General features: G+C 59.5%; 1 protein-coding gene across 1 annotated transcript; it reads right to left on the reverse strand.

Moving 5' to 3' along the window:
* Window positions 1–10,207: 10,207 nt before the first annotated feature.
* NTN3 (netrin 3) lies at window positions 10,208–43,910 on the reverse strand. Its single transcript, XM_061993268.1, has 7 exons — window positions 43,843–43,910; window positions 31,008–32,003; window positions 22,490–22,678; window positions 16,583–16,732; window positions 15,547–15,600; window positions 12,168–12,242; window positions 10,208–11,850 (listed from the first exon to the last, which is right to left on the reverse strand). Exons 2-7 carry the CDS (start codon window positions 31,972–31,974, stop codon window positions 11,522–11,524), a joined length of 1,764 nt encoding a protein of 587 aa, XP_061849252.1. The 5' UTR covers window positions 31,975–32,003; window positions 43,843–43,910; the 3' UTR covers window positions 10,208–11,521.
* Between the last annotated feature and the right edge of the window lie 24,977 nt (window positions 43,911–68,887).

Below are 68,887 nucleotides of genomic sequence, written 5' to 3' on the forward strand. Positions count from 1 at the left end.
GCCCTTGTCCCTGTGCTGGGAGCAGAGCCAGTTCCCCATCCCCTGCCAGCTCTCCCGTGGGACAACATGCTGCTGCTGCCCCGTGCCAGGGCTGGAGGGGTCCCACTGTGAGCCCTCTCCTGCCTCATGTGGGCAAACACATGCAAATATGTCCCAGGCACCACCGTGCCAACTCCAGCCTCAAAACCACCTGCTTGGGTCCTGCCCCCACCCCACACGGGGGGCATCCACCCCAGGGGGGGCTCCTGGCACCTGGCTGGCAGCTCCTGGCAAGCAGAGCCCGTGGCAAGGCCAGCCTGAAGTTGTCCCTTTCTGTCCCTCTGCCTCAGGTGATATGTGCTGAAGGACAATTGGAGGGAGAGGGTGAGGAGCTGGGCAGCTGCTGGAGCAGTTTGCAGCTGAGGGCAGAACGTGGCTGCATTGTAATAGAGTCACAGGATTGTTTGGGTTGTTAAAGCCCCTGAAGCTGCTGCAGTCCCAGCCCTGCCCTCACCCTGCCCAGCCCAGCACTGACCCACAGCCCTCAGCACCTCAGCCCCATGGCTCTGGGATCCCTCCAGGGCTGGGCACTGCCCCATCTCCTCTTGGCAGCTGCCACATGCTGGTCCCCATCAGGGCCACCCCAGCCACCCACCCCAGCTTGTCCTCTCCAAGGGATGCTTGGTGCTGACCCAGGGTGGATTTGGCAGCCACAGGGACATTTCTGAGGGCTTTCTGTTCCCTTTATGGCACAGCATGGCCCCAAATGCCACCTGCACCATGGTGCTGTTTGCAGGCTCCACTGCCTTGTAACACAATACCTGGCAGGGCTGTCTCACAGCTTTATCTGCAACAGATCAGGTTGGAGCAAAACCTTCTGAGGCAGCATCTGGAAGTGGTTTAACCTTCCCCAGCTTTTGCATGGAACACCAATTTTCCACCCTTTTCATTTAGTTTATTGAAATTAGGAGGGGAAACTCTCTCCTCCCTTCTGCCACTCCCCTGGCTCTGGGGTTCCCCTCTGGGGCTGCTCAGCTCCTCACAGCTCTGTCTGGCACAGCCCCAGACCTCTTGGAGCAGCCCCTGAGGCCAGGGAGCACCTCCCCACGCTGATGGGGACAGGCAGGATGGTGGTGGTGAGCCCTTGGTGGCTGGCACCCAGAGCAGGGATGGGTACAGGGTGCTGGGGTGATGATGGGCTGAGGGGAAAGTCGACTTACCACACAGCCCTGAGCTGGTGGCATCACCAACTGGCTGCTGAGGTTTCACACATGGGTGTTTCAACCAAACCTGGCATCTCTGTGCCCAGCTCTGTGGTGCCAAGGTGCAGATCCTCGCTGAGAAACCATCACACACAGCCAGGCAGCTCCCTGGCTGGATGGCTGAGCTCAGAGGGTGGTGGGGAGTGGAGTTAGAGCCAGGTCAGCAGTGCTGGGACCTGGTCTGTGGCAGTGGTCTGGGTGAGGGGATCCAGGGCATCCTCAGTCAGTTTGGGGATGAGACCAAGCTGGGTGGCTGTGGAGATGTGTCTGAGGGCAGCAAGGAGCTGCAGAGGGCTCTGGGCAGGCTGGAGCCATGGGCTGAGGGCAGTGGGATGAGGTTGAACAAGGGCAAGGGCTGGAGCCTGCCCTTGGGGCTCCCCAAGCCCAGGCAGCTCCAGGCTGGGGCAGAGGGGCTGGAAACTGCCTGAGGGGAAAGGGCCTGGGGGGGTTGGTGCCAGCGGCTGAACAGCAGCCAGCAGCGTGCCCAGGGGGGCAAGAAGCAAAGGGCAGCCTGGCTGGGATCAGCTCTGGGGTGGCAGCAGGAGCAGGGCAGGGACTGTCCCCTGTGAGGCTGCAGAGCTGTGCTCAGTGCTGGCCCCTCGCTCACTGCCACAGGGACACTGAGAGCAGCCCCATGCAGGACGACAGGTTGGGCAGTGGCTTCCCTTGGCCATGGCAGTGAGCTGGGCACACACGTGCCTGGAGCAGGAGCCAGGGCAGCATCCATCCCTCAGCCCCTTCCCCCTGCCTGGGCCCTGCTCCTGCTGTGTCTCAGCTGCTGTGTGTTTGCTTTGCAGGCGGGTCCCGGCGCTCACACAGCCCAAACATTTCCTGCCTGGGTGAGCACATTCCTGTCTCCCATCACAGGTCCTTGCTGCTGCATCACCATATCCCCCCCTCCCTGCCTCAGTTTCCCCACCTGGGACCTCCCTCTCCTTCCTCTGCTCTGCAGATGCTGAGCTCAGCTGCCCCTCTGCACAGCTCTGGGCTGCTGAAGGAGGGCATGTCTGCTGAGGGCTTGGCACAGCACCCATGGGGACGTGCTGATGTGGAACAGGAGCCAGGGGAAACCAGTGCAGCCTCAGTCCAGCTCAGAAGCGCTGCTGGTGGCACTGGGAGCATCCTGGGGCTCATCAGCCCGTTGTCCCCCAGGAGGCTGAGCCTGTGAGCAGGGTGGGCACTGGGCACTCCACTGGCTCAGCTCTGATGGGCTTCCCACCCCTGCCAGCTGCCAAAACGGGTGCTGGGCTGAGGACCTGGCACAAGCAGCATTGCACCAGCTGGCATCACCTCGGGGTGCTGAGCCCAGCACCAGCAGAGCTGCTGGGGGGGCAGGAAAGCAAGCTGGGGGGCTCAGAGACCAGCTCCTTGTCTGGCTGAGGAGCTGCAGGGCAGGGGCCAGCTGCAGAGGGGCTGTGGCCAGCGTGGGGTGATGGGCCACAGGCTTTGATCCCCCCTTTCTGGGGCTGGTGGCAGAGGGGGCTGGGAGGGGATGTGCAGGGGAACCAACCTGCCAGATGAGCCCTTCCCACCCATGGCCTGAAAAGAAGGAAAGGGGCAAAACCTCCCCCCCCTTGTCCCTCCCATCAGGAAACCTCAAATCAGAGCCAATGTTTTTGCAAGGGCTGGGTTTTTCCCCTCCTCTCTGCTTTAACACATCTGCCAATATAATCTGACCTTCCCCAAATAAATAAAGCCCCTGCACTCTGCCTTTGATCCCAGCCTCCAAAGTCTCTATTTACTTAATTGGCCCATCCAAGGCCTGAGTGAGCCCTGGGCTGCAGCTGCATTCCTGGGGGGCTTCTGGCTGCCCACTCACCTGGTTGTCATTACCAACCCAGCCCCCAGCCCCTGCTGTGGCCACCTGAGCCTGTGCTGCACCAGCCCCAGGGCTCCCACTGCAGCCCCTCATCCCAGCTGGAGCATCCTGCTCCTGCCTCTGCTTTGTTCCAAGGGAGAGGGATCCCAAGGGAGTGTGGCCCCCTCATCTCATCCCTAGAGAGGCTCAGGAGCTTCCCCAGGAGGGATGATGTGGCAGAAAGGTGACCAGAGCTCAAAGGATCCCAGCAGTCTGGGGGTTGGAAGGGTCCTGCAGAGCTGCCCCAGCCCCTGCTCCAGCAGCTTCCCCTGGCTCAGGGGCACAGGGACGTGTCCAGGGGGGTTGGAAACCTCCTGGGAGCTGAGGCTGAGATGGATGGAGCTCAGCCTCTGCAGGGCATCTGGCAAGGGAAGGAGCTGGCAGGGTCCCAGGGTGCCAGTCCTCTCCTCCCTCTGATTAACTCTGCTCAGGTCAGAGCTGATGATTTACAGCCCAGGGGCAGGAGGGAGGGACGTGGCACCCTGAGCATCGCTGGGGTGCTGCTGTGTAGCCCAGCCCAGGGACAGATGGGCACAGCAGGGTGGGGGGCAATGGGCTGTGGCTCCCCAAGGGGCACCCCCAGCACTGGGGGCTCTGGGGTGATGGATGTGCCCCATCCAGCCCTGAGAGGTGACCCCTGCAGCTCCTGCACAGGAGCGTGTCCAGCGCAGGATGGATGGCACCAAGCTGCTGACAGGCCCTGTCTGCTTGCACAGCCAGCCCTGGGGCTGGAAATCCTCACTCACAGGACCAGTCACTGCATCCCAGCATGGTGGGGCTGGAAGGGCCCTGCAGAGCTGCTCCAGCCCCAGCCCCTGCTCCAGCAGCTTCCCCTGGCTCAGGGGCACAGGAATGTGTCCAGCTGGGGTTGGAAACCTCCTGAGAAGGAGCCTCCACACCCTCCCTGGGCAGCCTGGGCCAGGGCTCCCTCACCTCAGCACCAAACCAGCTTCTCCTCCTGTGCCAGGGGAACTGTTTGTGTCCCAGCTGATGTCCATCACCCCTTGTCCTGGCCCTGGGCACCACAGAGCAAAGTGTCCCCCATCCTGCTGACACCCACCCTGCAGGGACTGAGCGGCATTGCTGAGGTGCTCCTGAGCTCAGGCTTCTCTTCTCCAGGCTGAGCAGCCCCAGGGCTGCAGCCTTTCCTCCTCACACACATGTTCATCCCCTCAGCACCTTGGTGTCCCTGCACTGGCCTCTCTGCAGCAGTTCCCTGTCTCTCTGGGGCTGGGGAGCCCAGAGCTGGCCACAGGACTCCAGCTGAGGCCTCAGCAGGGCAGAGCAGAGGGGCAGCAGAACCTCCCTCCCCCTGCTGCCCACACTCTGCTTCACACACCCCAGAACCATGACCCACCATGACAGGTCTGTCCAGGAGCTCCTTTGTCTGAGGAAGCAGCCCCAAGCCACCAGCCTGTGCCCTCCCCACCTCACCAGCAGCTCCCTGCTCAGCTCTGTGCCCTCCCCACCTCACCAGCAGCTCCCTGCTCAGCTCTGTGCCCTCCCCACCTCACCAGCAGCTCCCTGCTCAGCTCTGTGCCCTCCCCACCTCACCAGCAGCTCTGTGCTCAGCTCTGTGCCCTCCCCACCTCACCAGCAGCTCCCTGCTCAGCTCTGTGCCCTCCCCACCTCACCAGCAGCTCCCTGCTCAGCTCTGTGCCCTCCCCACCTCACCAGCAGCTCCCTGCTCAGCTCTGTGCCCCCAGGGACTGAGAAAGTCATTGCTGGGCAAATCCTCACTGGGAAAAAGAGGGGTTGTGGAGGCTCCTTCCTTGGAGGGCTTCAAGACCCAGCTGGACACGTTCCTGTGTGACCTGAGCTAGGTGGGAGCTGCTTCTGCAGGGGGGTTGGGCTGGATGAGCTCTAGAGGTCCCTCCTAACCCCACCATGCTGGGATTCCATGCAAAGCCAGAGGTCTCAGCTGACTTCAGCAGCTGGCTCATCCTGCTGCAGAAAGGGAGAGAAGGGAGGGGAGGGGAAGGAAGGGAAGGTGCTGTCAGGTGGGATTTTGGCGCCTGACACGTTTCCAAGTGGGAGCCAGTCCCTCAACATCTGCCTGAGGATATTGCATCTTGCTTAAGAGCAACTCCAGATGTTCCCAAGACCTTTCCCACTCCCCCCCTCTTCATTATTTTCTTTCTTTCTTTCATTCTTCCTTTCTCCCCCCTTCCCTCCCTCCCTCCTGACTCCCTAAATCAAGGCAAAGACAGGCTTTTAACTCCCTGGGAAGAAAGAACCGGCTGGATGGTGAGATGAAACGAGTCCTCTGGAGCTGTGTGAGCAGATGTGTGTTGGGGGAGAGGGAAAGGGAGAGGAGGGGGGAGCTGAGAGGAGGGGGAGATGTTGGTGGCACAGGGTGGGTGCACAGAGCGATGGCTGGAGGGCTGCAGGACACGGGCAGAGGCAGCACTGGGGGCTGGAGGGGGAAAAGGAGGACAGAGCAGTTCTTGCTTCAGCAGGTTTAACTTGGTGATTGCCCCTCCTGCATAACTGGGGCCAGCTCTGACCCCCTGGACGTGGCTGAGAGCTGAGGAGGTGGAAGGAAGGATGAGCCCAAGGGGTGACGGCTCCTGGCTGACAACAGAGGGGTTGGCAGCAGGAGGGGGGAGGCCCAAGGCAAGAGGGGAAGGAATGGGATGGAGGAGGGTGGGGAGAACGTGAAAGGAAGGTCCAGAGATGCAGAAACCTCCTTTCTCCTGCTGTGGGCCAGGCAGCCCCAGGGCAGCACCCTGTGCCCCACAAAGGCTTCCCATGGCCCTGGAGCTGCTCCATTCTCCTTCTCTTCAGGCAGAGAACCCTTCCCCTTGTGCCTGTCTCCTGTTAGCTCTGCTGTGCCCTCCTGAGCCACCACCTCCAGCTCCATCTGTCTGTCAGAGCTCTTTGCCTGGCTTTGAACAGCTCAGCCCTTCCCCTGCAGGGTTTGTAGGCTCCTTAGGTAAAGCCACAGGGCTCAAACCATCTCCCTTCTTCTGCTCTGACACTGCTAACAGTGCCCTGACCAGCAGTGCCATGAGGGTGGTGCAAGGAAAACTCACTTTCTTGCCCTCCCCTTCAAATGAACCAGCTGAAATGTTGGATGACCCCTGCAGTCAGCCTGTAGAGAGAGATCCCATCTCCCCAAGCCTAGGAGAGCTCATCTCAGAGGAAGAAATGCCATTAGGAGCCAATTAGGATAACGAGCTGCAGCCCTCCATCATTTAACCCCCACCAGAAAGCTGCTGAGCATCTCCAGCAGAGCTTCTACCTCAGTGCTTGGGCTCTGGTGCCAAGGTCTCTGCAGGACACAGCCCATGGGAGTGAGGCAAAGGGCAGCAGCAGCAGGTAAGGCTGGTTCTTTGACCTGGTGAAGCCCAGCCATGGGAAGTGGTTGCAGCTGCCTATTTACACTTTCCCCTGGCTGAGAACAGAGATGCTGCAGCCCCTTCAGCATCTTGGCAGCCCTGAGAAACCCTCAGAGTGCAGCAAGAGCCCTTCAGCAAAGGAGAAGAGGAGACCTCTTGAAGCCTAGAGAAACCCCAGGTAGTGTCCAGCTACCAAATGGCAGCTAACACCATTCTTTAGGGCATTCTTCATGAGTGGGGGAATCAAGTGTGGAGCTGTGGAGCAGGCAAAGCTCCTGCAGCACTGCACCTCAGGGCCTGCTGCTGGTGTGCAGGGGCTGACAGCGAGGGAGAACCTGCAAAACTCCCCATCAAGCTGCTTTTACCCTCTGCAAAAGCTGCTTTGGAACCCCCTGAGCAGCTCCCAGGCTGGAGCCCAGGGGAGGCTCAGCCCTGGCTGCAGGTGGGCTCCTGGGGTGCTGCTCCTGGCTCAGCTGCAGGTGGCTTCATGGCTCTGTTGGGCTTCAGCTCGAGCTGTGGCTGTGAGAGTTTCTTGGCTCTGGGTTGTTGGCTGTGGGGAGAGAGGCCAAGAGTCCATCCTGGCTCAGGACAACCTGAGCTTCAACACTTTCCAAACAAATCCCTGGGATTCTTTGGAGCTGACACTTTGGGGAGAGCTTTTCCTCCTGCCTGAAAGGGAACCACTGCAGTTAGTCATCTGGCAGAAATGCCTTCTCCCAACCCCCTGCATGCTCAGAGGAGGGTGGAGAGAGGGCTGGTGAGCTTGGCCAGAGCAGCTCTGCTGGCAGGCATGGAGGGCTGCAGCTCCTGGCCCCTGCCCCAGGCTGGCAGAGGGGTTCCCAGCACCCCTTCAGAGCCCACAGCACTCCCAGGCTGGGCAGCCAGGTGCTGTCAGCCCTGTACCCACAGCACACCAGTGGAATGGGCTGGGATGGAGCCACCAGCTCCTCTACTAGCAAAAGTCCCATGTTTATGCTTTGATATCTTCTGCCTTCCCTTTGTTTGCCTTTGCCTCTGGCCAGGGGAGCCCTGGGGTGATTGCCAGGCTGGGAAGGGGACACTTCTCCCTTGGAAAGGGCACCTCAGCCTCTCCCTGCCCTCATCCCAGGGATGTAACAGCTTCCCCTTCCATGGTGCAGACCCCAGTCTCTGCTGGTGGGTCCTCCCAGGCTGGAAAGGCACACAGGCAAGGCAAAGGGGGAGCAGAGGAGGGGACAGCTCAGCTGCAGCCCCCCAGGGCCACCCAGCACCTCACAGCATCACAACCCCCTGGGGAGGGGGTGAGAAGCCAGGACCAGGCTGCTGGAGCTCAAACATCCCCAGCTTTGCTGTCCTGGGGAGGAGTGGCAAAGTGTGTGCACTGGTGATGGGGACTGCTTGGGGACAGCCCTGTGACCTCTGAGCATCCCCAGCTCTCCCATCACCCTTTGTCCCCACCATGCTGGCTTCAAGGGGCTGCAGGGAGGTGAGGGCACATCTGCCAGAGCCTGGCACTGGAACCTAACCATGGCACCTCCTCCAGGAGCTCCTCTGTGCCCAGAGCACCTCCTGTGAGCAGCACCTGGAGTGTTGTCATCTGCTCTGCACAGTGCTGGGGAGCAGCAATGGGGGCTCATCGCTATTGCTCCCTTAACAAGGGGTGTGAGCCCCTGTGCCAGGCTGCCCAGGGAGCTGGGGGAGTGCCCAGCCCTGGAGGGATCCCAAAGCTGAGGTGCTGAGGGCTGTGGGTCAGTGCTGGGCTGGGCAGGGTGAGGGGAAGGCTGGGACTGCAGCAGCTCCAGAGGCTTTGCCAACCCAAATGATTCAGTGGCTCTGTGCAATTCCCAGCCTCATCCCGGTGCAGGATTTAGCCCTTGGGGAGCAGCTGCTGAGGTGCTGGGGCCTTGCTGTGCTCTGGGTGCTCAGTGTTCTGGCTGCAGCTCCCTGCTGCTGCCTCCCAGCCCCGTTATTAACGTTCTGAAGGATCCCATAAAACCCCCAGATGGAAAAACACAGAGACATTTGCACATGTGTCATAAAACACCCTGCCCAGCTACCTCAGCTGGATGTGGCAATACATAAAGCACAGCTCTGGCACCAGGCAGGTTTCATGCTATGGAAGCAGGGCAGCATGATGTCATTGGAATTCACAGGGCAGGCTGAGCCTGGGGCTTGCTGCTCTCCCATATATCTTCCACCTCCTGAAGCTTTGCCCTTGCTTTAGAAGGCCAAATGCCTCTTGTGCTTGTCACCTGTGTTTTAAGTGCAGGAACAGCTCCTTCTGTGAAATGCAGTTGGAAAATGAGCTGCTTTTGTTGGTTTTTCCAGCTGAATTTCAGCCTCTCCTGAGAGGGGAAACCTGCTCTGGCCCCTGCACAACCTGAGTGAGCCTGGGGCTGCAGGAGCTGCAAAGCTTTGCTTCCCTCACCCTCTTCTTGCCCTGTCCCTGGGCAGCACAGTGCCACTGCCTCTCTCACACCAGGGCCATGAGCATCAGCAGCTCTGTGTTGTGAGATGAGAGGGAGGAATTGCTGCTCACACCTTGGAGCTGCTGCAGTCCCAGCCCTGCCCTCACCCTGCCCAGCCCAGCACTGACCCACAGCCTCAGCTCCACACCTTTGGGGTCCCTCCAGGGCTGGGCACTCAGCAGAGGATGAAATGGGGGGGGGATGAAGTGGTGGTGGCAGCTGAGTGCTGAAAGGAGCTCAAACAGCTTGGGGAATGAACTGTTAGAGAGTAGCACAGGGCAAAGGGCTGGGCAGCTATTTAACCTCCATACCCTGCAGGACTTTGGGTAACTCCTGATGCCTGAGCTGCCAGAGCAGTGGAGGTGGGTGGTAGGCTGGGGAGAGCCCCCCACTTGCCTGGTGAATGCCTTCTGGAAGCTTAGTGCCCCAGCCTTGGCACAGAGCTCTCTGGGGTTGCTGTTCCCCAGCTGAAGAGCCAAGCCTGGGAGGTCCCAGTGAGCCACCAGTCCCTGCTGCAGCCAGGGATGCTCAGGGCCAGCCCCAGGGCACAGCGTGGCATGGCTGGGTACAAAGCTGGCCCCTGGATGCAAGCAGATGTGGGAGGAAGAGGAGGGCTTGGAAGACTCATGTATTTCAAGGGCTATCATGGCAGAGGCTGGCAGCCTGTGACAATCAGAACACGAGGAGCCAGGGGCAGGAGGGTCCCCTTGGCTCAGCTGGAGGAGGGAAAGGGGGAGGCTGTGTCAGGAGTGTGGCATGGGAGCAGCTCATCTGAACCCAAGTGCTCCCACATGTCCTTTGCCTCAGCCTCTGGCCTCCCCCCAGCTCTGCCCATGCCTTGTGTCGATACCCCAGCATCTGTGGGATGTGAAAGGTGGCACTGCAGACCCTCCCCATCTCTGAAAAGCCCCTTCCAGCATCTCCAGTGGCTTCAGAGGTGCCCAAGCAGGCAGATACATGTCCACACCAGCATCCCCCACTGCCTAGAGCCTCCCTCCCCAGGCTCCCCCCCGTCCTGAATCCCAACAGCCTCCCCCCAGTCTCTTCAGCTGCAGGCTCCATCACCAGCCCAGGATGATGACAGAGCCCAGGCACACCAGCCCAGCCATGGGATGGGGAACCCATGCAAGCTGCTGGGGGCTCCAAAGGGGCAAAGCATCATCCTACAGCACTGGAAGACTCTGATGTTGGTTACAGCACCTCACTGAGTCCTTCAATAGGCACAGCAAGGTTTGTAGGGAGAGGAATGTCTGTGGTGAGAGCACCCATTGTTTCCACTCATATTTATTATGCCAAGACCACTACAACCTCAACATGGGAAGGTACTGATGTCTGGTTGAACTGGAGACTAATACATGGTGAAGAAGCCTGAAAAGACTAGAGGTGGGTCGATGAAAGCTCTTCTCTCTTTCCTCTGCATGTCCTCAGCCAAAGCTCAGCCCCAGCAATGCTCCCCAGGAGGGGATGCAGTGCAGGCAGCTCTGAGGGATGCACACAGAGGCAGGCAGGGGAATGAATGACCTCAGTTGGTACCAGCTGAGGACAGAGGGACAGAGAGCTGGGTGTGTGGAGGATGCACCACCACAGCTCCACTCAGCCTGTCCCTGCTGGCAGGGCTGCTGAAAGCCTTGGTGGGCACAGGAGGGGAGGGGAAAGTGTCCCAGGTCGTTCCTGCTGGGTCATGCAGACTGTGCCCCAGGGCAGGTAACAGCCATGGGGCTGTGCAGCCTGTCCCTTTGTCCCTGGAGGACACAGCTCTGCCTGGCACTGACCAACCCTCCTCCTCAGGCACATCCCCCTGGGTCCTGCCCCAGGCAGCAGAGCTGGCTGTGTGGAGCTGAGGTCACCAGGGAATCAGGTCTCACAAAGGCTCCTTTGTTCTTCTGCTGCAGCCCCTGGGGCTGGTGCCTGTGCAGCAGTTGGGTGGTCTCCACAGAAGACCCCCCGACCTCCTCTTGTCACTGGGTGAGGAGAAGGGCACAGAGAGGTCCTGGCAGCAGCATGTTTTCAGGGGGTGAGGAAGAGGCAGGTTCTGGGTGCTTGGGGAGGGGGCAGAAGACCTTTGTTGAGGGGGGAAAGCAAAGCCTAACCAAGGAGTGCACACACCAACCCCTCCCAAGCTCCTTCAGCTGACAGGGACACACAAGCCCTCTCTCAGCTTTGCTCCTCACTGAACCACAGAACCACAGGGGCTGGGAGGGAGCTGCAAAGCTCAGCCAGTGCAACCCCCTGCCAGAGCAGCAGCACCTAGAGCAGGGCACACAGGGACTCATCCAGCTGGGTTGGGATGTCTGCAGAGAAGGAGCCTCCACAGCCCATCTGGGCAGCCCCTGCCAGTGCTCCCTCACCTCAACAGGGAAGAAACTCTTCCTTGTGTTGCTTTGGAACCTCTTGTGTTCCAGCTTCCACCCATTGCCCCTTGTCCCTGTGGCAGGTTTTGGCACTCCAGCCTCCTCCCGAGCAGAGCAGCGGCGCCAGGCACAGCCAGGCGTGCACACGCAGCCCCTGGCCACGCACACGCTCCGACACACAGGAGTCTGTTCACACTGGGTATGTACAGAGTCTCTGGCAGTGCTGGGGAAGGGATAGGATGGAGAAGGGGGAGGGCAAAAAGCCTCCCTCCCTTCCCCTCCCTCATGGCTTGACACACTTGCCCTTCTTCTCCCGCCGCTGCAGTTTCCGCAGGCGGCGCGTCCAGGCGTCTCTCCACTGGATCACCAGGCTGTTCTTATCAGCCATCAGTCCTGGCCTGTCTGTGGAGTTCTCACTGATGCCCATCACCAAGTATTTCTTGCTGATCTGGATCTTGGGGCACTTGCAGGACAGGTCTTTGAGGTGGATCCACAAGAAGTTGTCCCCACGCTTGACCCGCTCGTCGCGGCACTTGTAGACCGACAGGACGTTGATGGTGAACTTGGCCCAGTTGGCCACTGTCTCCATCTCCAGGATGTTCACCTGCACCACTGAGGGGAAATCAAGACAAAGGTGGGGGTGGGAGGATGCTCTTTGCCTTGCTTTGGTGATAGGGACCCTTCCTCAGCACCCCCAGCTGCCTCATCCATTGCACAACATCCCTGACCCAGGTGGGAGCTGCTTCTGCAGGGGGGTTGGGCTGGATGAGCTCTAAAGCTCCCTTCCAACCCCACCACTGTGATCTGGGGACCCCTCTCCACCCTGGGTGCTCCCCATGGCCTGGTATGTGAGTATCTCCCCACCCAGGGCCTGTCTCTTTGCCTCTGAGGCAAAGCCCAGGTGGCCCAGGCAGGGATGAGCTCCTTACCATAGTCCTTCTTGCAGTACTTCTTCATGTTGATCTTGTAGTTGCCCTTGGCTGGCTTGCAGTAGGAGTCACAGTCTGCAGAGGAAAGGCACAGGGATGAGCACCAAAGGGGCTTGCCATCCATCAGGTCCAACCCCTCCACAGGGAAAAGGGAAGGGGGCAGAGGGCACAGCAGCTAGAAGTGAGTGATGGGTGCTCCACATCCCAGCCAGCACCAACCCCCCTCCCAGAAGGCTCCTGTTGCTGGGGGTGGGGGTTCCAGCAGGTCCAGCAACCCACAGGGGTGGAAGCTCAGATCCCAGCACCAATGCTGGTGCCACATCAGCTGGGAAGTGGCTTTGGGCCAGTCAAGGAGATGGATGGATGGATGGATGGATGGATGGATGGATGGATGGATGGGAGACACACAGCTGAGAGGGTGGGGGTTGAGCTGCAGAGCATGCAGGACAACCAACCAGAACCTGCAAACCTGAGAGACATAGGCAACACAGGGCTTGGCTTCATGGGGCAGCCCCTCCAGAGACCTGCACGTGGCAGGTGTCCCAAGGATGGGGAAGGAGACATGGCCAGGGGAGGTGGATGGATGAGAGGAGGGCTCTGCTCTGCCAGATCCCTCCTGCTGCCTCAGCATCATCTGCTCAGGCTGCTCCAGAATGGCTGGGGAGGCCACCCCCAGGCTGTCCCCACCCCAGGCAGCATCCCTGCCTGCTATCCCCATCCCACCAGCATCCCTCCTTGCTGTCCCCATCCCACCAGGACCCTCCCTGCTGCCCCCAGCTCCAGGCTCCTGTCCTCAAGGAGGTTTTTTCTCCCTTGTGCATTTCTAAAGACCCCAGATTTGCATCTCAAGCAGAGGGAGGGCAGGGAATGCCTCTTTCCTTCTCCCCAAAGGCTTTGATCCCAACAATTGCCTGGAGCAGCACTGTTCTCTTTTCTTTCCCTTTGCCATCTTCCTTTGAACATCTCCATTTGTCTCTTTCTCTAAGCCCATCCTTCTTCTTTTCTCTGCCCCTCACAGGTTGTGTGTCAGCCTTGGCCCTGTGTGTCTTTGTCTGTGGCTTGCCAAAGAGATCACTTGGGGACTGAGGCACTGCTCTGGGGGAAGACAGGGAGTAACAGTGCCCTGGGCCAAGGAGAGGAGGAGAAACAAGGAAAGAAGGACCACAAACTGGCCCCTGGGCTCTGCTGCTGCTCTGTCTGGATGCAGAGGGAGTGAGCTCTGATGCCTGGTGCAGCCCCTCCATGCAGCCCCCCTGCCTGGGCTGGCAGAGCTGCCCCAGCCTGCCTGCATCCCCTGGGCAGCAGTGGGGGCTGCAGAGGGGCACAGGGTCCCTGAGGTGGGCTGCCTGCTGAGTGGCTGTCTCATCCACTGCAGCCCTGGGATGTGCTACAGCTTCATCTCAGACACTACTGCAGCCCTGGGATGTGCTACAGCTCCATCCCAGACAGTTTTACCTCTGGGATGTGCTACAGCCCCATTCCAGACACCACTGCAGACCTGGGATGTGCTACAGCCCCATTCCAGACACCACTGCAGCCCTGGGATGTGCTACAGCTCCATCTCACACACCACTGCAGCCCTGGGGTGTGCTCCAGCTCCATCCCAGACACTGCTTTATCTCTGGGATGTGCTACAGCCCCATCCTGGACACAACTGCATTGCTCCTGCCCTGTGCCACAGCATCCCAGAGAGCTCTCAGCCTCAGCCTCTTCTCTCCCCAGGAGCCTCCACAGACACTGAGCAGCAGCTGCTGCAGGCAGGTGCCACTGGAGCATCAGCACTTCCAGGTACCTGAAGGTGGGTGTCAGACACTTTGTTCTGTGGTGCCCAGGGACAAGACAAGGGGTGATGGACATCAGCTGGGACACAAACAGTTCCCCTGGCACAGGAGGAGAAGCTGGTTTGGTGCTGAGGGGAGGGAGCCCTGGCCCAGGCTGCCCAGGGAGCCCAGGCTGCTGAGACAGAGAGATCAAAGCTGGAGCTCAAAGGCTGCAGAGGGGCAGAATGGCAGGGGGAAAGCAGGGAAGAGGGATGGGGAGGAGGGGACACGTCAGCCACAAACCAGGATGCACCCAGGGATGGGATCCCAGCAGGGAGGAGGATGGGGAGAGGGGGGGAAGGCTGCACCTGAGCACAAACAATGTCCCCCTGTTCCTGCAGCCCAGCACCTGCTGCCAGGACAGAGGGGAGGGGGAATGGGGGGAGAAGGGGCTGGGAGGGCTGTGGGGCACTGGGGGCTGCCTGGGGCTTCCCAGGGCAGAGGGAGGATGCAGAAGCACTCTGGAGGCAGGGTAAGCCATGGGCATCCTCTGCCTCTGATCCTTCTGATCCCATCTCTCAAGGAAAGGGGCAGCAGGACCCCAGCTGAGTCCCCAGCCCCTCCCAGCACAGGCTCTGGGCAGGGATGAGCTGCTTCCCATTGAAGAGATTCAAGGTGGGAGCCAGAACTCTTCAACCACCAAAGGCACAGTGAGAACCAGAGGCAGGTCAGGGCAGACCTGCTGCACTGGCACAAAGCAAACAGCCAGCTCTCCAGCCAGTGCCAGTTCTTCCCCCACAGCTGCAACTATCAGACATCACTCTGACTGTTCCTATTGATGAAGCCCTGGAGGGGGGGCACCTTGAATTAACTCTGCTCCCTGTCTCTCTCTCTTTGCAACAAAACCATCCAAATCCCCCTTTTCCCCTCCCATTTCTTCCCCTTTTCCCAAAGGCTGGTGTCCCCAGCTCCCTCTCCAGCAGCAGGCAGCCTGGGAAGGGGCTCTGGGCATCTCCCACCCCTCAGCTGAGGTGGCTGTGGGAAGGAGATGGTGAGGAGAAGGGTGCACACAGGGTCTCTGAGGAGTGTGTGGGCTCACCCAGGATGGATGGACCCCAAACAGGGCACAGGGAAGCTCCTCCTTAAACATGGGCATGGGGAGGTGGAGGTGTCCAGCCCTGCCCAGCCCAGCACTGACCCACAGCCCTCAGCACCTCAGCCCCACGCCTTTGGGATCCCTCCAGGGCTGGGCACTGCCCCAGCTCCCTGGGCAGCCTGGCACAGGGGCTCACACCCCTCTCAGGGAAACAGTTGTGCCTCAGCTCCAGCCTCAGCCTCCCCTGGGGCAGCTGCAGCCCATTGCCTCTTGTCCTGTCATTGCTGCCTGGGGAGCAGAGCCCGACCCCCAGCTCCCTGCAGCCTCCTGGCAGGGAGTGTCAGAGAGTGCTGCTGGCTGCCCTCAGCCTCCTCTTCTCCAGGCTCAGCACCCCCATTGCCTGGCTTGGCAGGGCTCAGCAGTTCTCCCTGCTGTGCTGGGGAGAGGGGAGGTGGGATGGGGGCTCTGGGCAGGGCTGGGGAGATGCATCCTCCCTGCTCAGCCCAGGACAGGGAGAACTTACCTGCAGGTGCCTCTGTGCTGGTGACCAGGGATGTGGGGTTGATGGCAGGGATCTCTGCAAGAGAAAGAGATGTGTTAAAGAAGGGGATCCCCAGCTCTGGAGGGTGACAGCTGGGCAAAAGCTCTCTCTCTGCTCATTAAGGAAGGCAATGGGCTGAGTCTGGTGTGAACATCACAGACCTGGAGGTGCCCAGCCTGAGCTCAGGGACAGGCTGAGATGCTGCAAGCCCCAAGAGCCCTAAGCTGTGGCAGTGCAGGATGTGTGCCCCAGGGATGGATGTTCCCTGTGTGTGCAGCTCATCTGAGCTCAGCCTGGCCATGGGATGGGTGCTGAGCTGAGCTGAGCCTGCTCCAGGCTGCACAACACAGGGAGCAGCGTGGACAAAGACCCTGAGGGAGGGCAGGGTGGGTGACACTCACTGATGCAGGGAGCCATCCCCTGTGCTGGGGGGTCCCTGGGGCAGAGGAGTGACACTCAGTGATGCAGGGAGCCATCCCCTTGTGCTGGGGGCTCCCTGAGGGGCACTCAGTGATGCAGGGAGCCATCCCCCTGTGCTAGGGGGTCCCTGGGGCAGAGGCATGAGGGTGACACTCGTTGATGCAGGGAGCCATCCCCCTGTGCAGGGACCCCCCTTAGGGGCACTCATTGATGCAGGGAGCCATCCCCTGTGCTAGGGGGTCCCTGAGGGGCACTCATTGATGCAGGGAGCCAACCCCTTGTGCTGGGAGGTCCCTGATGGGCACTCACTGATGCAGGGAGCCATCCCCCTGTGCTGGGGGCTCTCTGGGGCAGGGGGGTGCCACTCACTGATGCAGGGAGCCATCCCCCTGTGCAGGGACCCCCCTTAGGGGCACTCAGTGATGCAGGGAGCCATCCCCCTGTGCTGGGGGTCCCTGGGGCAGGGGCAGGGGGTGCCACTCACTGATGCAGGAAGCCATCCCCTTGTGCTGAGGGGTCCCTGATGGGCACTCACTGATGCAGGGAGGCATCCCCCTGCGCTGGGGGTCCCTGGGGCAGGGGCAGGGGTGCCACTCACTGATGCAGGGGGCCACGGGTGAGCGGCTCTGCTGGTAGCCCTTGGCGCAGCGGTTGCAGGTGAGCCCGGTGACGCCGTCCTTGCACGGGCACTGCCCCGTGGTCTGGTTGCAGGTCTTGCCAGCTGCACCAACGGGGTGGCAGTCACAGGCTGCAAGGGAAAGGAGAGGAGAGGTTACAGGAGCGATGACACAGGGCACAAAGCCCAAAGTGAGGCTTTCTGGGGAGGTGAGGAGGTGCTTGAGCCCTGCCTCCAGCACCACGGGGCAAAGCAGCCTCAGCTGTGGCACAGCCCAAACCTGAGCAGCCAGAGCCTGGCCCCACGTGTGCTGGGAGCAGCATGGGCAGGAGGGCAAGGGTAAGGGCAAAGGGCTTGGCCAAGTGTGGTGGTTTAGCCCTGGCTCGGTGTCTGATGCCCACCAAGTTGTTCTGTCAGTCCCCTTCCTGCACCAGCCAGGGGAGAGGGAAACACAGCAAAGGGCTTGTGAGCTGAGCTAAGGACAGAGAGATCACCCAGCAGCTACCATCACAGGCAAAACACACTCAGCTTGGGGAGAAATGGGTTGGTTTAGTCACAATGAGAACAGAGCAGGGTGATGAGAGACCCTCCCTGGGTCTCTCCCTCCCCACTCCCAGCAGCACAGGGGATGGGGAACAGGGGCTGTGGTCAGTCCATCACAGATGGGCTCTGCTGCTGCTGCCTCTCAGGGGGAGCCCTCCTCTCACTTCCCTCAGTGTGGGCTCCTTCCCATGGGAGACAGTCCTCTGGGAGCTTCTCCAACCTGAGCCCTTCCCACAGGCTGCAGCTCTTCACACCCTGCCCCAACGTGGGTCATCAGGGATGCTGAGGAAGAGCCCCTGAGACCCTGCAGCACCTGCAGCCACCAGCTCAGATCTAAGGGCTGGACATGAGGAGGGTCTCCTCCTGCCCTCTCTGCAGGCAGCTGCTCTGGGGACAGCCTGGCATGCATGTGGGCAGGAGGAGGGACCTCCATGGGCAGCCCCATGCCTGCTGCCAGCTTTGTGCTTGCCCCAGGGAGTGGGGCTCACCTGGGGCTATGCAAACCCTTGTTCGTGGCCAGGGTGAGACCAAGGGCACTGCAGGGACAGAGGGTGGACAGGTGGGTATCCAGGTCTGCAATTCCCCCAATACAACCCTTGGGTGAGGCAGTAAAAGGCATTTTCTCCCCTTGTCCCCCCACCTCTGAGCCTTCCAGTGCATGGAGCTGAACCAACACTGAGCTTTCACACAAACTTTGGCCTCCTGTTGGCTTTGGGATGGTCTGAAGTGGCTCTTCTCACTGCTGCCCAAGCTCATGAGCCTCACCATCCACCCTGGCTTGTGCACACGCTGGACAGAGGATGTCCCCAGCCTTTACCACAGCCTCCCCAGGACAAGCCACACCTGAGGTGGGTGTAAACTGACCCAAAGGGGCTCCCCATCACACCCCACTGAATGATGGACTCACTGAGGGCTGTTGGCATGGAGGGATGCAGGAGGGAGATGCTCACTCAGGAGAGGACCTTCCCTTCTACCTGCCCAGGGCTGGGCTGGCTACAAGCTATAGGGGAGGTTATCATGGGCTCCATCAGTGTGAGAGTTGAACATGATTCCAAAGCAAAACAAAAACACATCCCCCTCCCTTTCCCCTGCCCCTCAGCCCCCTGATGTTATCCTTTCCCTAATCTTCACCAGATGGGACTGGTGGGAGCACCACAGCACTGCTCCTCGGGCCCCATCCTGCACAGCCAGAAACCAGAGCCAGCAGCCTCTAATGGGGACCAGATGCTTCACCCTTATCAGATGCTGGCAGGGCCTGGATGTCTTCCTGACAGGGATATTTTGGGGGCTCAGCTGTGATAACAAATGGCAGCAAGCAAGGGGAGGCTTGGCTTGATGTAGGGCTGCTGGGAATGTGGGGCTGTGTTGAGCCACCCCAGGTCTGTCTCCTGCCAGGGCTCTCCTCAGCCATCAGCGTGGATCTGCTTTAGCAGGGGGTTGGGTTGGATAAGGACCTTTCCAACCCCACTCTGCTGGGATTGTGGGGTCACAGAATCCCAGAACCACAAGGGCTGGGAGGGAGCTGCAAAGCTCAGCCAGTGCAACCCCCCTGCCAGAGCAGCAGCACCTAGAGCAGGGCACACAGGGACTCATCCAGCTGGGTTGGGATGTCTGCAGAGAAGGAGCCTCCACAGCCCATCTGGGCAGCCCCTGCCAGGGCTCCCTCACCTCAACAGGGAACAACTTTGTCCTTGTGTTGCTTTGGAACCTCTTGTGTTGCAGCTTGTTGCCCCTTGTCCTGTCATTGTCCATCCCTGAGCACAGCCTGGCTCCAGCCTCCTCACACCCACCCTTGATGGATCTGGAACATGACTGAGCTCACCCCTCAGGCTCCAGGCTCTCCCTCTTTGAGGGACCCCAAAGGTCCTGAGATCAGGGTTTGGTTTAGCTCCAGACTGTGAGAAGCAAAGCTGATGGGGACAGTCCAGTGCCTGGGCAGCCTCAGCTGTGTCAGGAGAAGGATGAGGGGCTCCCTGCCCTCCCTGTGCTCCAGGATGCTTCCACTGCATCAGCTGCAGCTTGACAGTCTCCCTGTGCCTCCTCCACAGGATCCTGCAGCACTGGGAGGACACAGGAGCCTGTGATGAGCTGGCAGGTTCCCCTCCTATAAACCACCCACTGCTCTGGCTCCTTTCTGCAAGCACAGCTTGGGCTGCCTGTCAGTGAGGCTGTGTGTGAAGCACCAGAGGAGCAGCCCAGAGCCACCAGCATCACCCTGGCTCTGCCCTCAACTGCTGCTTGGGCTGGTCCAAGGGCCACAGTGCCCTGTCCCCCCAGAGCAGCTGGGCACAAGCCCCAGAGAGCACAAGCCCCAGCTCCTCAGAGAGCCAGAACCACGCAGGGAGAGCTCAGAGCTCCCTGCAGCCATCATTCCTGCTCTGCACATGCAGTGACAGACAATCCCTGCCCTGACAGATTTCCAGCCAAAGGCAGGCTTCCAGTAAAGATTTATTCAGCCTCTGAAGGCTGTGGATGAGCTCTTGGGCCCCAGGGGTGTGTTCCTGGTGGCAGCTCTTAAGGATGGACATAAATCTCAGCACACAGCCAGGATCCAGCCATCTAATCCAAGCACATCTCCCCTCTGCAGGGGAAGGTGGCTTTCAAGGTCTCTTGCTGCTCTCCCTGGGTGAGCAATTGAGGCAGTTTTACCCCTCAGGTGTCTCTGGGAGATGAGCTTGGTCTCTGCCAGACCCTCTGGCCCCTGGCTCTGGAGGGATGAGCATCCCAGTGCTCTCCCACAGCTGCATCCCACCACTCCAGCAGCAGCATCTCCATCCCTCCTCATCCCACCATGACACATGGAGGGGGGATTCACCAGGGACTCACCCATCCTGGCCCTGGGGCACACAGGAGCCAGGGGGCACAGCCCAGCCCCGTGCCCACTGCCCACACACCCAGCTGCCACTCACCAGGATCTGGCCCACACAGTGCTTCAGTGGAGGATTAAGTCACCAGCTTGGGGCTTAACTCATTCCTTTTCTTGCCAGAAAGCATGTCCTGCACCTAATACTGGGGGTATTCTCATGTCTGAAGGCTCAGCTGCCACTGCTTCACCACTTCCCATTGGAGAAGGCTGATGGTTTGCAGCTTTGTTTCAATCACAGGGAGTAATGCACAGCCACTCATTATCTGACTTTGCAATTACTACCACTGAGTTAATCCTGGAGCTTGTATGGGAGGCTGCAGCTCCAGGGCTGTGTCAGTGCTGGGCCCCTCACTCACTGCCACAGGGACACTGAGGGGCTGGGGAAGGGGCTGGAGCACAAGGGGCTGGGGAGGGGCTGAGGGAATGGGGGTGCTGAGCCTGGAGAAGAGGAGGCTGAGGGCAGCCAGCAGCACTCTCTGACACTCCCTGCCAGGAGGCTGCAGGGAGCTGGGGGTCAGGCTCTGCTCCCCAGGCAGCAATGACAGGACAAGAGGCAATGGGCTGCAGCTGCCCCAGGGGAGGCTGAGGCTGGAGCTGAGGCACAACTGTTTCCCTGAGAGGGGTGTGAGCCCCTGTGCCAGGCTGCCCAGGGAGCTGGGGCAGTGCCCAGCCCTGGAGGGACCCCAAAGGCGTGGAGCTGAGGTGCTGAGGGCTGTGAGTCAGTGCTGGGCTGGGCAGGGTGAGGGCAGGGCTGGGACTGCACCAGCTCCAAGGGCTTTGCCAACCCAAAGGACTCTGTGATATTTCATGCATTGGGGTTTGTTTAAAACAACACATTAGTTCCTGGCCTCTGGGACAGGATTTTTCCTCCTGAAGCTGAAATGAGCTTTGCTCCCAGTGCCTTTGCTGGGATGCTCAGCTTCTGCCCTGCACCACCTTTGTCCCAAGCCCCAGCCCTGAGCTCAGAGCAGCTTGCTCCATGCCTGCTCTTTGCTGCCATGAGCCCTGCTTTTCCTTCCCTTTCTTTTTCCTCTTGTGGGACTGCAGATACCTGAGCTGTAGGGACAGGCAAAACCAAGCTCAAAGAGTCTTGTCCCTTCTCTTTGTGTGTTTCCCTCTCTCTGGCAGCACCATGGGCCAAGGAGGCTCCTGGGCAATGCTCCTGCTCCATGGGGCTCCCAATCTCAAGGGATCCACCACTGGGTAAGTACCAGAATGGGGTGGAAGCCCTCTCAGCTTTACTGCAGGAGGAGCAGCCAAAGGAGCAGAAGCATCAGGGGGTTTATTATGAGCTTGGTTCCCTGAGGCAGAGCCAGGGATTGGCTCACAAGAGCCACAGCACAACATATGCACCGTGGCAGGGGACAGCCCTTGTGCACATGTTCATCTGGCTGGGCTGAACCTTTGCAGAGCTTCCAAACCACGGGCAAACCCTGCCAGCCCTCCAGAAGGGCTGGCACAGACCTGCCCTGGCTTGGCACTGGGACAAGCAGGGGAGGGACAGAGGGAGGTTTGTCTGTGAGGGAGAAATCTGCTGTAGCACCAGCTCCTCTGCTCTGCCACAGCCTGAGCATCGCTCACTGCTGCTTCTCCTGCACAGCACATCAGCCCTGGCTGCATCTTCCCACCAGCTCTAGATGCCACCCAAGGTGCTGTGCCACCCAGGGTGCTGTGCCAGGATGCTGTGCCACCCAGGATGCTGTGCCACCCAGGGTGCTGTGCCAGGATGCTGTACCAGGATGCTGTGCCACCCAGGATGCTGTGCCACCCAGGATACTGTGCCAGGGTGCTGTGCCAGGATGCTGTACCAGGATGCTGTGCCACCCAGAATGCTGTGTCAGGATACTGTGCCACCCAGGATGCTAAGTGCTCAAAGTGATGTCCCTTGGGCTGTCAGAGGGCAGCTGGAATGTTTCCAAGTGTGTCTGTGATGCCAATGTCAGCATCACACACAGGCTCCTTCTCCAGCACCTGCCCAGCATCTCTGCAAACACCAACTGCTGAGACCATACTGAGCTCACACCAGGACCCTGCTGGGATGGATGAGGCTCCTGGGACCCTGCTGGCTCCCTGCCCATCACCCCCTTGCCCCTCAAGTAGATGCTGTGCTCAAAATGATGTCCCTTGGGCTGTCAGAGGGCAGTTTGGGGTGTCTATAGCCCCAGCCAATGTCAGCATCACACATGGGCTTCAGGCACACACATCCCCCAGCACCTGCCCAGCATCTCTGCAAACACCAATTGCTGAGACTGTAACTACAGCCATACCAGCACCCTCCTGGGAGAGATGAGGCTCCTGGGACCCTGCTGGCTCCCTGCCCATCATCCCCCATGCCCCTTGAGGAGATGCTGTGCTCAAAGTGATGTCCCTTGTGGTGCCAACTGTGACCAGATCCAACGGAGGCTACCGGGAGGGACGAGCAAAGCGACCAAGAGAGACGACAACACCCATGGTGGCCACATGAAGATGCCCCAGCTCACCTTTGCAGGCCTTTCTGTCAGTGATGGCCTTGCTGAGGTCCCTGTAGAAGCCCTCCTTGCAGTAGTGGCAGTGCCTGCCCGCTGTGTTGTGCCGGCAGTTGAGGCACACGCCGCCGCTCTTCCTGCCCGACAGCTTGTACAGCTCCATGTTGAAGCGGCAGCGCCGGGCGTGCAGGTTGCAGTTACAGGCTGTGAAGGGAAAGGGAGGAAGGTGAGGCATGGAGCTGGGGACTGGGGAAGCTCCCCTGGTGGGTTGGAGTCGCCCCAGTGGCCTGGGTTGCTGTGGGGGGCTGGGGGAGTGATGGGCAGGGCTGGGCACAATGTGCCATCCAAGATGTGCTGCATCCGCTGCCCCGTGGGGCTGGTGCTGGGGGTCAGGCTGATGGAGAAAGGGTATGATGGGCTGAGAGCAATGGAGTGTGGGGTGCAGGAGTGCAGCCAGGGCTCTGGAACTGTCTGCTGGGCACTTGCAGCCCTGCTGTCACCTTTCCCAGAGACAGGGCATACTCAGCCTTTGGCAGGACCAAGCCTTGGTGCTGGGGAGTGTGAGAGCACAGCTCCAAATCCTTCCACTGATACCCACATGCACACAGAGCAGCTCACAGTCGACTCAGGAGTGCACCACACACACATGTGCACACACAGACATGGGCACATGAGCATGCCAGCACACATCACAGCATCACAGAGTCATTTGGGGTGGAAAAGCCCCTGAAGCTGCTGCAGTCCCAGCCCTGCCCTCACCCTGCCCAGCCCAGCACTGACCCACAGCCCTCAGCACCTCAGCCCCACGCCTTTGGGATCCCTCCAGGGCTGGGCACTCCCCCAGCTCCCTGGGCAGCCTGGCACAGGGGCTGACACCCCTCTCAGGGAAACAGTTGTGCCTCAGCTCCAGCCTCAGCCTCCCCTGGGGCAGCTGCAGCCCATTGCCTCTTGTCCTGTCATTGCTGCCTGGGGAGCAGAGCCTGACCCCCAGCTCCCTGCAGCCTCCTGGCAGGGAGTGTCAGAGAGTGCTGCTGGCTGCCCTCAGCCTCCTCTTCTCCAGGCTCAGCACCCCCATTCCCTCAGCCCCTCCCCAGCCCCTTGTGCTCCAGCCCCTTCCCCAGATAATGGGAACAAGATTTCCTTGGGCAAAACATGGCCCCCTCCTCCCCCTGCTGATAAATCCAGGTTGGGTGAGAGTTTTTCCAGGCATACTGTGAAATTCATTAACGTGTCAGCCCAGATTTAACTGCTTAGGCCTGGCTTAGCCAGCCTGGGAAGTTGCCTCCCCTTCAAGCCCCAGCTTCAGCCCACACAGATCAAACACTCCCTTCACCCTTCTCATCTCTCCAGCCTCTGAGATGATGGGGGAAGAAAGCTGGAGAGAACCACAGCACTAAACCAAACCTACACAAGAGCCTTTTCAGAGGTTTAATCTGGTGAAGGAGAGGTTGGTGCCGGGCTCTGTGCTCAAATCTCACCCCCATCACCCCCCTGGAGCTCCCCATGAGATTAGCTTAAGAATCACATGGCAGGCAGCACTGGAACACTCCAGCATGGCAGGAGCTGCCTCTGAGGCTTGTGTCCTTCAGGCTCTTTTTTAGTCCCTGGTGCTGGTGCAGAAACAGGGGCTTTTGAGGCAAATTCTGACACAGGGCTCAGAGCTGGGTGGGAAAGCAGCAAATACAGCCCAGGGGCCCAGGCAGCTGGGGATGCTGCTGCTCAGCCAAGGCTCTGCCAGGGCCAGGAGAGATGTGCTGAGCTGCCCTGAGATCCAGGTTGCTCCTGCAGTCACCAGATGATGGGACAAGGACAAGCCAGGTTGGTTTGTGCTGCTCAGCTCAGGGGAAACATGTGGGGGAACAGAGGGGCCTCGTTATTCCTTTGTCTCACTGAAAGGCAGCTGGGTCACCCCAAAAGGCAGCTTTTAGTGTCCTGCTGGGAATGCACAGACTAGGGGTGATGGACATCAGCTGGGACACAAATAGTTCCACTGGAATAGGAGGAGAATCTGGTTTGGTGCTGAGGGGAGGGAGCCCTGGCCCAGGCTGCACAGGGAGGGTGTGGAGGCTCCTTCTCAGGAGGTTTCCAACCCCACCTGGACACATTCCTGTGCCCCCTGAGCCAGGGGAACCTGCTTTAGCATGGGCTGGGGCAGCTCTGGAAGTCTCTTCCAACCCCCCCATGCTGGGATTCTATACTCAGGGCCACCCCTGTGAGCCCTTGGCACCCTCAGGGGCAGGGAAGGAGACAGCAGCCCAGAGGGGAGGTGATGGGCAGCGGAGGAGAAAGGTCAGGTAAATGATTCTCCACCCTCAGCACAGGTCCCTCTGTCTCCAGTTTAATTGGTGAGAGAGTAACTGGCTGAGGACCTCTTAGGGGCAACCCCATCCCCAGCCCTCCCCATGGCACGTCCCCATCATCCCCCTCCCGTGGGAACGTGCTGCACATCCTCCCAGGAGCTGCTTTGGTGGGAGAAACCTCCTTTTGCTACCCTGTATGATCCCTCCTGCCTGCTCTGTGCCAGGCTGTGTGTCAGCAAAGGAGCTGAGGCGGGACTGCAGCACAACCCTGGAGGCTTGACCCAGGGATGGGGCTGGAGATGGTCACGCGGGGGGGTGGGTGGCTGGTCCCTGCCCGGGGACAGGGGCACAGCAGCACGTGTGATGTGATGTGATGTAACCAGACCATCCCATCCCTCCCCAGCACAGGCAGCCGGTGCTAATGGGGACAGCCGGGTCCGCCCCTCTTACCCAGCTAAACACCCGCCCCGTTCCCCAGCGCCGGCTCGTTTGCAAGCTCTGCCTGTCTCCCGTTAATCACTAATTAAAGGCCTGAATGTTCCCTGCTGTTTGGGGTATTAATAAGACTTTAATTGCACAGTTTGGGGCTAATTATGTGGTAGCTCGCTTCCGCCCTCTTACAGTATGCCCAATTAACCAATCATATGATCAATTAAACAATCACAAGATCTAATCATTTGCAATAATACACTAATTAAACGTCGACACCTTGCAGTGGAGCAACCTTCTGTCTCCCTTTTCACGGTGTCTGAGGCCCTGGGCCCCCCCAAAAACCCTCCCTCTCCTCTGGGATGCTGCGGATGGAGGAGCCCGAGGGGGGGCTTTGGGGCAGGGACCCCCGGCACGGGATGGGCTGCGGGGCACAGACGCTGCAAGGAGGGGCTCGCCGCCCTTACAGACTTCCCTGGGAACGATTAGCGAAGGCAGCCGGCTCAGCGAAACCTTAGAGCGGCCGCCGCTGCTGCCAACCCGCAGAGGCTTCGAACTCCGCCCGTGCTTGAGCTGGAGAAGAGCCCGGCCGGGGCTGCGCCTCCGCCCCGGGGCCGCGAACCGAGCGCCCCGGCCCTGCCCATCCGCACCGCAGAGGTGTCCGCACACCCAGCCCGGGCTCGCCCCTCTCCCACCCACGAGCTGAAGAAGCGGAGAACACAGCTCCGGGCGGCTGCGAGCCCAGAACAGGGGTGGAAGGACAAGGCTGAGCCGCCCCAGCGCCGTGCCGGGAGGAGCAGGACTCGGGATGCTCAGAGGAGCCCCCGCGGTGGCTGGTCCCCAGCGCTCCCCGAGCCCCAGATCTGCCGGGATGCTGAGCCCCGCGGGGAGTAAAGCCCGGGCACGGGGATGCTGCCGGCTGGCCCACCCCCACAAAGCCATCACCGACCCCAAACTGCTGCTCTCTGCTCTCCCCGGGGAAGGATCGTGGCTGCGAGGGAAGGGGCCACAGATGCGACCATCAGCAGGGCAGCAGCAGCACGGCTCCTGCTCCAGGGAGTGAAACAGCTCAGGGCAGCTCGCTGCAGGGTCACTGGCAGGTTATTTTTTGCATGGGAAGTGCTGAGAGTCGGGAAAGAAAACAACCAAGGTGCTGAGGGGATGGAACATGTGTTTGAGGAGGAAAGGCTGCAGCCCTGGGGCTGTTCAGCCTGGAGAAGAGAAGCCTGAGCTCAGGGGCACCTCAGCAGTGCTGCTCAGTCCCTAAAGGGTGGGTGTCAGCAGGATGGGGGACACTGCTCTGTGGTGCCCAGGGACAGGACAAGGGGTGATGGACATCAGCTGGTACACAAACAGTTCCCCTGGCACAGGAGGAGAAGCTCCTTTGGTGCTGAGGGGAGGGAGCCCTGGCCCAGGCTGCCCAGGGAGGGTGTGGAGGCTCCTGCTCAGGAGGTTTCCAACCCCAGCTGGACACGTTCCTGTGCCCCCTGAGCCAGGGGAAGCTGCTGGAGCATCTCTGCAGGACCCTTCCCACCCCCACCATGACTTACAGGAAGGAGCAGAGGCCATGGGAAGCCCATGAGATCCTCTAACACCCACCAGCACTCCGGGGCTCGGTGTTTTCAGGCACCAGCATCCCCAACGTGCTGCCCCAACCCGCAGTGCAGGGAGCAGGACTCTTCCCAGGAGCTCAGCCCCTGCCCTGCGGCATCAAAGCGAGCCCCGGGGCTTTATCCCCGTGCTCCGGGAGCGCTCCCGCCGCGGTGGCCACAAAGGGAACAAGGGCTCCCGCATCAGCAGCGACTGCAGCCGTTATTTCCAGCCGCTGCCTCGTGTTAATCCCCCTGCCCTGTTCCCCTGGCCGGGTGTTTTAGGGACAGGCACTGTGCCGGCAGCCGCAGGGGCAGGAGGAGGAGGAGGAGGAGGAGGAGGAGGAGGAGGAGGAGGAGGAGGGAGGCGGCAAGAATAAAGCTGATGCATCGCAGGGAGGGGTGCTGAGGATTTCGGCATCCTGCTCCCATCAGCTGGGGATTATCCTTCACTGAGCCCGACCCGGGCTAAAAGCTGCGGGGAGGACACACGGAGGGGGGATGTTTGTCCCCCTCCTGCCCTTCCCTTTCCCCTGTTTTGGCCAGGGCACAGAGCAGGGTTTGCAGAGCAGCCCAGTATTGGCAGGGCAAAGTCCTCGTGGGACATGCAACCCCTTGGGGGTGTCAGGAGAGGTCTCAGTGTCTGTGGCCCACGGGCACTGCTCTCTCACTGCAGCATGCAGCTGGTACTGTGTCCTCTTGCCAAGGCAGCAATGTGGCAAAGCCACAGTCACCATCCCTGAAAGTGCTTGCCCAAGGCAACACAGACCCCTGTAACACCACAGCAGGGGCTGCTCCTGCAGATGCCGTGGCAGCCACAGTGATGCTCAGACCTCACTGGGCTGGTTCACCTTCTGCTTTGTGTCCTCACCTCCAGCTGTGGGGGTGGATGAAGGAGATGAAGAGGAGGCTGAGGGCAGCCAGCAGCACTCTCTGACACTCCCTGCCAGGAGGCTGCAGGGAGCTGGGGGTCGGGCTCTGCTCCCCAGGCAGCAATGACAGGACAAGAGGCAATGGGCTGCAGCTGCCCCAGGGGAGGCTGAGGCTGGAGCTGAGGCACAACTGTTTCCCTGAGAGGGGTGTCAGCCCCTGTGCCAGGCTGCCCAGGGAGCTGGGGGAGTGCCCAGCCCTGGAGGGATCCCAAAGGCGTGGGGCTGAGGTGCTGAGGGCTGTGGGTCAGTGCTGGGCTGGGCAGGGTGAGGGCAGGGCTGGGACTGCAGCAGCTTCAGGGGCTTTAACAACCCAAATGATTCTGTGATTCCCTGTCCCCACACTGTGACATGGGGCAGGACATCAGCCTGTCCCCATGCTGGGAGCAGGCAGAGCCCCCCCTGCCCTGGAGGGACACAGACCCCCGTGCAGGGCTCTGGGGAACACAGAGCCAGGAGCTGACATCCCAACACCACTTCAAGCTCCAGCAGCCCCCTGGCTCCATCCAGATCCACTTTTGGGTTGTTGCAGCCTCCCAGCCCTGCACTCAGCTGGCACTGGGCTGCCAAACTCCTGCATCCACCCACCCTCCTCCTCCTCAGCCCTCTCCAGCCACCACGAGTCAGCATCACCCACGTCCAGCCTCGGGACAGTCCCGAAGCCCCTTGGCCCCGGGGCTGAGCAAAGGGAACTTCCCGGGCGGCCTCTCCTTTTAATTGGTGCTAATTGCTGCGTCTGTTCCTGCTGGCTGGGGAGATGTCATTGTTGAAAGGCACAGAGGGGAAGGCTGGGGGAGCTAATCCAGCTTTGAGCCACTAAGCCCCTTCGAAGGCGGGTGATGGAGGAGCTCTTTCAGATCCCTTCAGAGAGGCCACAAAGCCCGATGGGGGAAAGGGAGAGGAGAGAATCAACAGGGGAAACCCCTTTCACACACAGCTCAGGGAAAGCTCTTTGTGCATGGGGCTTGTCAGGAGGGGAGATGGAAGGGCTCTGCTGTGCCCCTGATGCCTCTGCTCTCCTGCCTTGATCTTGGCAGCCCCATGTGCCAAAGGGGTGATGTGGCTGGGGACAGGGATGCTCAGGAGCATGGCCCTGCAGAGCAGTACCCTCACCCCTCACCCTGCCAGGGATGAGATGGACAGGTCTGCAGAGGCTCCCCAAATAAGCATCCTCTGGTTTAACCCCTTTTGTGCTGGCAGAGCTGCCTCTGCTGCCATCACACTGCTGTTTCCAACCCAAATGGTTGTGTGATCCTCTGATTCCCTGTCCCCACACTGTGACATGGGGCAGGACATCAGCCTGTCCCCATGCTGGGAGCAGGCAGAGCCCCCCCTGTCCTGGAGGGACACAGACCCCCATGCAGGGCACTGGGGAACACAGAGCCAGGTGCTGACATCCCAACACCACTTCAAGCTCCACCAGCCCCCTGGCTCCATCCAGACCCACTTTTGGGGTGCTGCAGCCCCCTGACCCTGCAGTCAGCTGGCACTGGGCTTTCCCTGCAGTGAGGCAGCCACAGTGTGATCTGCCACAGCTGCCAGGTTGGGGTCTTTCTTCTGTCCCAGGGGGTTTCCAGGGGTTCAGCCACCAGCCAGAGCCCTCCCTTGCCTGATCTCTCTGAGCTGCAGGGCTCAGCCTGCAGCAGCTGTGGGTGCAGGGTACAAGGCTGAGAGGTCTCTTCCTGAGCTTTTGCTCCAAAACTCATCTTTCTGAGGCAAGTGGGAAATCACAAGGGCTGACACATTCCCACAGGCCACGAGGTGCTTTCAAGCATCAGCTCCAACACTTGCTTTCAGCTCCGTGCCTTTTTAGTCCCTTCTTAGATGAAACCTGCTGTAACATATATATACACACATTGGAGCTGACAGCTGGGATCTCAACAAGACATCGATCACAAATCCTAACAAGTCCCCCTGACCTCTGGCACATCCACTGAGCCTTCCAGAGCCTGATTAATGGTACAGCTTTCCCTCGTCTCCATCCTCCCGCCACCCCCTGGGCCTGGGCTCTGGTCCAGGAGGAGAGAGAGACTTGTTCCTCCCTCCCCCAGACCTTCACAGAGCTCTGGCATCCCCCAAGCCCAGCTCAAATCAGGACAAAAAGCAAAGAGCTCCACCAAAACCCCACACAGATCCATGAGTGGGACAGCTGAGAGATGTCTCTCTCATGTTTTGCAAGTGTTTCACTTTGATCACAAGAGTTTGAACTCGTGCAAACCTTGGCAGGGACAGAGGTGCTAAAATCCCCATGCAGAGAACACCCCCCAACTGACTGGGAAGGATAAGATGTGGGATTGGGGTATTTCAAGTGTTTCCTTCATCTCTGCCAGGTTTTGTTGCCTGCTCCCTGCCCCAGAGCCCATCTCACAGGGCACTGCCACCATCCTCCCTCCCAGCACGGGGACACTGGGTTTGCTGCCCAAGGAGAACCCTCCCAGCTGAGCATCCTGCACTGAGGTTTGCTGACCAGCTGGGAGACACTGGTGATTTTCCAGAGGGTTTTGGTGCTTTCATAGAATCATTGTGGTTGTTAAAGCCCCGGGAGCTGCTGCAGTCCCAGCCCTGCCCTCACCCTGCCCAGCCCAGCACTGACCCACAGCCCTCAGCACCTCAGCCCCATGCCTTTGGGATCCCTCCAGGGCTGGGCACTCCCCCAGCTCCCTGGGCAGCCTGGCACAGGGGCTGACACCCCTCTCAGGGAAACAGTTGTGCCTCAGCTCCAGCCTCAGCCTCCCCTGGGGCAGCTGCAGCCCATTGCCTCTTGTGCTCACAGCCAAACCACTGCAGCTCCTGGAAGGCACCAGCAGCAGAGATAGGGCAATAAGCTTGAGCCTTTCCCAGCCCTCCAGCAAGGGGGATGCTCCCCAGCACCTCTGGATGAGCACACCCCATCCCATCACCTCAGCACCCACAGAATCACTGGCCCAGGCTGCCCAGGGAGGCTGTGGAGTCTCCTTCCTTTGGAGCTCTTCAAATCCCACCTGGACACGTTCCTGTGTGACCTGACCTAGGTGAGACCTGCTTCTGCAGGGGGGCTGGACTGGATGAGCTCTAAAGGTCCCTTCCAACCCCTGCCAGAGTCTATGATTAAGGTTGGAAAAGACCTTTAAGCTCATCCAGTCCAACCCCTCCCCTCACCCTGCCAAGCCCATCACTAACCCCTATCCCCCAGCACCCCTGCATCCTTTCCATACCTCCAGGGACTCCAGCACCTCCCCATCACCTCCTCCCCCCAACCCCCCACTCTGTGAGGTTTTCAGCCCCCAGTCCATCAAACTCCACTTACCCAGGCACTCGTTGGCCTCACGGGCAGTGGCCCTCTGCCAGGGCCGGTCGTAGTGGAAGGGTTTGCAGCGGTCACACTCGGGCCCTTCCGTGTTGTGCTTGCAGTCACACACCAGCTTCTGCTCCTTGTCCTTCACGCAGCGGGCAGCGTGCCCGTTGCATTTGCAGCGCCCGCCGACCTGCAGCTCCCCTACAGAGTAATAGTAAGGGCTGGAGCCCGTGCCCCCTTCATCCTCCGCGGCCTCACGGCCTCCCAAGTCCCGGTAGAGGTGAGGGCGGCTGAAGACCACGCGGATATCGGTGGCCGTCACCCAATCCTGCAGCACGGGGCTGCCGTCAAAGTCCTGAGCCGACGGCCGCCCGTCCAAGGTGCTGAAAGCGATGAGCCCGCCGGTGAGCGGGTACAGCTCGGTGAGCCCGTCGGTGCACAGAGCCTCCTGCTCGTTCTGCTTGGTGACCGTGGCTTTGCTGGGTTTGCCGTAGATCTTCCTGCACTGGGAGGAATAATACTGGTAGGGCACCCAGGTCTTGCCGTAGTCCATGGACTTGAGGATGGCCGTGGACTCGGGTCTGGGCGAGCAGAACTGGAGGCTCACATAAACCACCTCGAACTTCTTCCCGAGGGACAGCGTGAGGGTGACGTTGTGTGGGGAGTGGTGGAAGGTCTCGGAGCGCCAGCACGTCATGTTGGAGGCGGTGTTGAGGTCGGTGAGGTAGGCGGGAGGGTGCGCACGGCGCGGGTCCGAGGCGTCGCAGTGCCGCGACGGCGGCTTCCCGCAGGTGCTGGACGCCTGCACGGCCTTGCCGAACGCGGCGTTGACGAACTCGGGGATGCAGCGGCGGGGAGCGCCGTTGTCGTCGTAGCAAGGGTCTGGCGGGGTCTGCTGAGCCACGAAGGGGTTCACTGCCTGCGAGAGGCACAGCACGGCTGCGGCCAGGAGTAGGCGCAGGAGCTGCGGCACCTCCATCCTCCCGGGGAGAGGGAAACGGCTCCTCCCTGGGGTGAGAGCAAAGGGAGAGAATGGCGGCTGCGCTGCAGGGAGGATGGCAAGGGATGGGCATCACCCCCCACGGCTGGCAAGGGATGGGCATCACCCCCTACGGCTGGCAAGGGATGGGCATCACCCCCCAAGGTTGGCAAGGGATGGGCATCACCCCTCAAGGCTGGCAAGGGATGGGCATCACCCCCTACGGCTGGCAAGGGATGGGCATCATCCCTCAAGGCTGGCAAGGGATGGGCATCACCCCCCAAGGTTGGCAAGGGATAGGGATCACCCCTCAAGGTTGGCAAGGGATGGAGCATCACCCCTCAAGGCTGGCAAGGGATGGGGCATCACCCCCCAAGGCTGGCAAGGGATAGGGATCACCCCTCAAGGCTGGCAAGGGATGGGGATCACCCCCCAAGGCTGGCAAGGGATAGGGATCACCTCCCATGGCTGGCAAGGGATGGGCATCACCTCTCAAGGCTGGCAAGGGATGGGCATCCTCCCCCAAGGCTGGCAAGGGATGGGCATCACCCCCCACGGCTGGCAAGGGATGGGCATCACCCCCTACGGCTGGCAAGGGATGGGCATCATCCCTCAAGGCTGGCAAGGGATGGGCATCACCCCCTACGGCTGGCAAGGGATGGGCATCATCCCTCAAGGCTGGCAAGGGATGGGCATCACCCCCCAAGGTTGGCAAGGGATAGGGATCACCCCTCAAGGTTGGCAAGGGATGGAGCATCACCCCTCAAGGCTGGCAAGGGATGGGGCATCACCCCCCAAGGCTGGCAAGGGATAGGGATCACCCCTCAAGGCTGGCAAGGGATGGGGATCTCCTCCATGGCTGGTAAGGGATGGGGCATCACCCCTCAAGGCTGGCAAGGGATGTAGCATCACCCCCATGACTGGTAAGGGATGGAGATCACCCCCATGGATGACAAGGAATGGGGATCATCCCCCAAGGCTTGCAAGAGCTGGGGATCACCCCATGGCTGGCAAGGGATGGTGATCACCTCCACAGCTGGCAAGGGATGGGCATCACCCCTCAAGGCTGGCAAGGGATGGGGATCTCCTCCGTGGCTGGTAAGGGATAGGCATCACCCCTCAAGGCTGGCAAGGGATGGGGATCACCCCTCAAGGCTGGCAAGGGATGGGGGTTAACTCCCATGGCTGGCAAGGGATGGTGATCACTCCCACAGCTGGCAAGGAATAGGCATGACCCTTCAAGGCTGGCAAGGGATGGAGATCTCCTCCATGGCTCGCAAGGGATGGGCATCACTCCCCAAGGCTGGCAAGGGATGGGGATCTCCATGGCTGGCAAGAGATGGGCATCACCCTCCAAGGCTGGCAAGGGATAGGGATCACCCCTCAAGGCTGGCAAGGGATGAGGATCTCCTCCATGGCTGGTAAGGGATGGGGATCATCCCCCAAGGCTTGCAAGAGCTGGGGATCACCCCCCAAGGCTGGGAAGGGATAGGGATCACCTCCATGGCTGGCTCTCAACCTGTTCCCACCTTCCCACCCCACACCTACTGCTGCAGCATCCTGGGAGCAGGGCAAGCAGAGCAATTGCTTTGTGCTGCTTTATCCACACCAACCCATCCCCACCCCATGAGCAGGAGTGAAACACCACAGGAAACTCCTCAGCATCTTCTCCCCAGTCAGGAATGACAGGACAAGAGGCAATGGAGCTGCCCCAGGGGAGGCTGAGGCTGGAGCTGAGGCACAACTGTTTCCCTGAGAGGGGTGTCAGCCCCTGTGCCAGGCTGCCCAGGGAGCTGGGGCAGTGCCCAGCCCTGGAGGGATCCCAGAGGCGTGGGGCTGAGGTGCTGAGGGCTGTGGGTCAGTGCTGGGCTGGGCAGGGTGAGGGCAGGGCTGGGACTGCAGCAGCTCCAAGGGCTTTAACAACCCAAAGGATTCTGTGGGTCTGTGAAATGGCAAAAGGGGCTGAGCTGTGGGAGGAGGAGATTGCAATCAGAGTCCTGCCTAAACTGTCTCAAAGGTGACAGGACTGTTGAGGCCTGCCAGCATCCCTGGCTGTCAGGCACAGCTCAGACCCCTGTCAGTGCACGGCTGCCAAGCATCTGTGGCAGGAAGAGCTGTGGAGACCTTTCAGCTCTGACAGTAGCTGCAAACAAAACAGCTCCTGCCAGCATGTGAGAAATGATCAGCAGGGTTCATTTCACCTTGTGAGGACACTTTGCAACAGGCAGGAGCTCAGCAGGGTGATCACCAAGGTCTCCCTGAGCTCAGGCTTCTCTTCTCCAGGCTGAACAGCCCCAGGGCTGCAGCCTTTCCTCCTCACACACATGTTCCATCCCCTCAGCACCTTGGTGTCCCTGCACTGGCCTCTCTGCAGCACTTCCCTGTCTCTCTTGAACTGGGGTGCCCAGAACTGGCCACAGGGACCATCTGGTCTGGAGGTGCCATCCCCTTCCAACAGCTCTGGCTGCAGCAGGAGCATCCCACAAGCTGCAGATCAGCTGTGCCCCATCCTTAACACGCTGTGAGTGGCCACAGCTCATGAATTCACTGCACAACAGCCCTGAGCACTGCAGCTGCTGGTCGCCCCTGAGCTGCCTGGCTGGGGGGATGCCATCAGCCTTGCCATCTCCTGAGTCTGGCTGGAGTGGCCCTGCAGAGCACTGCCCTCCCCAGTCACCAAACTGAGCTCTCTGGCCTCTACCAAAGCACAACCCAGCACATCAGATGCTCTGCTCCCCATCCACAGCCCCAGCACTCCTCCTTGCCCATCCAGCTGCCTGTTCAGAGCCTGGCAGGGGATGGGCAGCTGGGAGGTTCTTTTCTGATGCTTTCTTTCCTTCCTTCTTGAAGAAAACCAACCTAAACAAACAAACAAAAAGGAGCCAGGGCTGTGGAAGAAAACCACCTCACCTGGAGCTGCCAAACGGCTAATGGGGGGAAGCTCCTCCCTCCCTCCCCAGCCCTGCTCAGCCGGGCAGCCAGCGCCCTGCCCCATCCAGGGGAGAGTTCAGAGGGGCTCTCAGCCCATCCCCGGGCATCTCCCCCCTGGCTTTGCCACCTCCGGGCTGTTCCCTCACTGATTAATCCTCTGCTGATGGAAAAGGAGATGATGGCTGCTGCAAACCGGCGGCTGCCTTGGTGGTCTCTGGCGGCTCCCAGCTCCTGCAGAGCCTTCGGGGACACATCACCCAGGGCTCGCTGGCCGGGCAGCCGCAGGCAGCAGGGGGAAGGATTGCACCCGGAGCACTGAGAAGCCCCTACTCGAGGAGCGTGGTGTGCGGGGGGAGGGCTGCGGGAGCGGCAAGGACCGGGTGGCGAAGAGCATCACCCCGCGCTGCACGCATCACACCGGGCTCCGTGGGGTTAAACCCCCGCAATCCCGACGGGATCAGCCCCAGGCTGATGCCGGGCAGCGAGGCAGAGCCTCTGCCAGCCCGCGGGCAGGGTCTTGTGCTCACAGCCCCAGCACGGCGGCTGCGAAACGCCGACGGACCCTCCGCAACGGCCTCTCAGAGCCGAGCACGCACATTGCTGCGGAGGTCAGCGCAGCGCCTCCGCTCCCGAGCTGCTGCCGGACCCCGCTGCACGCACCAGGGAGCAGCCCCCAGCCCCGCACAGCCCCCGCCACCTCCCACCCCGCACACAGCCTGCGGACAGCCCCGCGGGAACACCCCTGCACTGGGAGAGAGGAGGGACCCCTGCACCATGAGAAAAGAGAAGGGACCCCTGCGCTGGGAGGAAAGAGAAAGGACCCCTGCACCAGGAGGAAAGAGAAGGGACCCCTGCATCAGGAGGAGGGAGAAGAGACCCCTGCCCTGGGAGGAAAGAGAAGGGCCCCTTGACCCCTGGACTGTGAGGAGACAGGAGGGACTCCTGCACCAGGAGGAAAGAGAGAGGACCCCTGCCCTGGGAGGAGAGGAAGGGACCCCTGGACTGGGAGGAGAGAGAAGGGACCTCTGCATCAGGAGGAAAGAGAAGGGACCCCTGGACTGGGAGGAGAGAGAAGGGAACCCTGCACCAGCAGGAAAGAGAAAGGACCCCTGCCCTGGGAGGAGAGGGGTACCCTGCACCAGGAGGAGAGAGAAGGGACCTCTGCATCAGGTGGAAAGAGAAGGGATCCCTGCACCAGGAGGAAAGAGAAGGGATCCCTGCCCTGGGAGGAAAGAGAAGGGACCCCTTGACCCCTGGACTGTGAGGAGACAGGAGGGGCTCCTGCACCAGGAGGAGAGAGAAGGGACCCCTGGACTGGGAGGAGAGAGAAGGGAACCCTGCACCACGAGGAAAGAGAAAGGACCCCTGCCCTGGGAGGAGAGGGGTACCCTGCACCAGGAGGAGAGAGAAGGGACCTCTGCATCAGGAGGAAAGAGAAGGGATCCCTGCACCAGGAGGAAAGAGAAGGGATCCCTGCCCTGGGAGGAGAGAGGAGGGATCCCTGCACCAGGAAGAAAGAGAAAGGACCCCTGCCCTGGGAGGAGAGAGAGGGGTACCCTGCACCAGGAGGAGAGAGAAGGGACCTCTGCACCAGCAGGAAAGAGAAGGGACCCCTGCCCTGGGAGGAGAGAGGAGGATGCCTCAGCAGCTGCATCCAGGAGCCTCAAGGCGTATGCAACAAGGCACCTACTTTCTCACCCCAGCAAGGAGGAGTCTCCTCCCCCCACCAGCTTCTCTCTGCTTTTGTGGCAATGAGGGGGCAGGAACAAGGTCACACTTGTGTGCCACCTACCCTTTAACTCCCTGTTTGGGAAGCCAGGAAGGTCCAGGGAAGCCCCTGCCCAGGGGTGAGAGACAGCACCAGTACCCATGGAAAAGAGCCTGGAAGTGAAGGTGTCATGAGCAGGAGGGCAAGGAGCCCAGCCTGGGGTTACTGCTGCTTTTAGGGCACATGGGTGGTGGGCACAAGCACCTCCTGCCCACCCACCCACCCTCCCACCCCCATGGGAAACTGTCCCTCGCACCAGCCACCCCAGCCCATAACCCCCAACTTCTGAGTGTGTGTGTGTGTGTGTGTGTGTGTGTGTGGAGGAGTCTGTGCTCCTTGCCGGGGAGCAGCCTGTGGGGCTGCATCGGCTCTAGCAGAGGCAAGAGCATGCCTGGAAACCATTCCCGTGCTGCAGACCACACACAGGCACCGCACGCTCCGCGCTCCGCTCACCCCATTATCCCGCTGAAAGGCAGCCGGGGCCGGTGGTCTCCGCGAGCCGCCCCTCCGGAGGGGACAGCACAGGAGGCTCAGCTGCAATCTGCTCCCTTTTATGCATATTCAGCGTGACCCCGGGACTGCCGGCAAGCTGCCAGAGAGGCCTGGGGTGGGAGCGGGGAGTCTCTCCACCTCCACTCCCCCCCATCTGTCCCCCTATTCCCACTCCCCCCCACCTTCGGCGGTTCAGATCAAACGGAGATGCTGCTGACTGAGCTGAAAGAAACGGGGACGAGCCTCTGAGCGCTAAATCCAGCCCAGCACCCGCCTGGATGAGGCCCGAGGAGGGTGCACACCTCCCAGGGCTGGCATCCCGCCGGGGGTCCCAGCGAGGCTCTCGGGTGGCTGTGGCCGGGCTCAACCCTTCCCGAGGAAGCGGCCGCTCTCCGGCTCCTCCCCAGCAGCATTTTTGAGGTGGGTGATTTCCTCCCTCCTCCCCCCTTCCCCGGGGAATGCAAACAGCCCTGCGGTTTGGAAGGAAGTCACGCTGCCGTAGCGCTTCGCAAGTGTTGAAACAATTCCCCCCCCCTCCCCTCCCAAATTAGCTACCACATCCAACGCCTCCACACACCCCCCTCCTCCCCGCAGCAGCACACTGCCCCAGGCAGCCGGCACAGCTTCCCCGGCTCGCAGGGGCATGGGCAGGGCAATGCTCCAGCTCGCTGTGGGTTCCCCTGCCCGGGTGCAGATGCACAGCCAGAGCTCTGGGTATCCTGATGCTGAGCCATGGGCTGGCTGCTCATGGCCCAAAACTGGCCAGGGATTGTGCCCCTGTGCTGGGCAGCTGGGGAGGCTGCAGCTCCAGGGCTGTGTCAGTGCTGGGCCCCTCACTCACTGCCACAGGGACACTGAGGGGCTGCAGCGTGGCCAGAGCTGGGCACAGAGCTGGGGAAGGGGCTGGAGCACAAGGGTGCTGGGGAGGGGCTGAGGGAATGGGGGTGCTGAGCCTGGAGAAGAGGAGCCTGAGGGCAGCCAGCAGCACTCTCTGACACTCCCTGCCAGGAGGCTGCAGGGAGCTGGGGGTCGGGCTCTGCTCCCCAGGCAGCAATGACAGGACCAGAGGCAATGGGCTGCAGCTGCCCCAGGGGAGGCTGAGGCTGGAGCTGAGGCACAACTGTTTCCCTGAGAGGGGTGTCAGCCCCTGTGCCAGGCTGCCCAGGGAGCTGGGGGAGTGCCCAGCCCTGGAGGGATCCCAAAGGCGTGGGGCTGAGGTGCTGAGGGCTGTGGGTCAGTGCTGGGCTGGGCAGGGTGAGGGCAGGGCTGGCACTGCAGCAGCTCCAAGGGCTTTTCCAGCCCAGATGATGCTGTGATTCTGTGAATGCCTGAGGCAAATGCAGCAGGTGAGCTGGGGCAAAGAGAGCAAACTTCCCCCAGCACGGCTGCTGGTGCCTACAGCAGCCTCAGGGTCAGCACCCGGCAGACTCGGGCAGCAGCAGCTTTGCAGAGGTAATTACAGGATTAAGTGGAACAACACGGGGCGGGGAGGGAAGGAGGTTATTAGCCAGATTTGATCCCAGGACCTCTGCGGCACAGGAGCAGCCTTCTCTAATTAAGGCAGAGGGGGAAGGCGTGAGCAGCCTGAGAACTGCTCTGACGGCTGCTGCAACCCTGACACCAAAAGCCGTGGGTTTAGAGGGCAGGTGAAGGTTAAAGCCAAGCAGCCAGGATGTCCTGGGAGGTGAAGGGGAAAGCCCTGAGGGATGGCAGGGAAGTGATGCTTCCCTCCTGCCTGTGACCTCTGTAGCTCCCTGTGTCCTCTCTGATGTCACTGGCACGGGGCAGTGGGATGGATTTCTTCCCCAGGCCAGGGCAGCAGAGTGAGTGGGGTGTTCATGTCATCCAAAGAAGGCATGAGGATTTACTTGGAGCTGTTGAGATGGGAATGCCTGGTCCCTACAAGGTGCAGTCTCTTCTCAGTAATGAATGAGACAGGAGTAAATGGGCTGCAGCTGCCCCAGGGGAGGCTGAGGCTGGAGCTGAGGCAGAACTGTTTCCCTGAGAGGGGTGTGAGCCCCTGTGCCAGGCTGCCCAGGGAGCTGGGGGAGTGCCCAGACCTGGAGGGATCCCAAAGGCGTGGAGCTGAGGTGCTGAGGGCTGTGGGTCAGTGCTGGGCTGGGCAGGGTGAGGGCAGGGCTGGGACTGCAGCAGCTCCAAGGGCTTTTCCACCCATAATGATTCTATAAGCACACTGCACAGGGATGAGGTCCTGAGTGCCAAGACAGGGCAACCATGGAACCATCCATGCACACCAAAACACTCCCCAGCCCATGCACATGCACAGCCCAGCCATGGAGCAGCAGGAGAGAACCCCAGGCAAGGACCACGGGGTCTGAGGAGTTGAGAGGATCCAGCAACTAGAGCCAAAGAATCACAGAATCATTGTGGTTGGAAGAAACCTTTGAGATCAACGAATCCAAGCCCTAGCACAGACAGGGCTGACGGCTGAGCAGGGCTCACCCTCCAGCTGTAGCATCCCCAGGGAAGCCCAGAGGCAGCTCAGATGCTTCCCAGGAACAGAGCACTGGAGGGACAAGAGGGGACCCAAAGCAGCAGAGGAATGATGTGCTCAGAGAAGTTGTAACTGGGCACAAAGGAGCAGAGCCAGTCCCTTTACCAAGATGTATCTGTTAATGGACTTTGCACCTTGCCACCTCCTCATGTGCCCTTTCTACCGAGGCCATCCCTGCTCCCTTGCCACACACACTGCAGGAGCAACCCCCTGCAGATTTACCCCAGCCCTATGAACAAGACCCATCTCAGGGAGCTACCAGGGTCCCAGCGTACCAGCTGTGGGCACCAGTCCCAATCCACCCCTCACCAGCAATGCCAGCATCACCCACCTGACAGGCAGAACGCTTCAGGACCAAACTGCTCCAGCCATGGAGAAACCATTCCATGTGCTGCCGGGACAAAAAAACCCACCTCACACAAGCGAGAAGTATTTAAAGCTAAATGAAAAACCCCCACGCAGCTCAAGTGCCGGGGCCGGGCTCGGCTTTCCCCGGGAGGGAGGGAGGGAGGGGGAGTGGCCGGAGGGATGCGGTGGGCAGCGCTAATCGCCTTCCCCGCTGCTAATGGAGCAGCCAGTGCCCACTTGGGACGTGGCTAATGGCACCGAGGAGATGCCTTCCTTCTCTTTACGAGCTCCCTCCTCTCCTTGCTGATGTTTAAATATCAGAAGCTTCCAGACACGGCCCCCTCGGGCTTTCAGCCCCTAAGGATGGGCAGCTCACGTGGGCAATTCCAAGGCAGCTCCTTCCTGCAGCAGGCACTCCGGGCTGTGGATATTGCAATGCACTCTGGCAAGGCAGAGCCAGCATTACACAAGCCATCCAATCCCCCAGCAGTGCCAGGAGACGCATACAAATTACCCTGCATGCAGGAAAGGATGGGCCAGATTCTGACCTCAGCCCCTTTGGCATCAGCCAGAAGTAACTCCATTCAGATTGGGCCAAACCAAGACGTAAGAGGCTCCATTCCAATTGACACTGGCATACCTGTGGTCAGAATCTGGCCTGGCTTGAATTAGCTGCAGCCTGACGTTACAAAAGGCAGGAACAGAGCCCAGATTTCCCTGGGTTATCGAAAACAAGCAGGGGGGGAAAAAAAAACCCCACCCCAATCCCAACTGGAGAAGAAATCCACCACAAAGCAGAGTCCCCAGCCTAACCCAGCCATGTGCACAGAGCTGTCAAAGCCTGGATGCTGGGCTGCATCCCTGCTCAGCTGTTTGGGTAACTCATTGAGCGTGGCAAGGAGGGAGCAACAGGCGGTGTGAGGGTCCTGCTGAGCCCCTCAGCTCCACACAGCCTTGGGGAGAGCTGGAGGGAAGATTTAAGCACAGTATCACCCCCATGCTATAGGGCTGAATTCACACTGTTGTGTCTCCTAGCCAGTGCAAGCTGGAGATCTCCTCATGCTCCCAACACAGCTGAAGGAGGCAACTGGAGCCTCTGGCCTTGCAGCAGCAGAAAGCCTTGCAGAAGCCTCTGCAAGCCCGAGGGATGCTCGTGGGAGCACGCTGTGGAGCACACCAAGGGCTTCAGGGAGCTGAGGTGGGATTTGGGTAAATCAATGAGTAGTGGGTGTTAATAAAGAAGGGAACTACCGCTCCACTCATTGATTTACCCAACCCAAATCCCACCTCAGCTCCCTGGAGCCCTTGGTGTGCTCCACAGCGTGCTCCCACGAGCATCCCTCAGGCTTGCAGAGGCTTCTCCTCCCGCTGCTCCCAGCAGATTGAGGGGACTCACACAGTCCTGGCCCAGAAGTCCTCAAGGCCCCTTTGCACTCCATATGGGAATCAAGTGATCTGGTTTCCATAACGGCCCTTGTTGCCTTTTCACAACATGCCAGGCACAGATGTTGAGAGAGGAAAAAAAACCCCCAACACACACACACACACACACCAAAAAAACACAACCACCCCAAGCCTGGATGAATATTTAAAGTGGTATTCAGAGATGACAACATTTGGCTGCCTTTGAAAGATCCCTCACATCGGGCAGAGGACGGCGCCGGAAACACGCTGCACTTTGACATCTCCCCCCTCCTTCTCTCTCCCCCTTCCCTTACCCCAGCTAGTGCTCTGATATTTCATGCCCCTGGTGTCACCCAGCCTGTTGTTGGCTGGGGTTTGCCAGCCAAGCCTTGCAGCCCTTGGAAGAGGCCGTCACGTTCGTTCTCACACATCCCGGGGCGAAGCGGAGCATGGAAAATGTGTCGCGTTTCCATACGGGGAGCGAGTGGCCTGCGCAGGCTCAGGGAGGGGCGAGGGGAGGGGAGGGGGGGGCACAAAGTAATTGCTTCCTTATGGAGCAAAGCCTGACTAAGAGGGTGGGGGAAACAGGAGGCAGAGGTGCTGCAGACACCCGTGGGCACGGCTGGAGGAAGGAGAAGCCGCCGCAGCACGTGCCCCGAGGTCTGCGCCCACGCTCGGCTCTCAGCTCAGCCCCTCGCCTCTGCCAGCTGCCACCCAAGGTGGGAGCTCAGCTGCAGCTGGTCCAGCCTGGAGACACGTCCTGGTGCCCAGGGAGCAGCTGGAAGGCTCCTCAGCTCCAGCAGCTTGGACCTCTGGCAGGCTCCTCGCCTCAGGCTGCCACATGCATGCATCCCTAGGCCTGGCTTCTTTCTTCCCCAAGCTGCAGACTCACCTCCTGTCCTTCCCAGCCCAGCGTTACACCTGCCCCCTTGTCTGCAGGGACCCCATGCTCTCCTCCTTCCACGTGCAGGTAGAGGAGGAAAGGACCCCCAACAGGACCCTGTGCTTGGATGGCTGGACCTCTTGCCCCCTCAGCAGCTCACCCCAACCAGGTGGTCAGGAAAGCACAGCAGCTCCCTCTGTTTTATACACGGGATATTGCAGGAGGAAAAAAGGGAAGGAAATTGCCCTCCATCCATCCCAACGCCTCAAGCCACATCCCTGCTGCACCGGTTCCAGGGAGCTCCTGCCTTTGAGAGATGGCAACAGCAAACTCGGCCGGGGAAGAGGAACCCGTGTCATTTCCAGCTGTCCCGGGTTTGCACGTCCAGGTCTACGCTCAGTATCCTCTGAGCCTGACTACAGGTCAAACAGCATGCACAGAGGCAGGGATGCTCAGCCTGGCTTACACCCTGGATGGTCATGAGGTGAGCTCACCCGAGAGAGGAGCATCCAGGGACCACCTCCTTCTCCTACCCTCGGGGGGCTTCCTCACTCACCCTGCTCAGCGAGAGCCCAGCGAGGCCACAGGCAGCTCAGCACCGCGTCCCCCATCACGCCACTTATTCCTTATCCCAAGGAAGGTGTTTCCATCCACCCACTCTCCGCGGGCTGGGGAAGCTGTGGGAGGGACGCCCAGGGTTTGGCAGCTCCGAGACGGAAAAGCAAAAGCGAACCCACCCAGGGAAGCCCCAGTTTCTCTCTTCTCTGTGCCACCACCTGCTCACACACGCCCTGGCCGCATCCACCAGCCCCTACTCTGGCTGTGGGCTGGGGCAGGGAGCTGGGGGATGCTCAGGGGTCTCACCCAGCCTGGTGCTGGCACCGTGACGCAGATGGTGCTGAGCTATTTCCAGGGGGAAGCTGCACTGCAGAGGGGTCCCCGCCATGGTCCGAAGCCTGGGCTGGTGGCAAGGGTGAAGCCCCCTTGCCCAGGTGCCCGGCGGCTTTGTGGCGGCAGAGCAGGTAAAAGCCTCCAGCAGCGGGAGCTGCGGGACAGGGCAGCGCACGTGTGTGCCCTGTGCCCGCTCTACCGGAGCTGGCATCGGAGGCAGGGCCTGACAGAGCCCCCCGCTGCGGGGCTCAGCACCCCGGGACGCTCCGGTCCCGCGGCACCGCCGGGCTCGTCCAGCGCTGAGCACCCCCGGGGCGGGGGCTGCGGGCCGGGCCGGGCGGCGGCGGAGCACGGAGCGGCCCGGAGCCCGGAGGATGGAGCTGCCCGGAGCCCGCAGCGGAGCTCGGCCGTGGCCGGTACCGGCGGGGACGTCCCGCATTCGGCGGTGAAAGGATGGAAAGGGAAATAAAGGGAGGGCGAGGCGGGAGGGAAAGGAGGGGGGGGGGGGATGGAGCGGGAGGGGGGGGGAGAGGGAGGAATAAAAGGCAACGAGCGAGGGAGCGGTGAGGAGGAGAGCGGGAGCTGTTCGGCCGGGGCCGCTGGGAAGTTGGGAGAGCAGCAGGAGCAGGAGCTTACCGCGCCGGGCAGGTAGCGGGATCGGTCCGGGCGGCAGCTCCAGGGTCCAAGCAGCGAGAGAAGCCGGAGCCGCCGCCGCAGCAGCAGCAGCAGCAGCAGCAGGGCGGGCGGTGGGGTGGGGTGAGGGGGGCAGCTCCCCCTCGCCTCGGCCGCTCGCAACACACGCCCAAAAAACCAGGGAAAAAAATAAAAAAGAAGAGAAAAAACCCCAAAGCGACGGTGACAAATCGCCAGGGAAAGGGAGACGGGGAGCCGGAGAAGGGGAGGGGAAAAAAAAAGGAGAGCAAAATAAGGAGAACTAGTGAGGAGCGGGAGCGCTGGTGCCGGCGGTGCGGGCGGGTCCCCAGCGCTGTGCCCGCAGCCGGCCGTGCTCCCGCCCGCTCCGCCGCGCCGCCCGCGGCTGCTCCGGCTGCGGGACGCAGCGAGGGAGGAGGCGGAGGGGAGGAAAAGGAGAGGAAAGGGGAAAAAAACCCCAACAACGAACCCGAGGAAAAAAAAAGGAAAAGGAAAAAAAAGGGGAAAAAAAAAGGACAAGAAGTGGAGAAACTGAGCCCCGACCGCTGCCTGGAAGCGGAGTAAAAAGGCTCCAATAAATCCCGGGTTGAAAAGAAGGGAAAAGTCACCTCCCCGAGGAAATCAGAAGCAGATTTCGAGCCATTTAATCACATGCAGGGAGGTGTGTGCGTGCGTGTGCGCGCCGCCCGCCCGCCGCCGCGCTGCCAGCGCCGCCTCCCGCCGCCTCCCGCCGCCTCCCGCCGGCAGCCGGGCGGGCAGGGGCCGGGGCAGCGGGAGGGCAGGAAGGGGCCGCCCCACCGCCGGGATGCCCGCCCCGTCCAGGGGGTCCCGGGGGTTCCCCACCTGCCGCCCACGCGGGGATTGGTTTTGCCCGGAGCGGGTCTCGAGGCTCGGGAAGGGTGCTGGGAGCCGGGAGTCTTCCCCCAGCTCCTCAAATGCGGGATTTAGCGGGCGGGGAGCAGCCTCCCGGCACGGAGCAAGCGCTGCTCCATCGTGGCATGCGGGGGGCTTTTCACGTGGCCGGCTTTGGCCTCTTGTTTTTAGCCAGGGGAGGGAAAGAAACGAGGGTATTGCCACTGCGAGAGGCTGCCCGGCTGGCTGCGGGCTTCCCCGGGAGGGTCTCTGTTCCCCTTGCTGTGCCCAGGCCACCTGCGAGCTGGGCAGGAAAAAGGTGAAACTAATTGAAGCAGCATTTGTGTGAGGCGGTGGAGGAGAGCAGAAAACCCGGACCTGGATCCCCGCGCTGCCCGGGCTCGTGTGCACAGCGCTGTAGCAATCACATCTTCCAGCCTGGGTGAGGGAACGTCCTCCCACAGATGCCCTGTGGAGGGTACCAGAGGTGGGGAGAAGGGCAAGGGGCCAGCACTGTGCTCACACACGCCATTCAGCCCCTTTCCCCCCCACTCCCAGCTTTGCCCTGCTGCAGGAGGACCCCCAGTTACCCCCAGCCTGGTGCTTCAGGGCAGCAGGTTGCAGAAGCACTCCCTCCCCTCCCTGAGCTGGCAGATGCTTTGCTGGAGGAGCAGACCCCAGCTGGCCACGAGCCCCTGGGGAAATACTGTTTGCTGCTCTCCAAAATGCCATGTCCTTCTACTCCAGCAGCAGGGAGCTGGATAAATAAGGGCAAAGCCACCATGTGACAGGGCAGAGGAGACCTGGGTCATGGCCAGGGGAACCTCAAGGCTCTCCAAGGCCAATGCTGTGATGTCCTGCAGCCCCAAGACCTCTCTTAGGGACACTTGTGCATTTGGAGAGCCAGGAGGCCAAGCCGTGAGCCACAAAGCTGCAGCAGCCCAGATCCAGATCCCAGAGGGAAAGCAAAGACAGGACCAGTGTGTTCACCTTGCATGAGGCCAGATGGGAGTGTGGGGCAGAGTGAGGCCAGTGATCATCAGGGAAGGGCAGGACTTTGTGTGTGGGGCTGAGAGCAAGCTGGGATGAGCAAGGCAATGGGGTGAAAGGGGATATGGCTCCATCACACAAAGCAAGAGTCACCCCAAGGATGGAGCTGAAGGTGCTTTCCTCACCAGAAGGCACAAGGACTGCCATGGTTGTGAGCTGGGATGCTGAGCCAGCCTGGCCTGGCTGGTGCTGAGTTGTAGGGCTATGCCACCACCCACAGACTCAGAGTGGTGTCAGTGCTGCTGTTTTCAAAGGGACAATATTGCTCCTTGGGACCCAAACGTGACATCAGAGGTGCTGGCCACCGTGGGGGCAGGTCCTGGGACCACTACCCACAAGCCTCACACCAGTGCAAGCCCAGCTGAGAGGGGCAGCAGCTGTCTCCTGCTTCCCCATTCCCTCTCTTCCCTGCAAGTTCCCTCTTTGCAGGATGGAGAAGCCCAGGAGAAAAATGTGAAGCTGGGTTTGGCAAACAGAGAGGTGCTGAGGACATCAGCAGGGATGGGACACTCCCTGCAAGGGGAACCGAGCTGCTGAGAGGCTGCTGGGTGTCCCTGAGCATTACTGTGATCCTCACACTGTACCAGTTCCTGGGCAAACTGGGGAGAGCTGGGAGGAGCAGAGGGCAAAGGCATTGTGTGGTTTGGCACCCCAGTGCCTGCAGGAAGCTCTGCCCTCTGCAAGCTCCTGTTCTGTGCGTGCATCCAGCCCTGCTCCTCATGCCACATGAAGGCATGGCTGGTGTCAGCAAGGCTTCCAGCTTAGTGAAGGATTGCTGGGAGGACACAGCCATCCACAGGCTGTTGGAGCAAAACTAGTGGCTCCAGCACTGAGTCAGCTGGGACAGATAGAGAACCACAGAATGGTTGGGGCTAAAGGGACCTTTAAACACTGTCCAGCCCCACTGCAGAGGCAACTTCCACCACACCAGGCTGCTCACAGCCCCAGCCAACCTGGCCTTGAACACTTCCAGGGATGGGGCATCCACAGCTTCTCTGGGCAACCTGTCTGGTGCCTCATCTCCCTCATAGCAAAGGTTTCATTCCTTATATCCAGCCTGAACCTGCCTTCTGCCAGTTTAAACCACTGCCCCTTGGCCTGTCACCTTGGTAAGGGGTTTCTTTCCACCTTCCTTTGAACCCCCCTTTATACATGGCAAAGGCTGCAGTAGGGTCTCCCAGCAGCTGCTTCTCCCCAGGCTGAGCACCCCAAAGCTCTCACCCTCTGCAGTCTGGATGTACCCCCTGCCCTGTGCCAGCTTGGCCCTTCCTGCTGCCCCGTGGAGCAGTGAGATACACCAGCACCCCTCAGCCCCAGCACCTTCAATCCCAGCCCTGCTCATCCCCCTTGCCCCCTCCCAGTCCCCCAACTTCCATTCCTAGTCCTCCTCATCCCCTCTGCTCCCTCCCCAGTCCCCATCTGGCTCCCCTTCACCCCCCTGGACCCCTCAGCCCTTCCCAATCCCCCCCAATCCCCAATTCCCGGCCTCTGTCATCCGTCTCAGCCCCTCCAGTCCCCCCAGTCCCGCCCCCATCCCCATCCCCGGCGGTGCGGGCGGTGCGGGGCGGTGCGTGGCCCTCGCCTGCCCTCTGCTGGTCTGCGGGGTCTGGCCGCTGCTCTCCATCCTCAGCCCAGCGGGACAAGAGCCGTGTCGCCGTCACGGTGTGCAGTGTGCAGGAACAGCTCGGAGGTCCCTGTTCCCAGGCAGCTGCAGCCGCCTCTGTGGGGAACAGACCCTACTTACCACCTTCCCCAGCTCCTTCTTTAGTCTCTTTGCTGCAGAAGGAAGAGGTTTGCAATCCCCTTGGCTGGTGCTAGCAAGCCCCTGCCCCAGTGCAATGAGAGAGGAGGATTTAGCCACCTGGTTGTCTTCAGGGTGAGCCCATAATTCACAGGTTTCCTTTCCTTCTGTGTCATTTACTCTTCCAAGGGATGCTCTGCACTGCACCTGCTTCCATGGCCAGGCTGCCAGGCTCTGGGCAGACACATCTCCCTTCTCAGGCTGTGCTCAGAGCCTTTCTTCTTCCATCTGGAGTGCAGGTCACTCCAGCTGTGCCCAGGAACTGAAAAGCCTTCCCAGGCCATCTAGAGAGGTACCAACACTTTGGCTCAAGGAGGCCTTGACCCTGTGCAAGCACTGCTGAGGATTAACCAAAACATCCCTGAGTTATCACACTGTTCCCAGCACAAATCCAAACCACAGCCCATAGTGTGAAGAAAATTAACTGTACCCCAGCTGAACCCAGCACTGAGCACTGGGGCAGACCAAGAGCCAGCCTCCCCCACAGCTTCCCCAGGAAGACGAAGCCAGGAGAAGCTGGAGACATTGAACCTCTCTCAGCGTGTGCCCAGACTGCACACCAGTGCCAGCTGTAACACTGGCATCATCCTTCCCAACCTGGAGCTGGGGGATGCTGTTGGAGGAGAGGACAGAGACAGGGAGGGCTGTGCAATGCCTCCCCAAACACCCCTGGAGAGCTGCAGCTCTCAGATCCTGCTCTTCTAGCATTGTCTCCTGCTCTGGGTCATCCCCCCGTGTCTGCCCTCAGCCTACAATGAAGGGGCTGGGGTGTCCTTGCTCGGGGTGCCCCTACACTGGGTGTCCTTGCTCGGGGTGCCTCTGCACCGGGTGTCCCTGCTCGGGGTGCCCTTGTTCACACTGAGGATGTGCCATGGGCAATGCTGAATGCAGGCACCGTGTCCCACTTCACCGCAGGTCTCCAGACCTAGCAGGGACAGGAATCGACTCGGTGCCTCTCTCCTTCCCACGGCAGCTGGGGTATGGGGGCTGAGCTCCGGGGAGATGGGGGCTGAGCTCCGGGGGATGGAGGCTGAGCTCCGGGGGATGGGGGCTGAGCTCCGGGGGATGGGGGCTCAGCTCCGGGGGGAAGGGGCTCAGCTCCGGGGGATGGGGGCTCAGCTCCGGGGGAAGGGGCTCAGCTCCGGGGGATGGGGGCTCAGCTCCGGGGGAAGGGGCTCAGCTCCGGGGGATGGGGGCTCAGCTCTGAGGGATGGGGGCTCAGCTCCGGGGGGAAGGGGCTCAGCTCCGGGGGATGGGAGCTGAGCTCCGGGGGGAAGGGGCTGAGCTCCGGGGGAAGGGGGCTCAGCTCCGGGGGATGGGGGCTGAGCTCCGGGGGATGGGGGCTCAGCTCCGGGGGGAAGGGGCTCAGCTCCGGGGGATGGGGGCTGAGCTCCGGGGGATGGGGGCTGAGCTCCGGGGGGAAGGGGCTCAGCTCAGGGGGATGGGGGCTGAGCTCCGGGGGGATGGGGGCTGAGCTCCGGGGGGATGGGGGCTGAGCTCCGGGGGGAAGGGGCTCAGCTCCGAGGGATGGGGGCTCAGCTCTGAGGGATGGGGGCTCAGTCCCGGCCGCGCCGCCGCCAGATGGAGCCGTTTCCCCGCAGCTCCGGTCGCGCAGCTCCGGCTCCGGGTGAGGAGCGATACCGGGAGCTCCTCGGTGAGCTGGGACTAGAGAAAAAAGCTCTGTTTTCGCTCTGTGTGCGTGTGTTCATCAGGCGTGCCGTGCCTGCGGGTGCGAGCGGGGCGCTGCGGGATGCTCCAGGCGCGGCTGGCTCTGTGCTGAGCAGGGTTATGTGGATGCAGAGCGAGTGTTTCAGCTGGGAAACGTCTCACCTGACCTCGTTTAGGGGCTCCAATGCTGTCCACAGGCCTAAAGTCAGCAGCAAACTTCTGCTTTAGCACAAGCAGCTCTTTCAATCAGCCTCATTAAGTACCTGAGCATCTCCAGGTGCTGGGGACACTGCTCCTGGCTGCTCTCACTTCCCAATGAGGTGCCCACCAACCTTGGGCTGACTGCAGGGAGCTGGGTGATGTCCTCAGAGGAAGCTGAGCTGAGCTGGCTGGTGGGTGACACCTCACCCTCAGCACTGCATTCACCACAGAAAGCAGCTGCTGATGTTGCAATGCTCCTGGCACCACAGGGATGTTCCTCATGAAGAGATGCCCAAACCTGCCTGGCAGATGAAGGCTGCCCTGGGGGAGCTGGGAGCTGCTCACTGGGCTGGCTCTGGAATGGTTGGGGTCAAGGTTTGGCTTGTGTCTACATTGCTCCAAACCAGTTGAGCCCTTAGCATTAGGGCAGGTTTGGGCTTTCATTCTAGAAAGCCTCAGCAGCTCTGGCCATGGCTCTGGGTTGTCATTGGGGTGGTGGGGGGTTTCCAGCCTGCTGGGGAGACCACAAATCACAGCATGTGACACCAGCCTTCAGAGATTGCTCATTTATAGACCCCTCCCCTCATTTACAGACTCCTCCTCATTTATAGACCCCTCCTCTCATTTACAGACCCCCCCTCGTTTATAGACCCCAAATCTCTGTCCTCATTTACTGTTTCATTCAGGCATGATCTGGACTTTGAGTGATGAATGGTGAGAGACTTGTAAGCAAGAGGTTAACAGTGTTTAACAGTGCCAGTGCTGCTTATCTGCTGTGCAGACACCTGGGAGCAGGAATCAGCCTGAGAAGCAGCAGAGGGAGGGAGCCTGATGACAGCAAGACACTCCAGTTTGGGCTATAAATTGCAGGACCCAGTGGACAAACAACTTCACAACAGTTTCAGCACAGCCACAGAGCCCAAAGGGAGCTTCTGGCTTCATTTCTCTGGGAGGTGTCTGATGAGTGCTCATCTGTCAGGGTTCATGTCAGGAGGAGCCATCCCCTGTGCACCCAGTGCTGCAAGAAACTGATGTTGGCTTTCTAAACTATCAAACCTGGTTGGGAAAGTGCTTTCCTGGTACAGATTTTGGTGGCAAACTGAGATGCCAGCCCAAGTGCCCAAAGCAGCAGGGTTTGCCTCTGCTCAGTGCCCACAGTCTCTGCCCAGCAGCCCGTGGCTACCTTGTTTAGGGCAGGGCAGTGCTCCCTCCAGTGCTGCCAGGAGGAGGGATGCACTCCACAGTCTCTGCTGGGTGAGAGGACACTACAGTGGAACAGGACACTCTCCTAAAGCCAGCCTACACTAATGGGCTGTGCTGCTGCATTGCCAAAGCCCCTTGCTGCCCCTTCCCTCAGCGTGGCACTTGCTGGGGCTACAGGCAGCCAGAACACTGCAGGAGGGTCGATGCTGCTCTTCTGTGGCCTCATTCCTGCAGCCCTGGGCACCCCTTGGGAAGGTCACCTCTCCCCACAGCCTCTGGGGCTGAGGTGCTGTGGGGCAGAGCTGGGGGAGGCTCTGGCATGACCCTACATTGCACTGGCCCCGTTCCATCAGCTGCAGGTCATCGGTTGAAGCTGTTCTGGAAAGGAGTGTGGCTGGAAAGTGGGGGGGAGGGTACCAGAGGGAGGGCTTGGGGAGGTTCTGGAAATGAATGTGGCTGGAAAGTGGTGGGGGGAGTACCAGAGGGAGGGCTTGGGGAGCAGAGGATAGGAAAGAGGGATCAGGCAGGCAGGGGAGGAAAAGTGAGGGAGAGGAGGAGAAAGAAGCTCGTAGGAGAGCAGAGCACCAAGGGGGATGAGACATGAGGCGTGTTGGGGGGCTGGGGTTGAAGAGAGACACACAGAGACACAGAGAGTTTTGTAACAGCTTAAATTCATTCCAGACAATGTCCAAGGAGCCCTGGCAGCACGGGTTGAAACAAACCCTGCCTTTGATTTTATGAGTTCATTATATGTTGTTTGGGACAGTGATTCACGCGTCTTGGCTGCTTCACATTTTCCCTTGTGTCACAAATGAAGAGGGGACCACGAGATGGATTCTTTGGGTGGAAAATATGCCCTCAATTGTTAGGTAGACGTCTCTGTGCCGTGCAGAGGTCCCAGGAGAGTGGTCTCCAGGGCTGCTCCGCTCCCTGCACAGTGCACACAACCTCTGAGCCTTCTGTCTTGCTCCTTTTGCAAAGGGAGAGCACCGGGACTGTCCAGGCAGGAGGAGGTGAGATGATGCTTGGTGGTGGTTGTGTGTTGCTCTGCAGCCACCCTTCACTGCTAAACACAGCATGGGTCAGGGGATGGCCACCTGAGAGAGCTCAGTCTCAACTAGGGGAAGATGTGGCCACTAAGGATGGTCTGGTGAGGACAAGTCCCCAAGCCCACTTCTCCTAAGGGGGAGGGAGGGTGAGACTTGGGGAGACCACGCTGCAGCACTGCCATGAGCGTTCCTCACCCTCCATCCCCACCCCAAAAGCATCACTGCACTCCCTGGACGTTGCTCCCTGGAGGTGTGAGGATGAGCTGGATGGATGAGCTCCAGGTTGGTGGTTTTCCTGGACCAATTGGAGTTGGATACATCCACAACCCTAATATAGACCCTGGTCAGGAACACAACAAACCCTGCCTAAGGCAGCATGGCAGCTGATTGAAAAACACCAACGACTTGGTTGGGTATTGTTGCTATTTTTACCTTCCTGTGTCATTTCAGGTTTTCCAGCAGAAGGGAGTCCAAACTGCACTCATTGTTAAACCATGTTGTTGGTGCAGAACACACACGCCTCAGAAAGTGAGCGCCAGAAGCCTTTTAGCCTGGCATCCTCTGGTTGGGGTTGATCATTTCTCTTCCAAGCCCAGGCAAAGTCCAGTAAAATCTTCAGTAAAACAGGGGTTTGGGTGAGTTCTATCTAGCCTGAGTCCTGGGAAAGCACAGTGCTTCTAACCTGGATAGTCAAGACCCAACCAACCTCAACAGCCATGGCTCAGCCCACAGAGCTTCCCACGCTGGTCAGCCTGAAGGTGCCACGAGACCCTCACACAAAACTATGGCACAGATGTGGATGAGCTCATAATGGACCAAAAAAGAAGGGTGATGGACATCAGCTGGGACACAAACAGTTCCCCTGGCACAGGAGGAGAAACTGGTTTGGTGCTGAGGTGAGGGAGCCCTGGCCCAGGCTGCCCAGGGAGGGTGTGGAGGCTCCTGCTCAGGAGGTTTCCAACCCCAGCTGGACACGTTCCTGTGGACCTGCTTGAGCAGAGGAGTTGGACTAGATGATCTTTAGAGGTCCCTTCCATCCCCAACCATGCTGGGATTCTGTGATGAGGAGAGCTGAGACTTACTTCAGACCTTATGATGGTGCCAGACGAGCTTCGTGTTGGCTCCCATGTGGACGTGGCACGCACAACAGGGCAAGAAGCGCTCAAGAGGAGCTGCTGGCAAGGAGAGGACTAGTAGCCCAGCCTTGCAACCACAGAGATATGGATGAGTCCCAGAGCCTCAGTTGCCCTTGGTTCCCTGAGCTAAGGCACTGTCAGTCCTGTGGGGAGTCTCTTCTGAGGATAAGGCGCAGCCCTCGCTCTGCTGGGGCTGCAGGCACAGCAGCACAAGCTTCACTTCAGGAAAAGAAAATAACCCCAAAATGAACGGGTTTGGTGTTTTTTTTTTTACTCCTTTTGGTTGGAGTGTTGTTGTTTTTAAAGAGGATTCTTAGGAAAAACACTGGCTGAGAGGGATCAGCTCATGTTCAAAGTTACCCCCGGGGCAAAAGGCAGAGGGTGTGGGCTGCGATACACACCCACAGCTGTACAATGAGGAAAGCAAGAGCACAGAGCACAAACAATTGCATGAAAAGCTTTCCAACAACAAAGTTTGCAAACCCACAGAGCCCAGGCTATTTCTTGTGGTCTGGTGGGTAAGAGTTCCCAGATAATGGGGCCTGACAATGGAACAATGGGGGCTCATGATTAGGAGTTATGTAATGGTGCTGGCATTTATTAACAGCACTCGTGTGCTGCTTTCTTTTCTTACTTAGCACTTTTCAGGTTCAGAGCTTTTTACAGCCCCTGGGGCTCTTCCCCATGTGATGCTCTGCCACAAGGTGTCTAGGAGGGAGTGTTGGCCTGGAGCAGTAGGTTCACACCTCCTGATCTCAAAGGGGAGGTGGGGAAATGCTAAGTGATGGGTTTGCACAGTTTGGGTCCTGTCCTGTGCCCCATGGTGTAAGGCCACAAAGAAGCATCATCTGTGAAACCAGAGCTTTCCATGGATGAGTTACAAGGACCTCAGTGTTTCCAAAGTGCTTCTTTTCCTGGAGAACCAGCAAAGCTGGGACTTCTGCTGGGATGCAGGAGTATGGTTGGATGTGATCCCAGATCAAACAGTCCTGAAATGGTGGGGGGGTGGGAAGGGCCCTGCAGAGCTGCTGCAGCCCCAGCCTCTGCTCCAGCAGCTTCCCCTGGCTCAGGGGCACAGGAACGTGTCCAGCTGGGGTTGGAAACCTCCTGAGCAGGAGCCTCCACACCCTCCCTGGGCAGCCTGGGCCAGGGCTCCCTCCCCTCAGCACCAAAGGAGTGCTTTTTGTGTCCCAGCTGATGTCCATCACCCCTTGTGGTCCCTGGGCACCACAGAACAAAGTGTCCCCCCATCCTGCTGACACCCAGCCTTTAGGTACTTGTCAGTGCTGCTGAGGTGCCCCTGAGCTCAGGCTTCTCTTCTCCAGGCTGAACAGCCCCAGGGCTGCAGCCTTTCCTCCTCACACACATGTTCCATCCCCTCAGCACCTTGGTGCCCCTGCACTGGCCTCTCAAGACGATGGGAATGCCCAGGAGGAGCAGCCCATGCCAACCTGCAGTGATGGCATCTGCCTCCTGCCATAGCTTTGGCACCAAAGCCATCCCCAGGCTGCCTACCCCATCCTTGGGACGTGCCACTGCAAGCTCTAGCCATGGCTGCTCCTGGAGGGCACTGCAAGCTGTAGCCATGGCTGCTCCTGGAGGACACTGCAAGCTGTAAGTGCAAGCTCTAGCCATGGCTGCTCCTGGAGGGCACTGCAAGCTGTAGCCATGGCTGCTCCTGGAGGGCACTGCAAGCTCTAGCCATGGCTGCTCCTGGAGGACACTGCAAGCTGTAGCCATGGCTGCTCCTGGAGGGCACTGCAAGCTCTAGCCATGGCTGCTCCTGGAGGACACTGCAAGCTGTAGCCATGGCTGCTCCTGGAGGGCACTGCAAGCTGTAAGTGCAAGCTCTAGCCATGGCTGCTCCTGGAGGGCACTGCAAGCTGTAGCCATGGCTGCTCCTGGAGGGCACTGCAAGCTGTAGCCATGTCTGCTCCTGGAGGACACTGCAAGCTGTAGGCATGGCTGCTCCTGGAGGACACTGCAAGCTGTAGCCATGGCTGCTCCTGGAGGACACTGCAAGCTGTAGCCATGGCTGCTCCTGGAGGACACTGCAAGCTGTAGCCATGGCTGCTCCTGGAGGACAATGCAAGCTGTAGCCATGGCTGCTCCTGGAGGACAATGCAAGCTGTAGGCATGGCTGCTCCTGGAGGACACTGCAAGCTGTAACTGCAAGCTGTAGGCATGGCTGCTCCTGGAGGACACTCTCAGTGCAGCCTGGGCCGGGCTGGACACTTTGTCTCCCCAACACACATGAGACTTGGACGCAGAGTCATTCTGCCCAGCGAAGGGGGGATGAGCAGCCCAGACTGAGCAGGTTGTCTCCTTCTGGGCAGGGGAAGCTATTTATTGCTGCTCTGACTGTTGCTCGTGGTATGTGCTGACCGCTCAGCCTGCTCATGAAAAACAAGAGGATTCCCGTCCAAGCTGCGGTGCCAAGCAGGCAGCGACGGGTTTCTTCTGAGCACGCCTGGGAACCTCTGCTCAGCCCTGGGCAGCAGATGTCTCAAAAGCAGCTCAGACCTGGAGGAATCATAGTCTGGACTCACATGCCCCAAAACAGCTCATCAGATGCTCCTCTGGTTTGTCCAAAAGCACGACTAGCAAGGGTAGGAGGGAAACTTGCCCGTGTGCGTGTAGGGGAAAGAGAAGGCATCCTCCCGGCCCCACAGCTCTGCTGCTCACCAGGAGCATGGGAGGGCTGCAGATTATAGAATCATGAAAGCATTTTGGTTGGAAAAGCCCTAGAAGGAAGCTGCTGCAGTCCCAGCCCTCCCCTCACCCTGCCCAGCCCACCACTAACCCCTGGACCTCAGCACTTCATCTCCAGGCCTTTGGGATCCCTCCAGGGATGAGCATTCCCCCAGCTCCCTGGGCAGCCCATTGCAATGCTTAACAACCCTCTCAGTTAAAAAGCTCTCCCTCAAGATTCCCACAGCAGGACACTTTACAATGAGAAGGCAGCAGGTTTTGCAGTCACAGCCAAAGATGGGACCTTGTGCTCTCCCTCACCAGTTCTTGGAGCACACGTGCTCCAACCAGCAGTCCCAAGGTGTGGATATTCCCACTTCCAGCAGTTCCTCTTCTAGGAAAGGCCTGGGGATGCCAAACAAAGCCAAGGGGACAGAGCTGCCCTAGGGGCAGCCCTATGAGAAGCCCAGGGAGCTTTGGCTGCAGGTCTTCGATGGCTGACTGAAGGCATGGGGCTGTGGTGTTGGAGTGTGATGCCCAGAGCACATTGAGCAGTGGCCAAGCTGATGCCTCCTGGAAGGACATCTCATTTGTTGGGATGATTGCAATCAGTCACACCTGCCCAGAGGTGCCCTCCTGCACAGGAGAGATCTTGAGGTAACAGACACCAGGACCCTGCTGTTGTTTCACCTGGTGTCTCAGAGGCTCTGGCAGCATCAGGAGCATTTTTTGCACTTAATCCACACCCCTACCTGAGGAAAAAAACTCCACATGTCACAAGCTGATGCTCTTTGGTGGAGAGCATAATGACTCCTGCACTTCCAGTGCCAGCAGCGCTGCCCAGGGGCTCTGCTCGCTGCAGCCACCTGCCAGTCAGTGCCTTACCACCTCTCCTTAGTTATAAGTGTTTGCAAAAGCAATGGCAAAGTAAGCCCCACAGATTAGTCATTGCACATCTCAGCCTTTTGCTGTAAGTTCCACTGGCACAGGAGGAGAAACTGGTTTGGTGCTGAGGGGAGGGAGCTGAAGTGAGGCTGCCCAGGGAGGGTGTGGAGGCTCCTTCTCAGGAGGTTTCCAACCCCAGTTGGACACGTTCCTGTGCCCCCTGAGCCAGGGGAAGCTGCTGGAGCAGGGGCTGGGGCTGCAGCAGCTCTGCAGGGTCCTTCCAACCCCCACCATGCTGGGATTGTGTGATTGTGTCCGTGTGCCAAATGATGTGTGAGACAGAGACAGCGGGATGCCAGCTGCTTGGCATCCTCCACGGGGACAAGGACAGGCAGGGCTGGTACCAGGCATCACTGGTGGCACAGGGGACCACAGAGAGTGGGACAGGGCTCCTTCATCTTCATTGCTGAGGGGTGGGGATGAGGGAAACAAGGGCACATCCCAGGGTTCCTCTGGCATCATGGGTCTGTGTGGCTCAGCCTTAGGAAAGAATTGGCCCTGTGGCTTCTGCCTGCTCCTGCATGGCTTCTTGCATGGGTGACAATCAGGCCTGGGGGGCCCTCCCAGCTGCACATCCATGCTGCCTGACACAGATACCTTGGGGGGGACACATTGCCCCTTGAGCCTCCACCTCCAGCCATCTGGCCCTGGTGCTGGCAGCCAGGGGCTGGCTGAGGATGGTGCTGTGGATGGGATCCAGCTGCCTGTGCCTGACTCCAGGTGAGGCAGGATGAGGTGAGCCACAGATGATGAGAGTCATTTCAGAGCTTTTAAATCAAGACTTCACGTGTGCCCTTTGCTGCTGAGGCTGAGATCAGGACCTTCCCAGCTTCAAAAGATGCTGGGGCAATAAAAGGGGAGATATTTCTTTTGTTCCATATGTCCAACTTGAAAGCTTGCAGCTAGAAGCATCCAACAGCACTCTGCTCCCAGGCAGGGACATCCCTCTGCTCATATGCCCTGGAAAACCACACAGAAATCGTTTCATTTCAAAGCATTTTCTTTGGGGAAGAAAAACCACACTTGACCCAGGCAAGTTGAGGAGGAATAGAACACTCTCCTCACCCATATTGGCAAAGGATCACCTCCATCATCCAGGATCAAAAGGTTCCATTTCATTCACTGGGAGGTTGCACAGAGAGACAAATAAGGTAAGTTTGGTCTGAAAAAGCTTCCTGCCAAGAGCAAATCTAGTCCCTAGGGCTGTTCCTTTGCAGCTGTGGGTCTCCACATCCAGCTTCTGAGCCTGCTCACCTCCAGGCATCCACCAGGATGGCTCTGGCTTCGTGTTCTGGCTCCAAAGCTGGTCTCTGTAGATCCTACTGACAGCTACTCAACAGCCTGCCTTGTGCTTCTTGATCTGCTCTTCCTGGCTTGAGGTGTTACCCTGTTGGAGGTTGGCTTGTTTGGACTTACCCTTCCAAGCATGGCCTGCACCTTGGAGACTGAAGGGAAGAGCTTTTAAGAGAGGAGAATAGACAGGAGAATAGACTCTGTGCTCTCTGTGCATGTGACAGCATTGGGATTTCCTGGCCTTGGCTCTCAGACCATAGCAGAAGAACCTCCTCCCTTGGGTGTCATAGCAAGAAGGGAAGCAGTGCAGCAGTGATGACTGGAACTGCACATCTCTGGGGTTCATCAGTAGGAATCCCTGCCATGGATACCAGTGCTGTCCTTTACACCCATCGCATCAGCAGAGCACATGAACAAGGGCTCCCACCCGCATCACAGAGGGATGGGAGCTTGCAGATGGCCTTTCTTAGGCAGCAGATGTGCTGCACAGCTCTTGCCAGCACTTTTCAGATTAAAAACCAGCCTCAAACACATGAAACTCTGACGAAGGACAAAGGAAAACCAACCAGAACCCCCCCTGCCTGAACGTTCACCATTCCTTCTCCTGACTCCCGGCTCACTACAGCCTTGGTCAAACATTTCTAACTTCAGGCATGCTTCAAAACGCTTTTCCTGACCAAAAAACACAAGGATTTCTTTTTTAGAAGACTTGTTTCTCAATGTTTCCCTTCTGGTTTGGCCCTGTGTCCTCCTCACTGAGAGGAGACTCCGCTCGCTTGCTCTGACTAGAACCACACAACTCTCAGCCATTCCCTTAATTGGGGCTGATAAATCTTGCAGGCACAGATGAAGATAAATCACATTTCGGAGCCCAGAGTACAAATTCTCAGGCTTGAAACATTTTGTGTGGTATTTGTTAAGCAATTTGAAGGCTTATTGAAGTAACTGAGCTGGACAACAGAGCTGGACCAGGACCAGGACAACAACTGTGTACAGACACTCAACACGTAGGCAACGGAGATGGAGGGGCTGGGCTGGATCCCACTTCACTGGGAGCATTCAGGGAGGATATCTCCTTTCTTCCACACAGGGCATCTTTGGTTGTGCTCCCTCCACCACTCCCTTTGGGAGGATGGAGAAGTGTTTAGTCAGTCCCCATGGGAAGCCTTTCTATCCAAGGCATACTACAGCTCCTCACGAAGGACAGGCTCGCCTCAGCTCTGTGGAAAGTCGTGGAGGGCTTTTGGACTTGTTGGGTCTGTTTTGCTGGCCTGTGGCTGTGGCAGCCAGGGGGAAAAGGCAGCTCCTGCAATGCTGGAGTGTCCTGATGGGACCTCTGGAGTCAGTGAGGGCTGGTGAGGGGCTGGGCACAGCCCCACTGCTGCCCAGCTGTGTGTCAATCCAACCTGAGCTGGAAGCTTGGGCACCAAGGGCCCTTGGTGGCCTCATAGCAGAGCACAGCTCCCTTGGTGGGATGAGCTCCATCAGCAGGATGGGCACCCTTGGTAGCATGAGCATCCTTGTGAGGATGAGCACCCTCAGTGGGATGAGCTCCCTTGTCAGGATGAGCTTCCTCATTGGAATGAGGTCCCTTGTGAGGATAAGCATCTTTGGTGGGATGAGCATCCTTGTGAGGATGAGCTCCCTCAGTGGGATGAGCTCCCTCAGCAGGATGAGCTCCTCTGTCAGGATGAGCATCCTTGGTGGGATGAGCTCCCCTGTCAGGATGAGCGTCCTTGGTGGAATGAGCTCCCTCAGCAGGATGAGCTCCTCTGTCAGGATGAGCTCCCTTGTGAGGATGAGCTCCCTTGGTGGGATGAGCTCCCTCAAGAGGATGAGCATCCTTGGTGGGATGAGCTCCCTCAGGGGGATGAGCTCCCCTGTCAGGATGAGCTTCCTTGGTGGGATGAGCTCCCTCAGCAGGATGAGCATCCTTGGTGGGATGAGCTCCCTCGGCAGGACGAGCTCCCCTTTCAGGATGAGCATCCTTGGTAGGATGAGCTCCCCTGTCAGGATGAGCATCCTTGGTGGGATGAGCTCCCCTGTCAGGATGAGCTCCTCTGTCAGGATGAGCATCCTTGGTGGGATGAGCTCCCCTTTCAGGATGAGCATCCTTGGTAGGATGAGCTCCCCTGTCAGGATGAGCATCCTTGGTGGGATGAGCTCCCCTGTCAGGATGAGCTCCTCTGTCAGGATGAGCATCCTTGGTGGGATGAGCTCCCTCAGCAGGATGAGCTCCCCTGCCAGGATGAGCTCCCTCAGCAGGATGAGCATCCTTGGTGGGACGAGCTCCCTCAGCAGGATGAGCATCCTTGGTGGGATGAGCTCCCTCAGCAGGATGAGCTCCCCTGTCAGGATGAGCATCCTTGGTGGGATGAGCTCCCCTCCATCACTGCCCCGAAGGCTCCGCAAAGGCTTCGCCCTGTCCCCGCCGCTCCCCTCGGGCCGAGCCCCGTCTCCTCGAAGCCATGAGCCCCGTGGCCAGTGTCGGGGCTCCGCCGGTCGCCCCCCGAGGCCGCTGAGAGCGGGAAGTGCCGCGAGACGCCGAAAGCAGCCCCCACGGATTCGGCGACACAGAGCCGGCGCCGCCACAGCCCCGCAGCAGCCGCCGGGCCGCGGGGATCCCGGCGGGGCAGGGGGGGATCGGGGGGTCCCGGCGCAGCGACCCGCGGGCGGCGTCCGGAGGGACGGGACGGGCCCGGCCGGCACCGCGCGGCCGCCAGGTGGCGCCCTCGGCACGGCTGACGCGGGAGCGGCCGCGGAGCCCCGGCGGGAGGATGGGATGCGGGATGAGGGATGGGAGGAGGAGGAGGGATGAGGGACGGGATGAGGGGTGGGATGAGGAGGAGGGATGGGATGAGGGACGGGTGAGGATGAGGGATGGGAGGAGAGGTGAGGGATGAAGGATGAGAGAAGGGAGGAGGGATGAGTGATGGGATGAGGATGAGGATGAGAGGAGAGATGGGATGAGGGATGAGGGACAGGAGGAGGATGAGGATGAGAGATGAGGGATGGTCTGAGGATGAGGGATAGGAGGAGAGATGGGATGAGGGATAGGGTGAGGATGAGAGATGAGGGATGGGAGGAGGATGAGGGATGAGAGGAGAGAGGGGATGAGGGATGGGATGAGGGATGGGAGGAGAGAGGGGATGAGGGGATGAGGATGAGGGATGAGAGATGAGGGATGGGAGGAGGATGAGGATGAGAGGAGAGATGGGATGAGGGATGAGGGACAGGAGGAGGATGAGGATGAGAGATGAGGGATGGTCTGAGCATGAGGGATAAGAGGAGAGATGGGATGAGGGACAGGAGGAAGATGAGGGATGAGAGATGAGGGATGGTATGAGGATGAGGGATAGGAGGAGAGATGGGATGAGGGACAGGGTGAGGATGAGAGTTGAGAGGAGAGATGGGATGAGGGATGAGGGACAGGGTAAGGATGAGAGATGAGGGATGGGAGGAGGATGAGGGACAGGAGGAGAGATGGGATGAGGGATGGTCTGAGGATGAAGGACAGGGGATGAGACGGTCTGAGGATGAGGGATGGAGTGAGGGACAGGATGAGGATGAGAGATGGGCTGAGAGACTGGCTGGGCTGTGGAAAACCATGTGCCAGGGCTGCCTCATGGGGAAGGGCTCTGTCCCCTCAGAGCTGCTCCCCCAGGAGCCTGGCACAGCACATCAGCCCATGCCCATCAGAAGCTCTGCCCCCACTGCTCCCCAGGGCCACAGCCACCATCCCAGCCAGGGGCTTCCAGCCCCAAGGGTGGGACTGAGCCCTGTGTCACAGCCCTGATCTGGGGCTGGCTTGTTCTCTGTTGGGATCAGCTCCAGGGCCATGTCTGGCAGGAGGCAGAGCCCCCAAGAAGCCACTCCAGGGTTCATACTAGCCACTGAGCCCCCAGGGAGCTACATCACAGTTCATATTAGCTACTGAGCTCTCAAGGAGCCAGCCCACAGCCCAGTTCAACAGCCTACCTGGTTCTGAAGACACCTCCTCCTGGTACAGGTCCCCTTGGACAACACTACATTCACCTTCACCAACAGCCTCCATTGCTGGCAGCAAAGTGCAGCTTCATGGCTCTGCTCTGACCTGCACGTTGCCTTTGGCTCCAAGAGATGTCCAAGAGGATTGTTGGCTGCAGTTCCCTGATGGGACAGGAGAGAGCAAAAGTAACCTCTTCCCTAAAATATAGTCAGAGAGAGGAACACCAAGTGCAGCTCAGTGCTTAATCTCAGCTCCAGGATGAAATATGGTCCCTGTCCCAATGAAGTGGATACAATGAGCCAAGGCTGGAGGCCCAGTCCTTTGTTTGTACCATCTCCTGGAGAGAAAGTGTCTTTTGGCAGTAAATGGAATGGAAGCAGACCAGACAAAGCTTGAGGACACAGCCAGCCTCAGAGGGGATCTGATGGCTCTTGCACAACCCTCCAAGAAGCCCATGCACTTGGACACCTGTAGGTGATCCCTCAGAGGGAGCCAGCAACCACGACCTTTAATTCCCTTCTCAGCCCTCCTGCTGCTCAGCTCTGCCCTCCTGCTACCTCCCCAAAAGCTGCAACAGTGTGTGCTGGGCATGCTGCAGCTCAGCAGGGATCACCCTCCTGGCAGCTCAGGGGTCTTCACCATGGACCACCAGCAGCTCTGGCTTTTTGTAGTGGCTCATGAGGCTTCCAAGGCCCAGGTCTTAACTACTGAAGGTGGCCAAGTGAGCTTGGCTGCTCACCTGGCTCTCTGCTCTCCAGCATGGGAGATAATTGGCTTCCAAGGGCTGTGTTTGTGGGTGGCAATGCACATGACATGGCTCACCTAGTCAGTCCCTCTGTGAGCAACCATGCAGAGACCTGGCAGCTGCCCAAAGCCAAATTCTTCCCTCTCAAATTCCAAATCCAAGGATAAGCCTTTCCCATCACACACTCTGCTGTATCCCTGCAACTGTGGGGCTTCTGCAAGGGCTCCTTTCCCTTTTCAGGACATCTGTGTGATGCTGGAGAACAGAGTCTCTTACCACACCCCAGCAGTGGTCCATGGGCCCTTGGTGTCCCACTCCAGTGAGTCTGGCAGGAGGTTGAGGTTCTCTGAGCAGGGCATGGAACATCCTTAGGAGGTTCTTAGGAAGAACTGTTTCCCTGAGAGGGGTGTGAGCCCCTGTGCCAGGCTGCCCAGGGAGCTGGGGGAGTGCCCAGCCCTGGAGGGATCCCAAAGGCGTGGAGCTGAGGTGCTGAGGGCTGTGGGTCAGTGCTGGGCTGGGCAGGGTGAGGGCAGGGCTGGGACTGCAGCAGCTCCAGGGGCTTTAATAACCCAACTGAATGTGTGGGTCTATGAGCAGCAGGGCCTGCAAAGTGAGAGAAGCAGAAGGGTTCCTCCCAAATTCACTGCACCTGTGCTTGGGCAGAGCTGCACCAGTCATGTCCCACACATCTCCTTCAGGATTTGGGTGTCTCCTTGGCAGACCCATCCAATGCAAGCACCAAACCCCCTGTACCCTGTTATACTGCTTGAAAAGCAGCCCTGCTTTGTGTGTGTGTGTGTGTTTTGTGAATGGAGCCATTCACCAGCTGCCTGAAAAAGCCATTTCAGCCAATGACCTGCACCTGAGTGCTGCCTCCCAGCTCGTGGGGTTTGCTCTGTCTCTCTGATTGGGCTCCTGGGAGACACACAGTGTTGTCCCTTCTCCTTGACAAGGTGTGTGACAGTTTGAGCAGCCATGTCTCCTGGATGGTGCTGCTCTTGGGGTTTGCTTTTAGTCACCAAGGGCAAAGCTCAAGCACATTTTCTTTGCAGATGAAGCAGTCTAACACCTTTGGATTGACAGGGAGGGAAGCTCTAGATGCTCCCTGCACTCCCTCACGTGCACTCTGCTGAGGGGTCAGAGTTCAGCTCTGCTGAGCAGTGCCAGGGCATGTGGTTGGGTTTACATGGAGACACAGGCAGAGAAGGAGAACTGCAGAGTGGAGTGAAGAGCAGCCTGAGGTGGGTCTTGCACAGAGGAGGCAGCACTCTCCCCATGCAGCCAGCAGCCCTGGGGGGGTGGTGAGACATGAGCCAACCTCTGCCAAAAGGAAGGAGATGGAGCATCATTCTGCATGTTGAGAAAAGTGCCAGTTTAGCCTGGGCTTGAAAGCTTGAGGAGGCCAATTACTGCCTCCAGACCATTCCTCAGCCTTTCTAGGAATGCTGAGTGATGGCCTTAGATCATCAGTCTGGCCTGAGTCAGATATCTCAAGCGCTGGCATTAGACTTCTGCAAGCTCTGGCCCCGTGAATCTGGGTCAGCCTGGCAGAGGCTGCATTCCTGCCTGCCCTTAGCTGAGGGGATCTGAGCCAAACAGGGTGAGGCAGCACGGGAAAATGGGGATGAAAGTGCCTCTGTAGCACCGAGTCAAATGTCAGAAGCCATCCTGAGCTCTTCCAGGTCAATGTCTTTGGTGCTGAGGTGAGGGAGCCCTGGCCCAGGCTGCCCAGGGAGGGTGTGGAGGCTCCTGCTCAGGAGGTTTCCAACCCCAGCTGGACACGTTCCTGTGCCCCTGAGCCAGGGGAAGCTGCTGGAGCAGGGGCTGGGGCTGCAGCAGCTCTGCAGGGTCCTTCCAAGCCCCCACCACACTGAGCAGCCACCAGGTCCCACACACTCTGGCTCTACCCTGACTGAAGGAAGAAGCAGTTAGAGTCCTGATCCTCCCACTAACCACCTTCTGCCTAAGCCCAAGAGAAGGGAGGCTGCAAAGTGTGCAGCTCACTGCAGCTTTGGGGGCAGGGGCATGGTCCCCCTGCACACAGGACTGAGCAGAAGGACCCTCTGGGTACCCAGGAGCGGGCATGCACACGCTTGTCAGTGTGTGGCCACATCCCTGCATGGCTCTTTGCTGATGTGATGACAAGCAGAACCCAACCTGGAGGATGCCACCCACTCTTGCTGCTCCAGGCCCATCTCCCAGGCCACCACCCCAGAGCACAAGGGGCAAGACCCACGTCCTCAGAAGCTGGCACCCACCACAACTCGGGGTTCTGCCGGTTCTGCCTGTTCTACCCCCTTTTTCCACCCCCCCCAGCTCATCCCTTAATCACAAGCAGCTTTGGGGAGACAATGAAACAACCACACCAAAGAACCAGCCTCGTTCCCCTTTGTCTCTGGCTCCTTTGAGGCTCGGCAGACAAGGCGAGCCATCACGCCCATGGCCCCGCCGTCACGCGGGCGACTCGGCGCCTCCTGGGCCAGCTGACAGAGAGGCACGAGCTGACCACACAATTGGCATGGGGTGGGCATGCACTGGCACAGGGTGGGTATGCATTGGCACAGGGTGGCCACACACCAGCCTGGGGTAGTTGTGCATTAGCACAAGCTAGCCATGAATCGGCATGGACTGATTACACATTGGCACAGGGTGGCCACACATTGGCACAAGCTGACTAAGCATTGGCACAAGCTGAGCATTCATTGGCATGGGGTTGTCATGCATTGGCACAAGCTGAGCATGCATTGGCATGGGGTTGTCATGCATTGGCACAAGGTGACCACACATTGGCACGAGCTGGCCATGCATCAGCAGGAGCTGGCTGCACATTGGCATGGGCTGGCCATGTATTGGCACAAGGTGTCATGCATTAGCACAAGGTGGTCATGCATTGGCACGAGCTGAGCTCACATTGGCACAGGTTGGTCATGCATTGGCATGAGCTGAGCTCACATTGGCACAGGTTGGTCATGCATTGGCACGAGCTGAGCTCACATTGGCACAGGGTGGCCATGCATCAGCAGGAGCTGGCTGCACATTGGCATGGGCTGGCCATGCATTGGCACAAGGTGTCATGCATTAGCATGAGATGGTCATGCATTGGTACAAGCTGAGCTCACATTGGCACAAGGTGTCATGCATTAGCATGAGATGGTCATGCATTGGTATGAGCTGAGCTCACATTGGCATGAATTGGTCATGCATTGGCATGAACTGAGCTCACATTGGCACAGGTTGGTCATGCATTGGCATGAACTGAGCTCACATTGGCACAGGTTGGCCATGCATTAGCATGAGGTGGTCATGCATTGGTACGAGCTGAGCTCACATTGGCAGAGGATGGTCATGCATTGGCATAGGATGGCCATGCATTGGTATGAGCTGAGCTCACATTGGCAAGGGATGGCCATGCATTGGCATAGGATAGTCATGCATTGGTATGAGCTGAGCTCACATTGGCAAGGGATGGCCATGCATTGGCATAGGATGGTCATGCATTGGTATGAGCTGAGCTCACATTGGCACGGGATGGTCATGCATTGGCCCAGAATGGCCATACATTGGCACAAACTGAGCACACATTGGCACAGGTTGGTCATGCATCAGCAGGAGCTGGCTGCACATTGGCATGAGCTGGCCATGTATTGGCACAAGGTGTCATGCATTAGCACGAGGTGGTCATGCATTGGCAGGAGCTGAGCTCACATTGACACAGGTTGGTCATGCATTGGCATGAGCTGAGCTCACATTGGCACAGGTTGCTCATGCATTGGTATGAGCTGAGCTCACATTGGCACAGGTTGGTCATGCATTAGAATGAGGTGGTCATGCATTGGTACAAGCTGAGCTCACATTGGCACAGGATGGTCATACATTGACATAGGATGGCCATGCATTGGCACAAGCTGAACACACATTGGCACAGATTAGTCATGCACTGGCAAGAGCTGAGCTCACATTGGCACAGGATGGTCATGCATTGGCAGGAGCTGAGCTCACATTGGCACAGGTTGGTCATGCATTGGCATGAGGTGGTCATGCATTGGTATGAGCTGAGCTCACATTGGCACAGGTTGGTCGTGCATTGGCAGGAGCTGAGCTCACATTGGCACAGGTTGGTCATGCATTGGCATGAGGTGGTCATGCATTGGTATGAGCTGAGCTCACATTGGCACAGGTTGGTCATGCATTGGTATGAGCTGAGCTCACACTGGCACAGGTTGGTCATGCATTGGCATGAGGTGGTCATGCATTGGTATGAGCTGAGCTCACATTGGCACAGGTTGGTCATGCATTGGCAGGAGCTGAGCTCACATTGGCACAGGTTGGTCATGCATTGGTAGGAGCTGAGCTCACATTGGCACAAGATGGCCATGCATTGGCAGGAGCTGAGCTCACATTGGCATAGGATGGTCATGCATTGGTATGAGCTGAGCTCACATTGGCACAGGTTGGTCATGCATTGGCAGGAGCTGAGCTCACATTGGCACAGGTTGGTCATGCATTGGCACGAGCTGAGCTCACATTGGCACAGGTTGGTCATGCATTGGCACGAGCTGAGCTCACATTGGCACAGGTTGGTCATGCATTGGTATGAGCTGAGCTCACATTGGCACAGGTTGGTCATGCATTTGCAGGAGCTGAGCTCACATTGGCACAGGTTGGTCATGCATCACCAAGAGCCGACCACCCACCAGCACAAGGTGCCTGCAGGCCAGCACCACGGCAGGTTGGCCACACAGGGCTTGCTGAGCTGCCACAACACCCCACGGGGCTGCCCAGTGCTGCCCAGGCCGCTGCCCTCTCTCAGCACCTCGGCTCTCACGCTTTCTCCTCCAGACAAGCCGTCATGTCAAGCGGGACCCCCGGGTTGTCCCCAGGGACGGGAGGCAGCCCTCCCCTCCTCCCTGCAGCACATGGCACGGAGGCTTTGAGGCTGGTGCTCGCTGGAGTTCACACAAATCTCGCCTTCCCCGTTCCCACCCCCCCCTTTCCCCTGTGCAACTGAACTCAGCCACTGAGCCCAGCGAATGGTTTATTTCCCAGGTTAGCACAAAGCCGGGGTCTCTGTGTGCCCCTGCAACCAGCAGAACAAAACGCACAAAGACGTTAGAGGGCCATTTGTAACCAAATCCCAACACACCAGATACTGTTGGGATTATGTCAGAAATATTTTCCCAGAATGCCCTCCCCCCATGCTCCCTCCTACAGATGTTCGGCCCCCACACCACAGATGTTGTTCCTCTTGCAAAATGAGCTTTCCCCTTCCTCTCCCAAATGCCCCTGATGTTTTGCACATTGCCTCTGCTGAGGTCTCTTTTCCACCCTGCCCTCTGCCTTCCTCCCCCTTCCCTGGTCCCTCAGTGTGGAAGGGCCGACCTGGCTCGTTGTGCAGGGACAGGGAGGTGGCCACGGGGCTCTGTGGGGACCTTTGGCTGCTGGATGGCACCATCCCTCTGGCTTGGTGCCCACCGTGCCCGTTAGAGATCCACGTGTGACCTCTGGGCTCTGCAGGCCCGCTCTGGAAGGGCTCACAGGACCATGCTCCCCTTGGGGGAAGATGAAGGGACGTGAGTCAGGCCCCTCAGAGGGTCCCAGTGCCTTCCCATGGGCTGGGTGTCGTACTGGGCAGGAGGGGGCCGGGGTCTCCCTGCCGCTCTGCAGCCGGCTTGGCACAGCACAGCTCCGCGCTGGCAGCGGTTTGTTCCTCGGGGATGCCGGGTGCGCTTCAGACACCGGAGGGAACGGCCAGACCTTCCCCTCCAGCAGCAGCAGCCCACGCAGAGCACACAGGAGGACGGCCTGGCAGCCCGTCAGGGCCCTGCTCCAAGCCCTATGACAGACAGACAGACAGACAGATCTCCTTGGGGAGCGGGCTTCCTCCTGCCCCCAGCACGCAGCCAGCCCCCGCCGCGGGGAGAGATGCCAGCCCTGGGGCTCGGTGGTGGCGCAGGGCTTGTCTCCATCCTTCCCTCTTGTGTGAGTGGTGGCAGCTGAGAAGAAGCCCATTTGTTGTGCCCCACTCGGGGCTGCCAAGCTGTGCCAGGCGCTTGGATGGCCGGGGCTGTAAGCTCAGCCGCTTCCTCTGCCAGTGCCAGAGCTGAAGCCAAGAGCCAGGGAGCAGGCGGGAGCCCGGTGACACGAAGCAGGAACTTCCCAAGGACTCGAGATGACACCTCCTGTCCGGCACATCACAGCTTTGATGTGTCACCAGCCATTCCTCTCTCATCTCTGGGTTCGGGTTTTCCTCTCCCTGACAGGTTTGATAAGCAAGGCAAAGCACCAGAGCAGGATCCTGAGGAGGCACAAAGCAGCGGAGCTCTACTGCAACTTCAGGCTGAGCGACACCAAGCCAAAGCCCTTGACTCCTCACCTGCTCCCAGCAAGAACCAGTCTCCCCACCGACCT

The sequence above is a fragment of the Colius striatus genome, chromosome 3, assembly GCF_028858725.1.
Source record: "Colius striatus isolate bColStr4 chromosome 3, bColStr4.1.hap1, whole genome shotgun sequence".
In the NCBI taxonomy this organism is placed as follows: domain Eukaryota; kingdom Metazoa; phylum Chordata; class Aves; order Coliiformes; family Coliidae; genus Colius; species Colius striatus.

Excerpts from the sequence above, each read along its gene's own strand:
- NTN3 (XM_061993268.1), bottom strand. The coding sequence starts at position 31,974 with ATGGAGGTGCCGCAGCTCCTGCGCCTACTCCTGGCCGCAGCCGTGCTG. Across the intron at positions 15,601-16,582 it reads ACCCGTGGCCCCCTGCATCA|AGATCCCTGCCATCAACCCC; the intron begins GTGAGTGGCACC and ends TTTCTCTTGCAG. Across the intron at positions 11,851-12,167 it reads GTACTGCAAGAAGGACTATG|TGGTGCAGGTGAACATCCTG; the intron begins GTAAGGAGCTCA and ends ATTTCCCCTCAG.